At 36.2% G+C, this 53,452-nt stretch overlaps 5 protein-coding genes and 1 pseudogene across 8 annotated transcripts in view; 3 read left to right on the top strand and 3 right to left on the bottom strand.

Annotated features, from left to right (window-relative positions):
- Positions 1-145: 145 nt before the first annotated feature.
- LOC107491357 (TORTIFOLIA1-like protein 3) lies at positions 146-3,913 on the top strand. The gene is made up of 4 exons (XM_016112203.3): positions 146-1,142; positions 1,316-1,424; positions 1,653-2,230; positions 3,117-3,913. Exons 1-4 carry the CDS (start codon positions 345-347, stop codon positions 3,525-3,527), a joined length of 1,896 nt encoding a protein of 631 aa, XP_015967689.1. The 5' UTR covers positions 146-344; the 3' UTR covers positions 3,528-3,913.
- Positions 3,914-11,892: 7,979 nt separating this feature from the next.
- On the bottom strand, positions 11,893-22,219 carry LOC107490946 (uncharacterized; annotated as a pseudogene).
- Positions 22,220-22,883: 664 nt separating this feature from the next.
- Positions 22,884-30,150, top strand: LOC107491356 (polynucleotide 5'-hydroxyl-kinase NOL9). Of its 3 annotated transcripts, none has more exons than XM_016112200.3 (9): positions 22,884-23,366; positions 24,692-25,024; positions 25,363-25,396; positions 25,643-25,812; positions 25,926-26,109; positions 26,240-26,420; positions 26,716-26,815; positions 27,578-27,705; positions 29,768-30,150. In XM_016112200.3, the coding sequence occupies exons 2-9, from the start codon at positions 24,742-24,744 to the stop codon at positions 29,819-29,821; spliced, it is 1,134 nt and encodes a 377-aa protein (XP_015967686.1). In that variant the 5' UTR covers positions 22,884-23,366; positions 24,692-24,741; the 3' UTR covers positions 29,822-30,150. The 3 variants fall into 3 exon arrangements, with proteins under 3 accessions (XP_015967686.1, XP_015967688.1, XP_015967687.1); XM_016112202.3 differs by having other exon boundaries at positions 24,706-25,024; XM_016112201.3 differs by having other exon boundaries at positions 24,715-25,024.
- Positions 30,151-32,395: 2,245 nt separating this feature from the next.
- Positions 32,396-41,196, bottom strand: LOC107491355 (protein FLOWERING LOCUS D). 2 transcript variants are annotated; one of them, XR_001592626.3, is made up of 7 exons: positions 39,160-41,196; positions 37,822-38,583; positions 37,652-37,697; positions 37,446-37,570; positions 35,630-35,687; positions 33,087-33,225; positions 32,396-32,851 (listed from the first exon to the last, which is right to left on the bottom strand). XR_001592626.3 is itself a non-coding variant. In XM_016112199.3 (6 exons), exons 1-5 carry the CDS (start codon positions 40,943-40,945, stop codon positions 35,656-35,658), a joined length of 2,751 nt encoding a protein of 916 aa, XP_015967685.1. In that variant the 5' UTR covers positions 40,946-41,196; the 3' UTR covers positions 32,396-32,851; positions 35,630-35,655. The 2 variants fall into 2 exon arrangements, 1 of the variants encoding a protein (XP_015967685.1); XM_016112199.3 differs by lacking the exon at positions 33,087-33,225.
- A 6,641-nt stretch (positions 41,197-47,837) lies between these two features.
- Positions 47,838-49,602, top strand: LOC107491053 (uncharacterized). Its single transcript, XM_016111826.3, has 2 exons — positions 47,838-48,647; positions 49,402-49,602. Exons 1-2 carry the CDS (start codon positions 47,922-47,924, stop codon positions 49,555-49,557), a joined length of 882 nt encoding a protein of 293 aa, XP_015967312.1. The 5' UTR covers positions 47,838-47,921; the 3' UTR covers positions 49,558-49,602.
- Positions 49,603-52,693: 3,091 nt separating this feature from the next.
- Positions 52,694-53,452, bottom strand: part of LOC110281611 (serine/threonine-protein phosphatase 7 long form homolog) — a 1,676-nt gene continuing 917 nt past the window's right edge. The window contains exon 2 of the mRNA XM_021143996.2: positions 52,694-53,440. Coding sequence (XP_020999655.1) covers positions 52,694-53,440 — 747 coding nt within the window. The remainder of the gene's footprint in view (positions 53,441-53,452) is intronic.

Raw genomic sequence — 53,452 nt, forward strand, 5'->3', positions numbered from 1 at the left:
ATTTTAGTTGAATTTAATTTATGAAAAAATTTAAATGTATAATATTATTTTTTTTATGTACATTAATATTTAAAAAATAAAATAATTCTTAACGGTCAATATTGTGAATCAAAATCTCGCTTTGTTGTTACAAGAGTAAACGACATGTCCTTCTCTTTCCATGGCATTTCCCACCAATAACTTATAACCGCTACCTCATAATCATCATCATCAATCATCTCTCTCTGACCCTCCATCCAACAAGAAAAGAACCCAAACCACTCACCGGCAAGCAAATGTCGCCGGAAACCCCAACTACGCCGCCACAGCATCACTAAATCCCCACACCCGCACCACCAGACACAATGCACCGCTCTAAACCAACCTCCAACCCCAACACCACACTGAAGCACAGGGTGCTGACATGCCTCACCAAGCTCTCCGACCGCGACACCCACTCCCTTGCCGTTACCGAGCTCCACGCCATCGTCCGTACGCTCGACCAACGCACCCTCCCTCTCTTCCTCTCCTGCATTCTTCACACAACCGACCCCACCGACACCACTCCACTCCGCAAGCAGTGCCTCCGACTCCTCACCACTCTCTCCGAATCCCACGGAAACGCCCTCTCCCCTTACCTCCCCAAGATTTTAACCAACCTCGTCCGCCGTTTCCGCGACCCGGACTCCTCCGTCCGAACTGCCTGTACGGATTCCGTTAGGTCCCTCTCCGTCCACGTCAGATGCCAATCGTTTTCCGTTTTCTTGAGACCGTTGTCGGAGGCGCTCTTCACCGAGCAGGAGCCCAACGCGCAGGCAGCTGCAGCGGCGTGTTTGTCGTCGGCAGTCGAGGCTTCGCCTGATCCGGACTCTGCCAGGCTCGCGAAGCTACTTCCGAGGCTCCAGAAGCTTCTCAAGTTGGACGGGTTTAAGGCAAAGGCCGCGGTGCTACAGCTTATCCGGAGCATTGTCGGTGCCGGGGGCGCTTCCGGCGCGGTGAGTGGGTTGGTGCCTTGCTTGTTGGAGGCGATCGGCAGTACGAACTGGGCAGCCAGGAAAGCCGCGGCGGAGGTGCTGGAGAAGCTGGCGGTGGTGGAGAGGAACTCTCTGTCTGAGTTTAAGGCGGGGTGCTTGAAAGTCATTGAGAATCGCCGGTTCGACAAGGTATCTTGTGTTTTGAAATTTTCTTTTTGTTACATGACGGCAAAGCAGAAACCTCATGAATGGTACCCAAACTCTTCGCCGCTAGATTTGAATTCTTGTTTTAACTGTTATGTTTGTTGTGCATTTGCAAATCATTTTATTTTATTATTGTTATTATTATTTTGCATTCTTAGGTGAAGTTAGTTAGGGAAGCTATGAATCGGACAATAGAGGCGTGGAAACAGGTTCCTGATGTCTCGGATGAATTCTCTCCCCCTCCTCACTCGCAGTATTCTTCAAAAGGTATTAGTTGATTTTTTCTTTTTCTTTTTCTTTTTACGTTTAAATTGTCGTTGGTTTTTGCTTGATTGGTTCTGCTACCAGAATGAATCTGTGTTGGATCCTTTTTGCATGAATAGAAATTTATGCATTGCATTGGAATGTGAAGTTTGGGAAATGAAAGGTTGGAGGATACATTCAATTTTATGTTGCTTGAAGTTTCTTCTCATATTTATTTGGATTTGGTTTCAGAGAATGTGAGCAGTGAGTGTTATCCTCAGGTGTCTCAGAATTCGTGTAGTCCTGGTTCAGTGATGACTAGGTTCAGGAGGATATCAGCGTCTGTTAGTAGATCAACTCCTCCAGATCGATCTTCTGCTATAAATGCTAAGAAGACAAGCACTTTAAGTAGCACCAAAAGAATGAGTTCAAGTGTTTCGCGTAAACTGAACAATAAGAATTGGGACGTTCAAGTTGTTGTCTCAAGTGATCCCTTCAATTCCAGGGTTGATCAGGGTGATCTTCAGCAAAGGGATGAAGTTGTGTTGGAAAGAAGCAGAAAGGATGAAAAGGGTAGATTTTTTAAGTCAGAAATTAGACGGGGCCTGTTTGAGAACAATTCGGATGACAAGAAGATGCATAAATACAGTGGGTCTAAAGCTGGATCTCGTGTGGTTCCATTTTCTGAAGATAGTCAAGATTCTGAAACTGGTGGTAATGTGACTAAAGATCTCCATAAGAGTGACAAACAGAATGAGGATTTATCATTGATCCGTAGCCAGTTACTTCAAATTGAGAAGCAACAGTCAAGCTTACTTGATCTTCTTCAGGTTTATTCCCATTTCCCAATGCTTAGAAAGTCTCTCCGAATTCTTTTTTAACTGTTTTTGTTTGCTCAATTTATGGTTGTAAATTTCTGGGAGGGAAAATTGCTTATGTTGATCTACCGCTATTTTAAGTTAATGGAGAATAAAGTGAATGAGGATATTAAATTAAAATTTAAAAATGTAAATGAGCTGTGACTGATATACCTGTCTGCTCATAAATTGTAGCAAAGTTACTTAGATTTATGACTGAATCAAAATACCAGTATCTTACTGAGGTTTACATTGGTCTCTGCCAGAGTAAATTTCAGCAACTTCCTTAGATTTGTGTGCAAACCAAGATTGGGACAACATGCTGCGATCTATACTTGTTGTGATATGGGGAAAATTTAATTTTTGTGAAGCTTTTAAAATGTTGATAAGTTATTGCATTTATATATAGATAAATCAACGTAAAAGTGTTAATGTTGTAAGTACGAGGAGTATATGAAATTAGTCTCACATTAAAGAAAATAAGAAAGAATGAAGAGTTTATAAGATGATAGTCTCATTAATTTATTATTTTAAAGTTTTGAGTTAGATGTGATGTCTTTTCATATTATATTTTTGTTTCTCTCCGAAATCTCCCAAGTAGTTGAGAGCTCTCCACAGTAGCCTGTCAACAAGACCATTGCATAATTAGTTTTTTTTTTTCCATACAAGATTTTAGGCTTGAATCTTGTGTAATGGCTGACTCTACTGGAACCAAATTAACGAGAGTCTTGTGCACTACAGATATTGGTTATTTAGTGTAAAGAAAAATATTTCTTATGTGCATGCTGGATGTCTACTAAAGCACTAATCCCTTTTATTTAAGCACATATATGACGACATCTTGGGTATCATGATACAGAATTTCATTGGGAGATCCGAGAGTGGAATGCGTTCTCTGGAGACTCGTGTGCAAGGCCTTGAGTTTGCGTTGGATGAGATCTCTTATGATTTGGCCGTATCAAGTGGAAGAATGTCTAAACCTGGTGCTCCTAGGTATGCATGTTGCTTGCTACCAGGTTCTGAAATTTTAAGCGCTAAGTTCTGGAAGAGAACACACAGCCGGTATTCGTCCTCCCAGTTATCTAGATCTGACGGCACCCAATTGTTTGCCGCCGTCCCCCACCGAGATGACATGAATGCTGAAACTGAGTTGAGAAGCCATAGACTCAGGCTTCATAGCGATGGAGGAAGCTTCATAACCAATCCTCTAGCAGAGATTAATACTAATTCCAAGAAGATATCTGGTTTTGCAAGAGCAGAGCCAAATTAACAAAACAGGCTTACTGTCTACATATACGAGTCTATCAGAAATTCATAAGAAAAGTTGTTGCTTTATTTTATACAATGTTCAACATATTGGAGTGTTATATTTTCATTTTGCCATTAAGGGTCTTACTTAAAAATACTCTATATTATTTGGTCTTGTGCACTTGTCAGTTGTCACTCGAAGAAGCTGGCTATCACATTCTTCTTCATCACAGTGCAGAGCTTCATTTGTTGTGTTACGATATTTGTTGGACACTACGGTAGACTATGGATAGAAGTGAATTAAGCCTTAAATATTAAATATTACTACATTCAATTAGAGGGAGGGCGTTGTATATAAGAGTGACACTGGACTCTACATTGAATGATTTTAAGTACTACATTGTTTTCTTTTTTTTCTTTTTTCTTTTTTTTTGACATTATTTAAATACTATATTTTTAGTTTTTTACCAAGTTATGCTGTAGCCTATAAGTTTTCATCATTGTTTGGATTGCTTGATTTGCTTCTATTCTACTCCTTCTATCCTCTTTTCATGTCTTCCTTTTTCAAAAGCTGTATTTTTACTTTCAGCAAGAAAGCCTAAGGTTGAGGCTTTATATAAAAAAAAGTACGGTTATCAGGATTCCAGCTCAAACGTAATGATTAACTAAAATGTGAAAGGAAGTAACTTAGCATAATGTTCTAGTTTGGATGTTTTATTTTTTAATTTTTTTTTGTTTACATAATTAAAATTAAAAAAATATATATATAGCATTCTAATTGTCCTAAGCAAGACTTCCTTACACTTCTATCCTCTATTAAAATTTAAACTTCTGTAAATCATGTTAGGTTGGATTATATGTTTTGACTAAAATCTGGTAACTTAAAAAATTATAAACAAATAGAAATTTCTAAATTTGTGCATAATTGTGGCGCTATTAGATTTTATGATGTTGCCAGTAGGCTACAACAATTAATGAATAGATAGATAATTACATAATAATAAAATGAGGTAGTATCCATTTAGTTCATGACATTTCAAAATGATCAACTAAGTCCACTTTTAAAAATAGGACTTCCATTGTTCTTTGGGCAAATTTTCTTCTCACAATTATTATCGAAGTAACACTATGGTAAAGAAGAAAATTTTGGTGAAAAATAAAAATTATTTTTTGTTAAATAAAAAGTTTACAAAAAAAATTACCGTGTGCAATGTATATTCTCTTTTTAAATGTAACTAGCAGCTCAATAAACACTAGATACCGTTTTTGTTTAGCAACTTTTTTATTGTTTTTAAAAAATTAATTTTTACAATTTATTTTACTTATAAATTTAATGATATAATTTAAAAGATAAGAATAAAAAATGTTTAATAATAAATATAAAAATTTTATAAGTTTTTTAACTTTTAGAATGTATAAAATTTATAAATTTAAATTAAATAAGATATTAAAAAAATTTGTGTAACAAAATTAACGTAAATATTTACAAAGTTATAAATTAACTATTTATAAATATTATTAAATTTATTTATTTATTTATTTAATAACATTTAATTTGAAGTACAGATAAAAATTTATATTTAAAATACTTTTTATCTTTATGCATCATTTTAATAGATAAAAAATATCTAAGTCACAATTTAATAGAGTACTATAAGACAGAAGGCTGATATTACTTTTCACATTAGATTGTTACTATATAAGTTTAGGTTTGTTTTATTGTGCATATTAATTAAATTATACTTTACTATTTCATTTTGTATGTTTTGAAATTATAAGATTATACGGTAACGATGACATTAATTTTTATAATCTTCTTATTATTTTATTTGTCATTTGAATATTCTCTATAAAAAAATAATTATTTAAAGTGAAACATTAAAATTTATTATTCTGATTTATTTTTTAATCTTCACTTTATATGATTCAAATTTAATAGTTGATAATAATAATTCTTTGTGATTAATTTAAACCACTCTCTCTTTCTCTCTGATATTAAATAAACTTAATTTTATTATTAAATTAATTTTTAAATTTAAATATTTTAACTTTTTCATAATAATATTTTTTAACTATCTAATACATAAAAGATCATATCTTTTTATTTATCCTAAAAATTAAAGTTAAATAATATTATTTCTTCTATAATAAGTATTTTTAAATTAGCTAATATATAAAAGATCACATTTGTTTATTTATCCTAAAAGTTAAAAAATAAATTTAAATGATATTCTTTTAACAAAATTAAAATAAAACACAATAAACATAAGGTTTAATTACTCTGTTGGTCTCTATAGTTTCGCGAAATTTTCAATTAGATCCCTATACTTTTTTTCTTTTAATTGGGTCCCTGCATCTATTTTTTTTTCAATTAGGTCCCTACTGTGACCAAACAGTTAAATTTAACGGAATATTCTGTTCCTAATTTAAAGATCTGTAACTTTATGTGAAATCCCTAATTCTCTTTCACTCACATTTATCTGAAATACCATTTTACCCTCCCACACTTAGCAACTGTTCGTTCTCTCTCTTCTCCCAAACTTAGAGAAGAAACCCGTTCACATTCACTGCTTGCCAACTCGCTCTGCTGCCAAGTTCAACTCCACCGGAATATTGCTGGAGGGTTTCGTGTCTCCGGCAGTACTGTCGTCGTCGTAGGCGTTGCTTCTACCTCCAAGTAAGACAACGCTCAACCTTTGAGTCATTGAAGGGTTTTTTTTTTCTCCTGAAAAAATTTGTCATATTGTTTATAAGAGCTTCCTTTTTCTTTCTGAAACTGTTTAAAGAGGGATTTATGGCATTAATTTTTTTGGTATGCAGTTATGGGTGATTCGGATTTCAGTATCGAAATCCATCATGGTGGCAAATTTGTTGACAGTGGACAACGAGTAGAGTATTTAGGAGGAATGGTTGTGGAGGATTTACATTTTGAGGTTGATAAATGGTCATTGCAAGAGATTGTCAGTCAGCTAAAGCAACAAGGGTATAAGAGTTTCGCCAGGGTCTGGTACAAGAAACCTGGGATGGATTTGAAATCAGGTCTTAGAGAGATGGTCGGATGGGGATGCGATGAGAATGGCTAAGTCATTGGTGTCAAGTTCCTGCAAACATTGCGAGGTATATGTTGTCGATGGAGTCAGAGAAAGTAACGGGATTGAAATCTCTTCAACTGATGCTGATTATGTGCCAGAGGGAGGTGAAGACAGTGCTGATGATGATGGGTTGCTAGAGGTTGAAGTGGATGCTGAGTCAGAGCCTTCTACTGAAGAAGAGGTATTTGATGACAGTGCTAATGATGGTGACCATGAGGATCACTTTGGGTTTGAGGTGGAGGATAATGATCCACCATCAAATGCATTTGGGGGATTTACTGGCCCACTAAATAATGAGGAAATTGCAGCAGCAGCTGGAACAGCTGAAGGTGATGAAGGTTTAAGGGAGGGTGATGAGCAGGTTGGGGGCATATCTGATGGATATGAGACTGATGACATAGACAGTTATGAAGGGGACTCAGATGATATGATAAAAAAAAGAAGTTCTCTAAATACAATGAGGCAGAGATGAACAGAGAGTATGAATTTCAGGTGGAGCTGGAATTTAAATCACTTAGTCAATTCAAAGAGGCTGTTAAGGAGCATGCCCTATTGAATGGTAGGGACATTAGGTTTCGAAAAAATGATAAGGTGAGGTGTAGAGTTGTTTGCAAAGAAAGAAAGGGAAAGTGCAAGTGGGTTTGTTTTGAGAGTAAGGTCGGGGGTTCTGACTATTTCTGGATCAAGACTTTGAATGGAAAGCATACATGTGGAAGGATTTATAGTGGAAGACTTGCATCAAGTAGTTAGATCTCAAAGAAGATTGCAAACAACATCAGTATAGGGGAGAAGATGAAGCTTGCGACAGTTATTCAGACTATCCAAGACAAATACATGGCCAATATCAGTGTTGGTAAGGCTTACTGGGCAAGGAGGAAGGCAAGAGAAGAGGTACATGGGCGGGCAATCCAACAGTATGCTAAACTAAGGGATTACTGTACAGAGATACTTAGGGCAAATCCAGAATCTAGTCTTAGCATATTGGTTGATAGGCCTTCTATTAAGCACCAGCCTCGATTTATGAGAATGTACATGTGCCTTGATGCAGTCAAGAAAGGCTTCTTGGCGGGGTGTAGACCTATTATTGGCGTGGATGGATGTCACTTGAAGGGCGACCATGGACAGCAGCTGCTAGTTGCTGTTGGCAGAGATCCAAATGACAATTACTTTCCTATTGTCGTAGCTGTAGTAGAGGCGGAGACTAAGGACAGTTGGGGGTGGTTCTTGGAGCTGCTGTTAAATGATATTGGAGAATCAAGAAAGTAGATTTTTATGAGTGACTAACAAAAGGTATCACCTAATTTTTTTGCAACTTATTTGATTTGAATATAAATCTGCTATGTATATGATGTATATGATGATATATGAAACTGGAGACTTGTGAATATAAATCTGATTTGTAAATGTAAATCTGAAATGTATATGATCATATATGTAATGGCTAAGCTTGTGAACATAAATCTACTATGTTAGTGATGCTATGTTTAGATGCAATGGCTAAGCTTTTGAATATAAATCTAAAATGTATATGATCATATATGTAATGGCTAAGCTTGTGAACATAAATCTGCTATGTTAGTGATGCTATGTTTAGATGCAATGGCTAAGCTTTTGAACATTAATCTTCAAAATTTGATATGTTAGTGAACATTAATCTGATATGTTTAGATGCTATATTAATCTGTTACATGGGTATATTGTCTTCTGCACTGAAATAATAAATCAGGGGCTGATGCATATTTTTCAAGAGGCATTGTCAACACTGGAGCATAGACTTTGTTTGAGGCATTTAATGCCAACTGTAAAAAAGCATATGGGGGTGGTACTGTACTAAGAGACCTAATTCTATCTATTGCCAAAGCTACCTATGTGAAAGAGTGGGAAAAAAGGATGAATCAACTAAAGGAGATCAACAGAGACGGTTATAACAAGTTGTTTGCTTTGGATTCAAAATTATGGACAAAGAGTCACTTCACATTTCTGGCCAAGAGTGACATGCTGATTAATAACATCTTGAAAGAAGAATCCTAGAGGCAAGAGACAAGTCAATTATAACTATGTTTAAAAACTGTTCTTATGTATGAAAATATTACGATTTATTATATTGTATATTATCTTTGTACTACAGAATAAAAGGTATAATTTTATATCTTCTTTTTGTTTTTTATTTTTCTCTTTCAATAGTTATTCATTAATAAATATTAAATTAACGATTTTATTTACTATATTTCAATATAAAATATTTATCCTCAATAAGTTATTTAAATTCAAACATATTCTCTTAAACTACTTCTTAATCAGATGGTTGAAATCATTTAAACTCAAAAATTTTAAATCCTAAAGTTTGCATGGTAAAAAAATATAATAAAATAAAATAGTTTAAAAAATAGAAGATATATAAAAAAATACTATTATATGGCCCATGAAGCAGAAGAAGAAAGATAAAAAGGTAATCATTAAGGTTGAAACAATATTGGGTTATAGGTTATTTAAAAAATGTGAGTTCTATGGTGCCTTTTATTATGGTATCTAAATTACTTAATTTAATTTTAAAGGTAAAAAAAATATTTAAAACAAAAAGTAAAATATTTAAAATTTATTAAATATTATCTATTTACCTTTTTTAGTAAGTTAGGTATAATCTCAAAGGCATCATAACATTCACCTTTAAAAAATTAATCTAACAAATATTCTTATCTTGTCACATTTTTGCTGTTAGATGTCAATCTAATAATTAGTAAAAATTAATATTATTCAATATAAAAAAATTAAAAATAACAAAATAACAAAATATTTTTGATTCCTTTTCACTTTATCTTTAGTAAATGCAGACTTTCTTACATCTTTTATATATCATATATCAAACGAATAATATTAAATTAATTAATTTTTTTGTAGTATAATTTATTTATTTTAATTTAGTTATAAACAAATTTTCATGTATTTAAATATCAAGTTTAGCACTTTATATTTTTAACAGATTATTAGTAGGTGTAGATTTTCTTGCATCTTTCATCTGTCAATTAAATAATCGGTGCCATATACCAAATAAATGACATTAGAGAAGATAAAATAAATATTTTTTTTGTAATACAATTCATTTATTTTAGTTTGAGTTAAAAATAAAATTATTAATAGGTATAAATATATTTTAAAAAAATACAAAATATATAAAATAAGTTTTTTTTTTATAAATTAAATTGATGAGAGAAAAAGATAGAGTGCTACCTTTGTACATGAAAAGTTGAAGACAAATTAAAAAAAGTAAAAGAACGATGAAAATATGATTGTGTAAGTAAATTAAAGAGAAAAAATATTGGTAAAAATTATACGTAAATGTAGTAACTACAACAAAACTAATAAAATTTATAACCATGGAGGCGATGCAATCGAAAGTGTTGAAGGTAAAAAAAGAATGGTAGCAAAAGAAATATAGCAAGTGCATCGAACGGTTAAAAGAAAAGTAGCGAGAATGTATAAAATTATAAAAAAAATAAAATAAAAAGATATATTCTTTATGATTAAAAAAAAAACTCTAATTAGAATGAGACTAAACTGCTAGTCAAGCCATCAGAGTATAGATATACTCAGAACAACACGATATATGATGTAATTTTTTAGGGTAATGGATATGGAATAGTTAAATTGGAGTATTTCAATAAAGAGAAATAGAAAAAATTCAATTAATATATGCTAGATAGACATTATTGAATAGCACCCTTTGATGAGACTATGAACAAGAGGCTTCCAGAAAACTATTTTTTGAATTATATGAAGCCAGTAAACAAACGTCGAAGTCCTCCGGTAAAATAAGAACAACCCTGACAATCAAAGTCCTTTTTTTACCATTAGCAAGAATTTATTTGATTTGCATATCCCATAATCGAAATCATCCCTCATATAATTTTTTATTTAGAATCATCTTTAACGTTGCATTTTATTTTAAAATCGTCTTTTCTGATAAAATTTTTTATAAATGATAAAAATACACTTTTTTTTCTACCATTTCATTCTTCTTGTTCTTCTTCTTCTTCCAGGAGAACAAATTCTCTTGTTCTTCTTCTTTCAGAAAAACATTCTTCTTCCAGTAATAAAACTCAAAATTTCAAAATTTAAAATACAATTAACAAAATCCAATTACAAGAGTTAAAAATACTCAAATTCATCTTCAATTATAAAAATAAAAAATCTATAAATTTAATTACAGAAGGAAGAAGGTAACCTCATCCCCATCTCCGATGACAAGTACGCTCATGAATTGTAGTTACAAGAGGCTATCATGTCCTCCTTCATCGCTTCTCAAAGCACCATCGAAGACTCATTATCATCAAAAACCATTCTTTACCTTCCATCTTCATCAACACCTTTGTCATCATGACCAGTCTTTGTTGTCCCCAAAATCGAGTACATAGAACTTCTGTATGACGACAAAATGCTCATCGTATGTGAGATTTGTGCAGAAACCAAATATAAGAACAAGACCAAAAATTTAATTACCAAAAAATCAAATACAATAACAACACCAAAAATTAGGAAGAAACAATAAATCCAAAAACAAAAAAAAAGCAACAGCAATCCAGAAATTAGAATAAGAACAAAACCAACAATAAAAATTAGGGAACTAAGGATTATGATGAACAAATCCATTATTTAAATCCAAATTCAACAAATCAACACATAACAACGATAAAATCAGAAAATAACAAATAAAAATCAGATTAGAAGTAGAAGCCGAAGCATACCCAGAAGATACAAAAGTATAAGCACTCAAGCAGAAGCAGAAAGCAAAAGACGAAGCAGAAGATGCAGAAGCAGAAGCACTCAAGAAGACCCAGAAGAAGCAGAAGACGAAGCAGAAAATGAAGCAGAAATAGAGGCCAAAGTAAGAAGTAGAAATGGCGAGGTGGTGAGGAGTAGTGGTGCAGAAGCAGAAGCTCTCTCCCTGGCTCGCGACGGCAACGGCAGCTCCATGCTTCGCTGGCGCCGTCCTCTCACCCCCCTTCCCCTTTCCCCTCTCCCTTTTCCCTTTTCCTTCCCTCCCCTCGTGTCTTTTCTTTTTTTATTTTTATATTTTTTATTTAAAATAACGATTTATAAAAAAGGGTATTTTCATCATTTATAAAAAATTTATTAGAAATGATGATTTTAAAATGAAATGTAACATTAAGGACAATTCTAAATAAAAAATTACATTAAGGACTGTTTCAATTCTAACTCTCAACGTTAGGGACCAAAACAATACTTATCCCTAAAGATTAACATAAAATTAAACAAAACATAATTTAAATGAATATTTCAAAACATAATTTTCATCGTCTCCTCAGTAGCCACAATCGCACCCTTTGCATCAGCAAGTAACTCCGTCTTCTCCTTCTTTAAGGCAGCAACCTCGGCCCTCAGAATCTCCGATTCACCGAGAAGCACGGCCGGTTGGGAACTCGCATCAGAAGCCTGCTGACGCTCCTCTGCCAATTGGGAAAGAAGTGAAGTCTCAACCTCGGAAAGTCGGAGAATTTCCGCCCCGGCTTCCTCAGAGGACTTCACTGCCTTCTCCTTCGCAGCCTCGGTGGCCTCAAGCTTCTCCTTCAGCTTAGCCACCTCAGCCTAGGAATGGCGAAGTTTCTTATCCAACAAACCGACCTGAGCCATCACGGGCTCAGCCTTTCGAACAACAACAGCGGAACGAAGGAGGGCACGATACACAGGCCTGGAATGAAACATCGCAGCCATCAAAAAACGGCTCTGTGCCAGGCATCAGGTGTTGATCAATGAAACCCGAAGCATCGAAACGTCGGTCCATCACACTAGGCACGACACCCTCCTCCTCAAAAGTCTCGCTGCTCGGTTCCTCGGGCCTCTTCCTCTTCCGGGAAGCCTCAGCAGCCGTGACCACAACGACCTCAGGCGAGTTCGCAGGACCCGGCGAAACCTGGGCATCGGCCTGCACACCCGAAGAAACTACCTCCTGAGAAACAGCCTGAGAATCCACAGCAGGATTAGAGACAGGAGTAGCCGGAGACGACGACCCCTCCTCCCGGCCCATCGCCGCCTTCAGCCTTGCCAACGAAGTCAAACCACCAGCCATCTCAACTGAAAAAAGAAGAAAAAATCCCAAGTTACAAAAACGGGAAAACAAATTTAAAAAGCCAAGAAAGGGACAGACACACACCAATGTACGTCCGACAAGCCTCAGGGTCCCCCATAACGTCCCGAGGATTTAACGGACGCTCACCAAACAAATGCCACAGGACACTAGCAATATCCTTATCCACGGCAGATAAACCATCATAAGTAACCTTGGTCAAGACCGACAGCCCGGCGCCGAAATTCCAATAGGTCAGAAACCGGCGCTCACCCTCCGGCGTCAGCCAAAACGGGTGATGCCCTTGAGCAGGACGCACCTTAAAATACTCCCTCCTAAAACCATGAAAACCGGCACCGAAGTTCCAGTATGTCGGGAACCGGCGCTCGCCCTCCAACGTCAACCAAAATGGACGATGCCTCTGGACAGGGCGCACTTTAAAATACTCCCTCTTGAAACCGTGAAAGGAATCCTCAAACAACCCAAAAATACGGCGATGAGGCTGAGCACGGAATGACATATACCCCTTCTTATGCTTCCCTTCCTTAGTCGGAAGAGTGCATAAGAAAAGGAAGAGAAATACAGGAACAGACGTCGGAAGATCGAGATACTGGCAAACCAATTCAAAAGACTGCACGGCAGCCCAACTATTCGGGTGAAGTTGAGACGGTGCCACGGAACACCGACTCAACAACTCTTGCACAAACGGCAAAAAAGGAAGCCGCACGCCGAGCCGGGTAAACATTGATTCGTAAACCCACATCCAATCCGGAATGGTGGGCGAATCAAGGTTCAAATAGCAAACGCGCTCATCGGCATCCGGAAGGGCAAGCTCATACTGCCGCTCCATATCACCGCCACCACAAATCGCCCCCTGGTCACGGAGGCGTTGAAGATCGGCTTCCGTCATCCGTGATGGAACGCCCCACACGTCACTAGTCACCCAAGTGTAGCGAGCGGGGACGCCCCTGGAGGGAGCTATGGGAGCACCAACACCCTCATTTCTCCGCCGATGCATACCTAAAACAGGGAGGAGCACCACCGTCAGCCCACTAACCCTATGTAGAAGTGAGAACAGAAACCTACCACTACTACCAAGTCTAACACGGTGGTGCACCGCCACTACTAACCAAACACAACGATACTCAGCCCCCTCAAAACTCAAATACCACCGCCCAAAACACAATGCAGCAAGGAAATGACAAAGCAATACACAGCAAATGCAAGAATGACAGGAATACCACAAAACAAAAAAGATAAGAAAAGCAACGTGTGCCAACCTGATAATGAAGAAGATGACCCCGGAAAAGCTTGAGAAGCAGGAGCAGCAAGCAAACACCAAGAGAACAATATCACAGAAAGGAGAGGAGATTTTTTTTCAGAAACGGAAAAAGAAAAATAAGCGAGGGAACTCAAGTAAAGGCCAAAACGGTTACAAAAGAAGAGGGCGAAAAGACACAATTGGGCCCAAGCAAGGTTAGGCTAATAGGGGCAAAAGAGAAAAACGTCTCCTCACATTAAATGCTCCCTCGAAAAAAGAAGCTAATAAATGCACGCCTCAAAGAACGCAACGGACGGAGTAGACTCGGAAAAGACGCGCCAGACCAAAATGGTCAGACGAGCCCTCGAGCAAAGCCGAGGCCGAGACACCGATCTCACTCCAAATAACCAAACGAACGCTCGAGAAAACTAAAGACCTGGCCCACGGTCAACGCCACACCTCCCAGCGAAAGACCGACCTCGCTCGCTCTCCCGCTGCGGGGGCAACTGTTACAGATCCGTCCCACGGATCCCGGATCCAAGGTTAGGCTCAAACCCGGTACCACGGTCTAACCCGTTTCTCTCCTAGAAGGCCCAAAAACCGGCCTTCTAGAACTCCTAACCGACTTTCGAATTCAAACATCTCCCTTATCTTAGCCAAATAAAGATAAGATAAGATAAGATACTCACGAACGCCTATAAATTGAGGACCCCAGTCCCTTCAGGTATTCATTCATTCCTCACACCTTATACCTCTCAGATCCATTCTGACTTGAGCGTTGAAGTGTCTTTGTAGGTACCTCCCCCCATTACTCCAATCAAGCGATCCGGCATCCGCCTCAACCCGCAAATCCCCAATCCATCTCTCAACCTGTACCAGAGACATCTTGTACATTTATCAAAGAAATTCTCTTATTATCATAGTATTGATGTAAGTAATAAATAACATCAATACTGGATAATTGACCTGAACACTTTAATTTTAATTGTATTCATATGATATATGAGATTTGGTTAGATGACTTAATTGGTGTCTATTAATTTTGATTATCTCTTAAAAAAATATGACGTGACAATTAAATTGGTCCATCAATTTTTAAACTGGTGAAGTTAGTTAAAATGGCTCAACTTTTAATACGTTATAATCATACTAAAAGTAAAGCATATTAATTTAATTTTTTTATTATCTATTTAATATTGAACATTTACGTATTAATTTGTTAATAACTTTTTAAAAAAGTTAAAATTTTTCTATCAAGAACAAATAATACATATTCACGTACTTAATATTAATAATACATTATAATTATAATATTATATATAAATCCAGTTACAAAACCTATCTTTTTAAATAAAACTTCAACTAACAAGGAGAAAGAAAAATAAATTATAACAACTCAACTTGCAAACAAATTCTTTTATTCTTCTGCAGCTTTACAATAAGCCTTTGTACCTGTAGTTGAAAAGAATGGAAAGAAGAGCTAAAAATTGGACAAATCAAAATATGTCATTCGATATTTTTTTATTACAATTAAAATAAATTTTTTCTTCTAAAATTAACAAATTCTCACTCTTATTCTTCATCTTTATCTTTCTCTCCATTTTCTCTCATTCTCGATTTGTTTTACTTTTCCGTTCTACAGAAAATAAAATTAACAAAATAATATAATTCAAACAAAAAATATTATTATTATATACATATTTTTTTTAGATTTTTATTTTGTTTTAAATTTTTATCGTTTATTTTTTTAATTTATATTTTTATTTCTCTTATTTTAAATATTTATTATATATGATTTAGAGAGAATACTAATGTAATAATTAAAAGTTAGAACAAAAATTTAATTGTTAAAAAATTAATTTTAAATTAATTTTATAACTATCAATATAATAAGTATAAAAATTAATTATTTTTATTTGTGCAAAAAATTTAATACTTAATTAAATATAAAAGTATATACGTTAAATTATTTCAAATTTTAGATAATAAATATTAAAATTAATTATTAATAAGAAATTAAATTTTTTTATATAAGAAAATGGATATCACTTGCCACCCATTTTAGACTTTTTTTTTTTTGGACCAACAAAAGTAGGAGTTTAGGCTAACACATTTTGAATTCTATAAAATTAACACATTTACCCAGTTCAATTAACCATTTACTTACAGTTTAATAGGGTCATAAGTACGGTCAATAAAACAACACTTCTCCAAATGTCAAATTCTCATAAAAATCACGCATTAGGCATCATAGCCACCACATTGAACTGGCCACAGCAGACAGCACCTTCATGTAAAGCCTTACAATAATTAGAAGTATCTAAATCTGAACCATCTATTATCAAGACTAACCACATCATATCAAGAGTAGTAATGTCTCACAATCAAAATGGATAGGTTGAAACTTGAGAAAACAAACTTAACCTGATATAAACCAAATTGAAGCTAGTTTTTATAAATATCCTTATCATGTTACTTTACAACACCAAATTAATAATTAATAGCTCACAACTAAAAACACTTACCAGTCCAATGTCTAATAAATTTTAAATTACATCAAAACCTAAATAAAGAACCCTCTTAGAGAGGAAATGAAGTTTCTGAAAAAAAATATCACTATTAAAATTTCAGTATGCTCAAAGAATGAAGAACAATTAAAATTTAGAAGGTAACATCAAATTATGGCATATGAAACAGATTTTAATTAAACAAAATATACAACAACAAAGCCTTGTCCTACTAGGTGGGGTCGGCTACATGAATCAAACAATGCCATTGTGCTCTATCATGTATCATGTCTACAGAGACACCATTTACATGTAGATCTCGTTTGACCACTTTATGGATGGTCTTCTTAGGTTTTCCTCTGCCTTTCGCCATTTGTCCATCTTCCATCTCATCCACCCTCCTTATTGGGTGTTCTATCGGTCTTCTTCTCACATGTCCAAACCACCTAAGACGCGATTCAACCATCTTTTTCATAATGGGTACTACTCTAATTCTCTCCCTTATATCTTCGTTCCTTATTTTATCCAATCGCGTATGACCACTCATCCATCTCAACATATTCATCTCTGCCACACTCAGCTTATGTTCGTGCTCCCTTTTGGCTGCCTAACACTCCGTACCATAAAGCATAGCCGGTCTTATAGCGGTGCAATAGAATTTACCTTTAAATTTTAAAGGCACTTTTTTGTCGCATATAAAATCAGATGCACTCTGCCATTTTGACCAACCTGCTTGGATTCTATGATTTACATCCTGTTCAATCTCTCCATTATCCTGTATGATGCACCCAAAATACTTAAAATTTTTAACTTTTTGTAGGATGTTTTCTCCAATTTTCACCTCTATATTAGGGTGTTCCCTTCTCAGACTGAACTTATATTCCATATATTCTGTCTTGCTACGGCTTATGCACAAACCATACACTTCTAGAGCTTCTCTCCATAAGTCAAACTTCTTATTTAGATCTTCCTTTAACTCTCCTATAAGGACGAGATCATTGGCAAAAAGCATGCACCATGGCACAGGCTCTTGGATGTGCTCTGTGAGTACTTCCAAGACTAATGTGAAAAGATATGGACTTAAGGATGATCCCTGATGTAATCCTATACCAATAGAAAATTTCTTTGTCACACCACCTTGAGTCTTCACACTAGTTGTGGCCCATCATACATGTCTTTGATTGCACGAATATATGCGATCCCTACTCTCCTCTTTTCTAAAACCTTCCATAAGACCCCCTTGGCACCCTATCATACGCTTTTTGCAAATCAATAAACACCATATGTAGATCCCTTTTATTACTACGATACCTCTCCATCATCATTCTTAATGAAAATGGAAATGGAAAAGACTCATACAAAACTTATACAACAAAAATAGCAGGAGAAATAAAAAATGCAGGGTCCTTTGTCTGCTTAGTTAGTCAAACATGGACTTGGCGCGCTCTACCACTGAGCTAATAGCCCGTCGTGTGGGCCTCCCGCTGAGGCCCGATGCCAAAAGCGAGAAAAACCCCATCCCTCTCTTTCTTTCTTTTTTTTCGCCTTAGGTATATCGCTTCAGTAATAGATCTGCCTGACATAAATTCAAATTAGTTCTTTGTTACTTGTGTCTCTTTTCTCAACCTCCGTTCTATCACATTTTCCCATAACTTCATGGTATGACTCATGAGCTTGATCCCTCTATAGTTTTTCGCAATTTTGTATATCCCCTTATTCTTATAAATAGGTACTAAGGTGCTCTTTCTCCACTCATCAGGCATCTTCTTTGACCTTAAAATCTCATTAAAAAGCTTGGTTAACTAGTTGATGCCTTTTTCTCTAAGGCCCTTCCAAACTTCAATTGGGATATTATCAGGTCCTACTGCCCTGCTATTTTTCATTTGCTTTAGAGCCTCTTTTACCTCGAAGTCTCAAAACCTTCGATAGTTGTCAAAGTTTTGATCTTCTTCCTTATGCAAAATCGACCAAGGCTCGAAAAAGTCTTATGTCCCTCATTAAATAACTCGTAGAAGTAGCTCTTCCACCTTTCATTAATCTTCTCCTCTTGAGCCAACACTTCTCCATCCTTATCCTTTATGCTCTTAACCTGATCCAAATCTCTCGTTCTTCTTTCACGGCTCTTTGTGATTCTATATATACCTTTTTCTCCATCTTTCGTGCCCAAAGACTGGTATAGACCCTCATATGCTCTTGTTCTTGCTTCACTTACAGCCATTTTTGTCTCTTTCTTGGCCGCCTTAAATTTTTCCCAATTATCTACGTTGCGGCATAAAGACTACTATTTAAAGCACTCCCTTTTTATCTTTATATTTTCTTGTATACTAGCATTCTACCACCAGGACTCCTTGTCTCTTGGTCCTATTCCTTTAGATTCACCAAAGCTTTCTTTTGCTGTTATTCTAATAACTTCTGCCATCTCCCTCCACATCTCTTCCGCGCTTCCATTCTCATCCCACTTTGCCTCTTCTCATATCCGTCTTAGGAAGCTTCTTTATTCCTCACCTTTCATTCGCCACCACCTCGTCCTTGGGTTCTTCGTATGATATCTTTTCCTCAACTTTTGCTCAACGCAAAAATCCATGACGAGCACCCTATGTTGTGTTGTCAAACTCTCTCCCGAGATAATTTTATAATTAATGCAAAATTTCCAGTTGACTCTCCTCAACAAGAAGAAGTTGATTTGAGAGCTTGTCATGCCACTTTTATAGGTTATAAGATGTTCGTCTCTCTTTTTAAAACATGTATTTGCGATGAGAAGATCAAAGGTTGAGGAAAAGTCCAAAATAGTTTTACCCTTGGCATTAATCACCTCGAAACCATGGCCTCCATGAATACTCCCATACGTAATCACTTCTCTCTCAACATGGTCATTTAAATCTCCTCCTAAGAAAATCTTATCTCCCGAATGTATGTCTTGAACCAAACTCTTTAGATCCTCTCAAAACCTTATTTTGTGTTGTTCGTCCGAACCCACTTGCGGTACATAGGCGCTAATCACATGAAAAATACCTCCCTCCACCACAAGTTTGATAGAGATGATCCGATCTCCTACCATCTTGACATCTATTACGTCCTTCTTCCACTGCTTATCCACAATAATTCCAACCCCGTTCCTATTCTTCACCTTTCTTGTATACCAAAGTTTGAAACCAGAAGTATCCAACTCCTTAGCCTTCGCACCAACCCATTTTGTTTCTTGTAGGCACATAATGTTAATCTTCCTTCTAGTCATGGTGTCCACCACCTCCATGGACTTTTCTGTTAGAGTGCCTATGTTCCATGTCCCAAATCTCAACCTTCTGTTGTTCCGATCTTTACCTTTTACTTTATGAACTAGCTTATTTACCCTCATCCGTTCACGAAAATGTGAGAACCCTTGCTCATTTAACACTACATTTGAGCACTGATACAGCGGCTCTTGCTCATTTGACACTATACTCGAGCCATACTGCGCGTTACTTTCGGGCAACGACCTAGCTTTAGCGTAATAATGTCTTTGATTCGTGTTATGGGGATTCGACTATATTTTTATGTTGGTTGTCGAAGACCTAACACAACCCTCCTCCTTTATCCGGGTTTGAGACCGGTTATGTATCGCAAGTGTAATATGCTTAATGAAAATTGGAAAATCAAGTCTAACATAAAAATAAATAGAGAATTAGAGATATACAGGATCTAAGGTGATGAATTGAACATCAAGGGAGCTATCATAGAGAATTTTAAAATTCATCTAAAAAGATTGTGGATTGGTTGTACACTTGTACGTGATATCTACTTAGCTAAACTATGATACTTTAAGCTGTGGAGTGAAAGATTGATAATGAATCTTTGATAGAAATAGAATATAACATGCTCATCTATAAAATTTATTTTCAGTGAAGTTTTTCTTCTTGATAAATTCATTTACAACTGGCTGAGACTATATAACTGAATTTTGTAGTGTATAAAAACTTTCATGCACATCACCCTCCCTTAGTTAACTTTTTTTTTTTATTGAATAAAATGAAAATGAAGGTTGGGGAAGCAATAAAACAGTACAAATGAAAATTTTTAATTATATATATCTATAGAGAGAGAGAGTTTCAAGGTTTAAGAATTTAATCATTAATACATGGTTATATTCCTTTTGACTTGTAATGATCAACAGTAGTAGAACGTGGTGATCACTATGAAGCTAAAATTATATTGTGCTTTAGTCATTGATTAATTATTTCTAAAACTATGAATGCTAAATTGTGTACAGTTGAAGTTAATGGTGCAAGGACCTCTAGAAGGACATAGAGCAAATGCTGAGACCCAGGAAACTTTCTATGTTGAAACCACTAATAACGTTTAAGATCTATCCTTATATGAAAGTCATGCAACAAACACTATAAAGAAATTCAACAACAATACAACAAATAGAACATTACCTAACGATGTCAAATTACAAAGTAAAAAGGTAGAGCGGGTGGTGCAGGATGAACCAGGCGTATAGTTACTATTTGTTGTCGGTAGGTAAACTTAACTCCTTTCAATTTATTCTGATCAAATTCACCTTGAACGAAAACAACAATAGATATAGTTTAGTTTCTATCATGTCAAACACTGCTAGTTGATTAAATCATAATGTATTTACGCTAAATTCTTCTCGATCCAATTTTAATAAAGTTTTTTTCCACAGTAAAAGATTGTTTATGTAGGGAGAAGAAGGATATAATATATTAGCTACAATGCAATATTAATTCAAACCAAGATAAAATGCATGCAATATTAAGCATAGAAAGAAGAATAGAATTATGTAGCGGAGTTAACATAAACATGGAAGTTACAAAGTTTCATTTGAAAGCAACAAAGCGAAAATGGGTAGTGAAAAAGATTTTGACCTAATTTTACAAGACAAAAGACCCAAATATCGAAAATTGAAACTCACTACCTCGAAGAGTGATGAATATAGTAGATATAGTTTAAGGAATTGAACAAAAAAATTAACAGAAACATAATAGAGTGGATACAAACCTACACAGTAGCTGCAGAAAGATCTTCTTTTACCTTAGTTGCTAAATTATTTTAAAATTACAGAAGCCAGGACATCAAAAACCAAAGAAAAAACGAACAATTCATGCTGCATCACTTAGAAATATCACTTGCTCTTATTGAATGCAAAATTAAAGATAAGAAGAAATCAGGTTAAGACCTTTTGGGGAAAGGCAATTAGAATCCTGGCAACAATATTACGGTTTTGGATTTTTTGCATCAATGGTGAATTTTCTGCATCAACGGAAAAAGACGCCTCGCAACAACAATAACAACTTTTACATGAGATCAAATAGTAAAGGACACACACAACTCATCATCGCAAATAATTACAAATCTTTCATTGGAAAAAGAAAAAAGAAATACCCTTAAGTGGGAGCGCGTTTCTTGAGAGTGATTTAGTGCTGCTGCCTGCTATGAAGACACTGTTTAAATAAACAAAAATACTATTAAAAAAATAAAAAGAAGTATGAGTAGGAGTATTAAAATCTTATACTTTTATTTTCTCATAGAATTTGTTGGACAGTCCGTTGTAAAATACCTATAAATGCTTATAGTTGTAGCAACTTCTGCTGGCACAAACGCCGTCGATCCTGTCTCTGCATCCGTCTCTTTCCTGGTTGCAATTCTTGACCCATTCTACTATGGCTGTAGCATGTACGATAGTGGACCCATGTTGCCTTAGACTCCTCCACCATCATAACTGCCGTCGCCACCGCATCTATCTTCGTAATCTCTAATTTCTACCACCATTGCTGTTGTCTTTTTTACCTAGACGACTTTTTTAAAGGTTGAAGCTATTAGATACAGTGACATCAATTATCTTGAAACTCTATAATCTCTATTTTTAAATTGGATTAAGAAAAAAAAAACTGAAGAAAAAAGAGATAGAAAAATAGTACGAGAGAATAGAGAAATAAACTGAAGAGAAGGAAGAGGAACTAAAAATGATGAAGAAAAAAGAAAAATAAAAATTGAGAATAGAGAGAAAACGTAAATGATTATAATAAATCTCTTTTTTAATTTTAATTTTGAATTCAAAATTTTAAATTTAAAATTTCATGCTCAATTGTTGTATTTGTGACAAGTAACAACAATGACACGATATGAGAGAGATGAACTCGATGTAAGAAGAAGAAATTGTTGATAATGAATCTAGAGCATGCCATGTTAGATTTCTACTGGGAATAAATCTTCTTTTAAAGGATAGTTATAGGATAATGGATATAGGATTAGGACCGGACTTGCATCAAAATCGGTGAGAATCGATTTGACGCGCGTGTATATTACTAGATTTCCTGGAAACTGGGGAACTGGTCAGTTTTTGAAATTCGGACCGGTCTATTTTTAAGAAGAAAAAAAACCTTCCAATACTACGTCGTTTTAGTTTAAAAAAAAAAACAAAACCCTAATTTCCCAACGGCAACCCAAGGCCCCAACCATCCCCAACCTAAAGTCCTAAAGTCTCAGCTCACTCTCTCATCACAGATTCACTCACTCTCACCTCTCTACCTCACTCACCGCAGTTCCGAACGTTCACCGCCGAACACAACGGCAGCCAACGGAGGACGTCACTCGTCACTCCCCTCGCTTGCTCCTCTGCGTCGTCTCGGCGCCGCCGGTGTCTGCTCGCCTCTGCCTTCTTCGTCTTTGTTGTCCTGGCCGCCTTGGCTCCGCCATTCCTCGCCTGCCTCCGCCTCGTGCCTCTTCTGCCTCTGCTTCCTCCGTCGTCATCGTGTTGGCTCCTCTGCTGGCTCTGCTCTGCTCTGCTCCTCTTCGAAGCTCTGCTCTCTCTCTCGCCGGTGGCCTGCTCTGCAACTGGGCAACACTGCAGCGGCCTCAAGTTGGAAAACCGTCCCTGATTCTGTTTCTGACTTTCTGCTTCTGCACTGTAGTGTAGGTGAGTCTGGTTTTTAGTTATTCTTATTAATTTTTTTATACTGGATTTTTGCTATTTTAATGTATTGATGGTAATTGTATTAGTATGTAAAACTGATTGATATAATTTGTAATAGGTTTAGATGAATTGTATTTGTATGTAAAACTAATTGATTTAGTTTGTTGTTCTCTTTGTTCTTTTTCCTTTCTTGAGGCTTGTATACTAAAGTTGGAGAAACAGATAATAGAGCAAAAGACATTTTCATTAACACTACAAAATTTGTTTCCTAGCTTGATAATCAAATGGTGAAGATTCAATAAAAAGGTCTTCTTCTGGTGTTGTGTAGCACTGTTTAATTTCCTCGGTGGATTAATCACTTTGCAATGGTTTGATTTGGAGCTCAGTGGTAATAAATAAGAGATTGTTTTTAAAAGAGAGAAAATGGGAAGGTTCTAGCAGTTTTAAGTTTCAACATGGAATTTTCATTTGAGTTGAAGTTTTTCTTGTTATATTTGTCTTGGTTTTCATTCAGGAAGGGTCTTCCATGTTCTGTTCTTTGGCCCTTTTGTTTTCCTTTGCATCTTTAAAACAAAGATGCTAAAAAGTGCAAAACAAGAGAGTGACTGTATGGAAAACTAGAAACAAGAAAATATTCAACAATGAATCTGTGAATGTACAGGCGATGAAAAGGTTGATTTCATTTTATAAGGAGTCATGGAAACGAGGCACGATAGACAGGATAATTGATCATTGAAGCTGTTTTGTTTCGTGCCAGTAGCTAGTGGATTTTTTTGTGTTAGGAGTGATTACTAGTTACTTTGTTTTGTGTTGATTGATCTGCGTTTTGTATTCTTGCTTTGGTTGTATCTTTTCGTCCTGTTGCTGCTGGTTGTTGTAGTTGTTTTGCTCCTCACCACCCTCTTTGGATTTATGGATGTGACTTGGGCTTTTCTAGGGGAATGTTCATCTCCACAAAAAAATATTGGAATGCTGCTATATTAGTTTATTTTCTAATGGAATATTTCCTGTAAAACAAAAAAGTCATAATTTCAGCCTTCATATTAATATATTATAACTTTAATATTCAAGATTTCTCTTTTTCTTGATTAATCTCTGGACATTTGATTATTTAAGTGACACCGGGTTAATTGGTTCAACCAATGACCTAGTAGTCTGACTGGTTCGGTTATGATAACTATGGTAGTTTGTCCTTTTAATCTTTCAGTGATATTTTTGTTGGTGCCTAAATCTTGAGGGAATTTTTGGTGGTTTACTGGTTTACCCAATTTTCTCAAACATTATTTTTCCAAGATTGATATTTTTAGTACCTTATCCAATGGACATAGTCTAAACTTGGCAGTGTGAACAGTTTCATCCACACTCCAGAAACTTGAAGATGAGATCGAATGAGAGCCCTTTGACGGAGATATACATACCAGGAGAATGGTCGGATGCGGTGGAGTTTATCGTGTCAAAGTGGAGCCCTCCTCCTATTGTTTTGATTTGCGGTGCCAAGAATTGTGGGAAGACAACATTTTCCCGCCATCTCATGAATGTGATGTTGCAGAATGGCATGTGTTCCTACGCCAAGGTTGCTTACCTTGACACCGATGTCGGCCAGCCTGAGTTCACTCCTCCTGGTTTTCTCTCTCTCACCATTGTTGACAAAGTCACTTCAGGTATGATCAAAGATATTTCCTCATCCGTCCTTCCATTTTTATTATTATTATTAATATTATTGAGTTACTGAGGTTACACAAAGTAACATTTGGCTGAAAGTTATCTATGGAAGAATAAAAAACCAAAAGTACATGAAGGATCATGTTTTTGCTAATAAAAATACCTATATTTTGAATACATTGTCAAATGAATCAAGCGTATAGTGGCAAATTTCTCTCTTTTTCATGGATAGTTTTGTCAGCCACAATCTTTGATTGTTCCTGCGTAATTTAATTGTTATTAGTATTGATTCATAATAGCTTATGTCTTGCTCTTCTTTTCCTACCTGTTATTTTAGATTTGACAACTCCATGCCTGAAAACACCGGAGAGGTACGAAGTGTTTTATTTTCTTTATCTTAATATTTTGGGAACTTAATATCTCTTTTTTGTTTTGTAGTTTTGTTTTATTTATTTGTTTGTTTTGCATGTTGTAATGTTTCTTTGGATTTGAAAAATTCAAATATTTGACCAAGATGCTCCTTGTCATACATGTTCTTCATGTATTAGTTATTCTTGCCTTTTGTTGATATGAAGCAATTAATTGGACTTCTTGACTACCTGCCATTTATTTTGTAGGTGCCTTTATTTTGGTGATGTGTCTTCTAAAAGAGATCCATCAACATACTTAAATTATGTATTTTCCATATTTGATTACTACCGGAGGGAGTATTACATGTTTGATGAAGAAGACAATTCTCCTGGGACTCTGGTGCCTCTTATCGTGAACACTCCTGGCTGGGTGAAAGGTAAACCCGTTTAATTTTCAGTTATTAATCTGACTTTTTCTTAGGGCTGCATACCTGTTAGAATAATATTTTTGTGACACTTAGTTGGGTTTTGCATTTATCTTGAATTCCAGGCATTGGTTATGACATATTGGTGGATATGCTGAAACATATTTGCCCCACACAAGTTGTTAAGATAGGCATATCCTCCACAAATAAGAATTTGCCTGCTGGAGAATTCTGGTTAGATAGGGAACATGATGGAACAATTGACTTAATCGAGATAAAGTCAGCTCGGCAAGACTCATTCAATAGATCGTAAGTCTCAGTCTGATTAGAAATTTATTGATTGTTTTCGATGCTGATGCTGCTAGTTTGGCCTTTTATTTTGATCTCTTAGTCTCTTATGCATCAAGTTTGATAGTATATCCTGTGTTTGTTTCCACAGGGTGCTTGTTCAAAAGGATGCACATCTCTTGCGTGATTTACGAATAATGGCTTATTTTAGACAGTGCTTCCCTGGTGATTCAGATATTTCTACTATCAAAGAACTTGCAAATTCCTTGGCCTCTCACTGCCCTTATGAAGTTCCCATTGCAAGCATAAAGATTCGACATCTTCATTGTGAGGTTGGATCCAGTTTGATTCCTTGTATGTTCTAATTCTAATTTAGGTTCATGGTTTCTTGCAATAGGAATGTTGCTGCCTTTTGACTTGAATGTTCATGGGTTGTAGTTTCACTAACAACCTCTTTGCTCTCAAGATAAGGCTGTTTTCATCCAACATTTCCTAAACCTGACAATGGCAGGGTCTCATTACTAGCCAGCCACCATTCTTGTGTTCTGAACTTTCTTCTGTGTATTTGATTCATTTCATTTCCAGACCCAAAGGCTGTTTTCTTATTGTTTTACTATTTTTTTGCAGGTCCGAAGCTCTGAAATATTCTACAGTTTGAATGCTAGTATTGTTGGCTTAGCAGTTGATTCTGAAGAACCTGAAGGTTTACCTTGGTGTCTTGGTCTTGGTAGGTTATTTTAGACTTGTCTCCAAATTCCAAAATGTTCCTCATTATGGAGGGTCATTTACTGAAAAACTACTAACATGAAATTTATGATTTAGATGTTGGTAGTAGGAAACAAGTGGAAAGCCCCTGATTCTGCATGTTTACTATCTATACAACTGGAAAACTTCTGATGCCTTGTAAATGAAAAGAAAAACTCGGATACATGAATCTTGATTAAAAGATGAAATGGATTATTGAACTCGATATCAGTTTCAAACTTTTGGTGGGTCTGTGGCACACAAAAATATCGTGATAGGAGTTCTGGGGTATTTCCATTATATCTCATATTCTGTTGTTTCATTTTTAAGATCATGTGTTAACGAATCTCTCACATGTGACTATCATACTAAAACAAATGCATAAGATAAGAGAATAACAAGTGATATTCCTCTCAAAGTGTTTCTTTCAACCAGTGCTATTTATTACACACTATTATAGACCATTAGTGGTTATGCATTGGGTAAATAAGTATTTTTCCTAGTTAATATAATTTGAGATAATATTAAAGGCTTGTTTTTTTTTTTTTTTTCAATGTTTTTATTTTGAATATTTTGCAAATAAAAATGTGAAAATAGAAAATAGATTTTATTGTATTCATTCTTTTTTTTCCTCTGCTAAATCTTGAAAACAAAAGAACATTAAAAATAAAAAACAGAACAAAATTCCAGACCAAACAGACCCTAAATTTCTTCACTATTAAACACCTGCTTGATTTCCATCCAGGGATTGTGAGGGGAATTGACACAGTCAGAGGTGTGCTCTATGTGATTACACCTGTGCCGCATAGTTCTCTAGAAAGGGTCAACCTCCTCCTACAGGGTTATATACAAATTCCTACCTGTTTATTGCAAGTAAGACACTCTTTTATATCCTTTTGTTTTCTTAACATTAAATAATATTCATGTGGCGACATTTGGCTCGGATAGCCAACTTTGCTTAGAATAAGTAAGGCTTGATTGTTATCATATTCTTTCTTAACTTATAGAAATGTAAGGCACATTCTCAAACGTGTAATCAAACTCGCGTTCTTTCCTTTTGTTCTCTTATAGGAAAAAGAAGTAATTAGTTGTTAAAATGTGATGTGCTAAATATTAGAAAAGGAAGCTACGCTAGAATGGTTTCCTATTTCTTGTCATGAGGTTGTGGGTGGGACTGGAAATGATGGGTGATGTCCATCTCTTAATGATTATAGAGTATTTTTAATACCACATTATTTTTCAGGTGTTAAAAGGGATTTGAATACTTTCATGTTCAAAATGAATATGACAACCTTGTTTACTCCCTCTAGTCCCAAATTGTCCATTTATAAAGTTTGATTTTGGTACCAAATAACTGTCCATTTAGAAAAACTAGACAGCAATAGTTCATTTTTCTAAATGAAAGCAAGAGAATTAAGTAGCAAAAGAGAGCAAGTATAAGAAAAACAAAATTAAGAAGGATAATTTTGTCACAATTAGTTTACTTTATCTAAAATCAAGATTTTTTTCATTTCTTTAATTCACATGCGTAATTATAACTTTGACAATTCTTTGGGACCAAAAGAGTATCATTTTAACACTTTCTTCTAAATAACAAAAATTAGTGGACATGTGAATATTATTAACAGGTGATATTCATTTTGAACATGATAAAATCCAAATTCCAAAACTTACATGTTATTTCTGACCATTGTTTTCTATTCATTCAGACACAACTAGGATACAGTCATCACTTATCACTAATCACCTATGGTTCTTTGTGATTAGAAGCACGGGTTTTGCTTAAGATAGTGCTCTTATTTTGGGTTTCGCTTAGCGTTACCACGTGTAGAAATTTTAATAAAAAAGGGCAAAGTTTACTTTTTTTTTCTCTAATGTTTTCGAAAAGTTTCGAAAATATTCTTAACGTCTAATTTGTTTCAATTTTGTTCCTAACATTGTTTTCTATTCATTCAGACACAACTAGGATACAGTCATCACTTATCACTAATCACCTATGGTTCTTTGTGATTAGAAGCACGGGTTTTGCTTAAGATAGTGCTCTTATTTTGGGTTTCGCTTAGCGTTACCACGTGTAGAAATTTTAATAAAAAAGGGCAAAGTTTACTTTTTTTTTCTCTAATGTTTTCGAAAAGTTTCGAAGATATTCTTAACGTCTAATTTGTTTCAATTTTGTTTCTAACATTTTCGATAAGTGTCAATTCTATCCTAAAATTAGGCAACTCTTTTCCAATTTTACCCATAAAATCCTTTCATCATCCTCCCTCTATTAACCCTTGCCTCCTCTCTTCCACACCATCCTCTTTCCAAACCCCACACCCACACACACCACCATCATCTCCCCTGCCCCTTTCATCCACCATGCACTGCCATTGCATCTGCCTCCTCCACCATTGTCCATTGCGGCAACCATCTCGGCCGCTTCCACCACTTGCCACAACCATTATCTTCTCTTTCACCATGTGCCACCGTCGCATCTGCCTCCTCCCCCATTTGTTGCTGCCGCAACCATCTCTGCCTCCTCCATCACGTGTTGGTGGGGGGTGGTGATGATGATAGAGAGAAAAGTAATGATGATGATGATGGTGATAAGGAATTGATTATGAGAATTAGAGTTAGAATTGGAAAAAAAAGTTGAATAACTGTTAACCGTCAAAAAATTAACGGTAGAGGTAGACTTGAAATTCGTTGAAAATGTTAGGGACAAAATTAAAACAAATTACACGTTAAGGTTATTTTGAAAAATTTTTCAAAATGTTTGGAGCAAAGAATTTATTTTATTATTTTTAGAGTTTTTCATGCATTGAGTATATCAAAATATTTTTATTTTTATTTTTTCCTATTATTTTTTCCTATTATTTTTTCTGTTTCACTTTTACGGTTTTACCACTCTTAACCGAGTTGCATCGTCTGAACAATTATGGTTCCTTTTCAGGTTTATGGATGCATATCACCTTACATGACAGCGAATGCTTTGACCACAAGCTAGTTAATAGTTATCGTCTTGAGTTGGTAAAGACGACCATTGCAGTAACATAGCAGTACTAGGCTTCTTGGTTACTGTAGATGCTTCCTTTTCCATGGAGCAATCTCCCAGGATAATAATTATGTGTTCGATTGAGAGTTTGTTTCCTAGGTGGAAAAATATAACAACTTTGGGAATTGGGATGCTAATTCGTTTCTGTGAAATATAGTAATAGAAAATTGGATTGGCTTACTAGTGTTCTGAATTCCGTGTAGCAATAATTGTCTTGCATAAAGCTTGCAAGCTATCATTTACTTTACCAATGATAAGAACCGGAAACTTTAGTAGCTAAATTGATGAGTTGAATTAGAGATGAATATGTTTGGGGAACTATGACGTTGATAACGATTCATATTTGTAAGTTTTGTGGAGTTAGGTAACTAAGATTTTTCTTTTCCTAGGGTTTTAAAGCCAAGGAGTTGTGTTATTCATGGTTGAAGATTGAGAGTGGAGTTGCGTAACCTAAACACCGAATCTCATTATATTGATCATGTGTAAACTTCAATTGCAAATTAGGGCCAACACAACATCTTGCATATATATTGCTGAGTAGTTCCCATAACACCCCTCACATTTGATTTATATAATTATAAAGATAATTTGTTTTATAAATGTCTACATCAAAATTACTCCTAGACTTGGTTGGTTTTCATTGGTATTTTATATTTATAGCCAAACGGGATATCCAGTCAGGTTTGCATTTTATTAACTGTATACATATGTTTGTCATCGGTTACAAACATCATAGTTGGTAGTTACAAGTTCTGCAACCTGTTATAGGATTTTGACTTTTTGAGGCTTGATGATGCTGATTTTGTTTTCCTTAGTTTATCAACCATTAGAATTATGAAATCAACATCAAGTAAACCAACAACACTCTTCCAAACTAGTTTAATTATATTTGGATTTCCTTAACTGCATATAAGCATTTTCCGCTAGTTTTGTTTTTGGTATTAGTATTTTCCACTAGTTATAAATACAATAAATGGTCGTTACAAGTTATGCAAATAGGTTACAAACTACGAGGCTTGTTGATGTTTCAAAATCCTAAATGGCATGGCCCATGCAAGGTGCCATGGGGAGAGTGCTTTTTGAGGGTAGTGCTTTCAACCTTGTATAATGCATGGACATCAAATGTCCATGGGAGGCCGTGGCCAGTGGCCACTCTAGGAAGAAGCTAAACAAATCCAAAATAAAATCAAATTCTTGTTTGCCACAAAATAACTCCTACAAAAATATCCAACACCAGCAACCAAAATTCTCAGAATAAATATCCAACTTTTATACGCACAATGAAATTCTAAACTCCTACAAATTTACAACAAAAATCATGCCCGCATTTAACTTATTTATTACCTCTTTGTGTGCTAGAAAACTATCAATATATATTTTTTCACAAATTTAGTTATACAAGAAATTAAACTAGTTACAAACCTCAATAATGTTTTCCAGATTAATCATACCCGCGGGCAATGGGATTCGCCATCAGAGCCGACCTTTCAATTCTTCGGACGCCACATGAACCATGTACCCTCTAACAGTAGCAACTAAAATTCCCAGAATCAATATCCAACTCTTTTTTTTTTTTTGTACAATGAAATTCTAAATTCCAACAAATTCACAACACAAATGTCAACAACCTTATAATTTTTTGGTTAGAACATAGGCCGTGTACTAAACCATAGGAGTCATGTACCCAACATATCAATGAAAATTTCCAGAGTCAATACTATTTGCACAATGAAATAGTAAAGGGTAAAAAGAGGTTACTTTATGGGTGTGCAAGAGTGAGAGGATACAGTGGGCACCAAAGGAATTATAGGTTATGGATGCGTAAGAAAATAAAAGGGGGTCATTGTCTTATTGATTGTCAACTTTTGGGTGTAGAATTTCAATAAAATAGTCAAACGTTTCTAAATTATTGGTTCTCAACTTCATTCTCCCTTGTTGAATTAGCAAAACTCTTTTAAATTCAAGTGTTTTAAACTTTTGAGGTGTAGAATTTCAGACGCATATGCCAGAGCGCATCTTATCGGGTAAGTTTACGAGTTGAAGATAACCAAACTCGAACCGCTGACATTCGTCACAGGTTAAGCTACAGCCTCAGTCCCCAAGTGTCTACCATGAAGGCCAACCATAGACAATAACTTTCCCTCGAATACAGCTAACAACTTTCATCATATTATGCTCTCTTAGGTTGTCCTATAGTTTTGGTTCTATGTTGCTGAACGTGATGGCAATATAGTTTTATTAAAGAAAAAAAAGACACTCTAATATTGAGGATGCAATGTGTTTTAGCGACGATGTAGAAGCAAAATTAGGTTGAACAGATTGATGCAGGTCCAGATTGATCCATTAATATGCCCTTTTCTTTGACAAGTTGATCAAGCTCATCCATGCCTAGTTTTACTTTCCAATTGTTTGTTAAGGAGACGCCATGATTTTATTGTATTAGCAAGGCTGCAAAAAGTTCAGGCAACAAAAGTAGAAGAGATTGTGAAAAGTATGATAGTGAAAAAGTAACTATTACTCCGGCCAAAGAAAAATATTATACAGAATTAATCATAATTTAATTGCAATCAAGTTTTTATCGGTTAAAAATTAATCAAATCCTTACATACAGGAAAAAAAATGATTGAATCCCTACTATGGAAATGGAGCACACACTACTTTAATCCTAACATTTTCTATGGAATAAATACCAATGACTAAATTATCATTGAACTTGACTTAAACGGTGAGTGATGTATTCTAGAAGAACCACTATTCCCACCTTCATTTGTCCAAGTATCTCATACACATCTCCGAAACACCCCAGCACCAGTTGCACACTTAAAAAAGAAAAACAAACTGGCTTCATCGCCCACCTGCCTTTACTTCCTCCGTTTTATTTGTTGACGCCCACTATGATGTAAGCTTGTGGTTCTCATCAAGGGCGACTCCTTTTGTTTTGTTTTGGTATTTTTTCCACCCTCAAAGTAGGATGCTAGTTAGCTGCATATATTTTGTGGGATGCGAGTTAGCAGCATTAAAACACCAAAGGTATTATTAGCAAGAGGCCATCTTCAATTTTATCAATTAGATTACACAAAATCAGATAAAAAAAATATTATGCGCACATAAAAAATCAGCCACCGTATATTTGTATATATGTGTGTTCGAACAGGAATTAGTTAAATGGTGACTTAATTTTGGTATACGCATAGCATAGTTGGATCTAGAAAGCTACCTCAAGGTTGATGAATGAAATTTGACATACTACTGGTGCCTGTCTTGGCAAAACAATGTCCCGTAGAAAGATACCCTTTTTTCATTTGAAAGCCAGCACGCTCTGACATTGTCATCAAGATCTCTAATGAAATTGCACCCTGAAGATTTAAACAAACACTTACTATATAATTGATTATGTGAAAATCAATTTACGTATTAATGTTTTAACTTAAGGGATTTCGAGATAATTTGTTTTGTTTGGATTGTACGGAAAAAAACACTTTTCGTGTGATAAAAAAAAGTTTTGGTGAATATAGAGGAATAGGACCTAGAGACAAGAAGTCATGGTGGTAGAATGCGAGTGTACAAAAAAAGATAAAGACAAAAAGAAAGTGCTTTAAAGAGTGGTGTTTGTGCCGCAATGCAAATAACAGAAAAAAATATAAGGCAGCTAAGAAAGACAAAAATAATTGTAAGTGAAGTAAGAACAAGAGCATATGAGAGTCTCTACCAGCCTTTAGGCACGAAGGAAAGATAAGAAAGCATATATAGAATAGCAAAGAGCCGTGAAAGAAGAACAAGAAACTTAGATCAGGTTAATGCATAAAGGATAAAGATAGAGAGGTTTTGGCTCAAGATGAGAAGATCAATGAAAAGTGGAAGAGCTACTTCCACGAGTTATTTAATGAAGGACAGAAGACTCTTCTAAGCCTTGGTCGGTTATGCATGAGGGAAGAAAATCAAAACTTCGACTACTATTGACTATCGAAGGATTCGAGACTTCGAGGTAAAAGAGACTCTAAAGCGGATGAAAAATGGCAAGGCAGTAGAACCCAATAACATTCTGATTGAAGTTTGCAAAGGCCTTGGAGAGAAAGACATCAGTTGGTTAATCAAGCTTTTACATGAGATTTTAATGTCAAAGATGTTGTCAAATGAATGGAGAAATAATACCTTGGTAATCTACAAGAATAAGGAAGATATACAAAATTGCAAAAATTATAAAAGGACCAAACTCATGAGTCATACCATGAAGTTATGAAAAAAAGTGATAGAACGAAGGCTGATACAACAGACACAAGTAACAGAAAATCAATTTAGGTTTATACCAGGCAGATCCACCACCGAACCTACATACTTGTTAAGAAAGATGATGGAGAAGTATCGTAATAATAAAAAAGATCTACATATAATATTTATTGATATGGAAAACGCGTACGATAGGGTGCCAAAGGAAGGTCTTATAAAAAGTTTTGGAAATGAAGAGAGTAAGGATCGCATATATTCGAGCAATTAAAGACATGTACGATAGAGCTACAACTAGCGTGAAAACTCAATGTGGTATGACAGAGGAATTTCTTATTGGTATTGAGTTACACCTATGCCGATGATATTGTCCTTATGAGAAAGCCAATAGAAGACCTAAATAAAAAAGTGAATTTATGGAGAGAAACTCTAGAAGTGTATGGTCTGCGCATAAGCCATAGCAAGATAGAATATAAGAAATGTAAGTTCGACAGCCGAAGGTAAAACCCTAATACAGAGATGAAGCTTGGAGAACACATCCTACGAAAAGTTAAGTTTTAAGTATCTTGGATACACCATACAGGATAATAGAAAGATTGAACATGATGTAAATTATAGAATCCAAACAGGTTGATCAAAATGGCGAAGTGCGTCTAATTTTATATGTGACAAAAAAGTGTCTTTAAAACTTAAAAGACAAATTCTATTACACTGCTATCAGACTGGCTATACTTTATGGTACAAAATGTTGGGCGGCTAAAGGGGAGCACGAACATAAGTTAAGTGTAACAGAGATAAAGATGTTGAGATTGATGAGTATTCATACGCGTTTGGATAGAATACGAAACGAAGATATAAAAGAGAGAGTTAGAATAGCATCTATTATGAAAAAGATAGTAGAATCGAGTCTCAAGTAGTTTGGACATGTGAGAAGAAGACCAACAAAACACCCAGTCAGGATGGTGAATGAAATGGAAGATGAATAAGGAGTGAAAGGCAGAAAAAGATCTAAAAAGACTATCTATAAAATGGTCAAACGATATCTACATGTAAACGATCTCTTCGTAGACATAATTCATGATAAAACTCAATTACATCATATGATCCATGTAGCCGACCACATCTAATAGGACAAGACTTTGTTTTTGTTGTTATGTGATAAAACTACTAAAAAAAGACAGTTATTATTTATATTATTGACTTATCAAGCAAAAACACAATAATGTGTGCATCGAACAAAAAACCTTTTCAAAAAAAATAAAAATAAAAAGGAGAGGAAAAGAAACTTAAAATTTGGACAGCACATAATCACTTACATAAAAATTACCCAAACATGATAAAAAATTTCAAAACGATGAAAAAGAAGTCTTCTTTTGGAGTTCAACAAACATACTCTCTATTCTCTATGGTCTTTTTCATTATAGTTTAAAATGAAATTCATTGAACTCCTCCCCCTTAACGTGACAAGTTAATCCTTTAAATATGGAAATCATATACAAGAAAAACTATAAGAATTGGTGATGTTTGGTGTCTTACCTCCTGGATGAATATAGGTGCTCGCTTCACGGATTTGACAAGCCACTTTGGGAGTTACCTAGAAATACCTTTTAGTTAGTTTTGTAATTCATACTGACAAAAACCATAGCTACAAAAGACATACATAAATATAATGCATGTACACTTGACAGTTTTAGTTATACAATAAGAAAAAGGCTTTAATTACTCTGTAGGTCTTTATAGTTTATCAAATTTTAATTAAGTCCTTATAGTTTAAAAGTATGTACTTAAGTCCTCATATTAGATAAAAAATTCCAATTAGGCCTTTTCTAACTATTTTCTTTTGTTAAAAATACAACTATTTTTTGGAATATTCATTTTTGTGTTTGATGTAGGATGAATTATGGAATATTCTAAAAGAAAATATTCTAGGAATATTGCATCTTTTTCTGAAAAATAATTAGTAAGAATCTAATTACAAATTTTTATCTAGTACAGGAATCTAATTACAAACTTTTAAACTGTAAGTCCTAATTAAAAATTTGGTAAAACTATAAAAACTAACAGAACAATTAAACCTAAAGAAATTTGCTAGAGATAATTATTTAAAGTGAGGTGCAACAAGGGGAGGATACCATATAATCCAAAGCATCAAGCAACAAAAACAAGGAAACTACTAGAACAACAAAGCTTTGCCCCACCATTAGGTGGGATCAACTACATGAATTAACAAAACTCTACTGTCTTATCATATACCATGTCTAAATTACCCCATTTATGCTTAAAAGTTGGGGGCACCCTAAAAGACCAATAAAAGGAAATAATTACATTATTTGTTTGAAAAAAGTGATTAGTAAGAAAAAGAAGCTGGCTGGGTTTTACATGAGCTTTAACAGCAACACACGTGCGGCTTCATCCATATGTTTGCCCCTACCAACTAGATATTTCTAGAAATTACCAATATGTTCTCGCATTTTTTTCCAAATCTCAGAAGGATGGGGTGGAAGGAATATGGTACCCTGACCATTTAAATTTGAACCTGATCAGTTTAGCCTTATGACCCCTTATCTTTCCATGGTATAGCAAAATGGTAGAGTAAAAAGGAAGGGCAACAAATATCAAGTTTGATTTCAAAGCCTAAGCATACATACAGGATTACAGGCCTTAACTCTAGCAAACAGAATGAGTCTCATATCTCATGAGAACATACGCAAAGATTGTACAGCAGTCTATTTATTCTTGTAACTTCACCTCCCCCTCCTTTTAAAATCAAAAGAATATGGAGCTCAGAAAATTAGTTATTCTTTTGGGTGCTTTTAATTCAAATCCATTGTTTTTACCCAAATAATAGGTTTTGATCTTTAGATCAATCTGAAATGTTTTCTTGCAGATCACACCTTCAGTTCCTAAATCATTCCTTGAACAGAACCTCATTCAGTGCTTCCACCTTAATAGACCTATTTGGAAGCCCAAAGCTCCCCTTGAGGTTCAGTTCAATCCTTTTTATGGATCCGTTTGTAAAACAGTGCTTAATAGAATTACTACAATAATTATGTTGCATGTCTCAATGTAACATAGGGCTAACTATCTTTAAATGTGTGTCATTTGTTGACTGTTTTGCTGATCTCTGAATCTGTTCCATATCTATTTTTGCATTGTTCTGATGATGCTGATGAATGTCAGGTTTGTCAGGTTTGCCATAGAACTTTGATCCAGTTGGTTCACTAGTTTTGATGGCTTTAGGGAATGAGAAAGACGCCAAATCATTTTGACAATGCACATTCTATGTGCCAGCACTTAACGTAATGCAATGTAATTATCATAATTTAATCAAGAATTTTGGACAAACAATTACCTAAAACAGGCACACCAGGAAGTGCTTGATCTGTCCTATTCTCTTCCGTTACTTTAGTGGTATTCACCACATTTGTGCTAGTGTGCAGTAAGGATCCATGGGTTTTCTTCACCACTTTCGCCTTCCTGTGAGAATCAACTAGAGTTATCATCATGTCCAACAGAACATGAATAATATAAATAAACATCAACAATTTAGGCACAAACCTGATTAGCTTTCGCTTAATAATGCCGGCTTTTAGTTTCGATACCCCTTTATAGACAACGAGAAGTATTATTTACGTTGAAGAAGAATCGACACATAAACAGAAATGGAAACAAAAAGAAAAGGAAAATAAGCAAAGAATCTTGGACAACTAATGTGTACTATCACCCACCTGGTTTAATAATCGCAGATGTTGAAAGAGGTTTCCGATTGCCCCTTTCAGCTTTAATGGAAGCAATGACAGAATCACCACTAGGCCCCAAGCCTTTTCTTCCCACCAACTTCACTCCTATCTTTTCACAAAGGTAATTCAATCTCATTTCATCACCTCCTCTTACTTCTCTTAGGTCAAGAATCTGTTGCCTTGATAGTAGAGTGTAAACATGAAGCTGCTGCTGCTGATTAAAATGTGACTGAAGCTGCTGAAAAAGCAATTTGTTTGAGTGCTGTTGTTGGTCTTGTTTTGCAACTTCATGACTCTTCTTTCTATGCTCACTAAATGTTACCCGCAAGATTGCTGGTGACTTGGAGTCTGCATTCTTCCGAGCAAAAATGGCAGAAAAGCTTCCAAATTCTATATCAGGTTCTCTAAATAAGTCGGCAAGAAGGGAAGCACAAGAATAAGCATTTGAAGGAGCCCTGTCAACCTTCAATCTTCGGGATCGAATATCAGCATAGTGAGCCATATTTGCTGCTTCTCTAAGACCACTAAGAAAAGCCCCATGCATGGTAGCAGGATAGCGCCTAGTGGTTGCCTCCCCAGCAAAGAAAAGTCTACCATCCCCAACAGTTTCTGCTAAAATATCATAATCATCCCCGGAAGCTCCAACTGCAACATTAGAATAAGAACCAAAGCAGAAAGGATCGTTTCCCCATCTAGTACAGACAGTTTGGATGGGTTCAGGAACACTAATTCCTTTTGGTTCATAGATACCTGCACACAGACAAAGCATGTGTCATAAATTTATCCTAAACAGAACAGTAATGAAAATTGAGTAACGTTTGACTCATTTTCATAAAATACTTGATTAGGAATAGTTTTAAGCCAAACTTCACAACGGTTACTGTGGAAAACATTCAAAAAGGTCTGATATACTAACTGATATTGATACAAGAATTGGATGTTATATATAGCCTACACAAATACGACAATCTCTTTTTCCCCCCTAAAAAAAAGGATATGTGGGTTCGTCAATATATACTAAAGAAAATGTTATAATTACATAAATAGCAAATAAACTTTAACAATATAATTAGTGGTGGAGTTTCCATGCTATAACAATGATCCAGTTTAGGTTTTATACATTTTGCATAAAATAAATAGACCAAGCAAAGCACACAGGGAACTCAGGAAATCATGCCAGCTGCTTGAAATATTTCGAAGACAGACTTGCAACTTCTTATCTTGTGGTTCATTTTCCCCTTTTTTTAGGTACCATTGGTATCCAGAAAATCTACTATCTAATTATGAGGGGAATGGAAATCTAGGTTACAGTTTTCATGGAGTTACCCTTGAGAATTTGAAGAACACGTGTGACTGCATCTGTTGGGGGCATGCTCTCGAACTTATGTGCAGCTTCCCCTGCCACTAAAGCAATCAACAGTGGACCACCAGCAACTGGGGCATAACTGTAGAACAGAAAAAACTCCCCACGGCGACTTGGATCATCAGTAAGGTGTCCAAAAGTGTCAAGATCCGTCTCCCAGAATACATGAGGAAAAAGCATAGCAACCTTATTCAGTAGACCAAAACCCAATCTTTTTATTCCATCAAGTTTTCTTTGAGGCAACTCAGGTATAAATTTGATGGAGCCCTTCTTTAACACTCCTAGTGGAACAGTGCACAATGCCATATCACCCTCAAAGACCTGATTTCCTGCAATAACCTGCACTCCATCACCACTGTATCTAACAGTATGTACAGTTTTCTCATATAGAATAGACACGTTCTCGGCCAAAGCTTGAACTAACTTCCCATTTCCTCCAGGCAAAAAGCAATGATCCCCTCCCATATCATATGGATCATCTTGATCCCAAAACGCTAGCGAAAGATGGGACAACAAACCGGCATTCGCATACTCCAAATTGGCTAGATGCCAATTAAACAAGTTCATCTCCTCATCATTCACCGCATCCTTGTACACTTGCCTAAACGTTTCCAATGCCGCACCAAGGGACACATCCATAGATACCTCCCCCATCAACTGTCTAAGCCTGCTTGCCTTGTCAAGCAAACGGTTAAACGCATTTTCCACCTTTACGTCCATATCAGGGTCAACTGGCTTTCCATCGAGACTATAAAGTGGACACTTATCCCTTACCTTATGAAGCACATCACCTAACTGCCTTGCTACAATGCCAAGAGGATTCCCTAAGGTACCAGTTAAAACACTCCCGCCCAAATCCGCAGCTGCACACACCCTATTCCCTCCCTCCATCTTCTTCGTATAAACTCGTCCGCCGGCGCGCTTCCTCCCTTCCAAGACCGTTACTTTAAAGCCAAACCGCATCAGCTGCCTAGCAGCCGCCAATCCGGCCAGGCCAGCGCCGATGATGATCACGCCCGGTTTACTCATTTCCAATGGAATTTTTTCCTTAATCAAGGGTGCAACTCCAAAATTGATGTATCCATGCGAGACGAGGTAGTTATAAGCGGAGTCAAGAAGAGCGTGGTAATGCTGAGGTATGTAGTCAACAAACATCTCCTTCGAGACCCACTGGGACACATTCTCGCGCCATTTGGCAATTATATGGTTCCTAATGAGAGTGTAGTTCACCTGCTCTATCCCTCCGATGACCGGGAGAACCCCCGCTTCGATCTCCTCCTCGGTTAGCGAATCGGCTGGAAACCCGGCGCTGAGGGCAATCAAGGCTTCAGTCTTCGGCTCCTTGTTGATCACAATAATCTCATCGGAATTGTCAGGCACCGAGTACTGCATCGACATCGACAGCGGCGGCGGCGGGTTTCCGATGACGACTTTCGACAAAGGAGCCGAAACGGGGACTGCCGCAGCGGAAGACGAAAAACCGTTGTTGTTGTTGTTGTTAGAATTGGAAGCGTCATTGGGGTCGAGAGGGATGCGAAACGACGCCGGGTTGCGTTGGGACCTGCCGCGCCTCCTCTTCTTGGGGACGGTGAAGGAAAGATAGTTCTGCAAGTTAGGGTTAGGGTTTTCAGCCCAGTTTGGGAAGGAATCGGAGTTGGGATCCAAGAAAACGATAGGGTTAGGGTTTTGTTGAGGAGGCAACTGGGTCTGGGATGGAGGGAAGGAAGAAAATTCGGATGGGGAATCCATCTCGCAGTGCTATAATTTTAATTTAACGTTTTTATTTTTTTTATTTTTTTTCTTCCTCTTACAAAGATGGACGAATTTCACAGATGATGGAAATAAAAGTGGTGTTTCATATTTGTGACCGAAATTCCAGTATGCACATGGCTCAATAGCTCATCCGTATGCCGTCACCATTGTTCAATGTCTGACGGACCAACGGCGGCTCACACACTGGAAACGCCACTGGGCACGGAGATGGATTTTTAACGAGTAAATAATCACTGGAACCGAAAGACTAGCAGAAAACTTTTAATAATATAAAATTAAATTGAATTCCATTCAAAATTGAGTAAATAATTAAAAGAGTTATATTTTTTAATTAAATTTTTTTCAATTAAAAAATATTTTTTTGGAATAATAAAAAAATTCTTTTATATTCTTATAAAGTGAAAAACCGAAACCAAAGTCTACAATTAATACATCATGGACACAAAAATAAAATAAAATAATGAACCGTGTAATTTTTTCAAGTCTTAGAAAAAATTAACCTTACACATATATAAATAAAAACTAAAAAGCATAATCTTAGACTAAATACACAGTCACTAGGAAAAAAAAACACAAAACTAATAAAATATCCTCTTTTTCTCTTTCTTAGCTAATACTAGTATTAGAGATCTCTATTTATATTTTTTATTTTATATTTATTTTTTTAATTTATTTATTTTACAACGCGTTATTAGTACGAAACTCTGATAAAAATTTAGGAAGATTCAAGTAATAAATTTTCATTATGTCAAAACTCTCTTATTTTGAATTCAATACTCTTAATATATCTAGAAACAACTACTTACTATGGATATCAAATGTCAAAATTTATCTTGATTCAACTACTTATATTTAAGAATTTCAAATTGTGCATGTATTTTTACTCATTTTATTATTATTATTATTATTATTATTATTATTATTATTGAAGAAAATAGCAACATATAATGAAGATATTTGTCTTATGCATAGTGCAAATTTGCATACCATTCTTAAAAGTAATATATTTTACCCGTCATCTACTAAAAGAATAATATGTTAATACCATTATTGGCTCAAGCAATGTGATAGAAAGCTCTAGAAGAGCTATAATTTTGTTTTCAAGAGGAACAAAATTCATAATAAATAATGCACTATTGTCTACTAAGTCTTTAAAAAACTTGTTGAGTTTTAAAAACATTCGTCGAAATGAATATCATATTGAAATAATGAATGAGAAAAATTATGAGTACTTATATATCACAACTTATGATTTAAATAAAAAGATTATATTAAAAAGTTACTCTCACTATCATCTGTGTTATATTATACTAAAATTAGTGCAATTGAATCGCATGCCATTGTAAACTAGAAGTATATTAGCCCAAATAAATTTTTAATTTGACATGATCGATTGAATCATCCTGGAACAACCATGATATGGAGAATTATTAAAAATTTCCATGAACATTCACTAAAGAACCAAGAGATTTTTAAATATGGTAAATCTTGTTGTGCTGCATGTTCTCAGGAAAAGCTAATTTTAATGCCATCACCAGTAAAAATTGGATTTGAGTCTCCTAAATTCCTAGAAAGGATTCAAGAATATATATATATATATATATATATATACCCACCATGTGAATCTTTTAGATATTTTATGGTCATATTAGACACATTTTCGAGATGGTCACATGTGTGCTTATTGTCTTCTCGCAACCTAGCGTTTGCGAGATTACTTACTCAAATTATTCGATTAAAAGCGTAGTTCTTGAAAATTCAATTAAAACAATTCGTTTTGATAATGCTAATGAATTCACCTCTCAAGCTTTCGATGCTTATTGTATGGCCAATAGTATAAGTGTTGAACATCCAGTAGCTCATATTCATACACAAAATAGACTAGCAGAGTCACTTATTAAACGGCTCCAATTGATTGCTATACTCTTATTTTTTAGAACAATTCTCCCAACCTCTGTTTGGGGCATGCCATTTTATATGCTACAGCGCTTATTTGCCTAAAGCCAACAAGTTACCACAAATTCTCTCATCTACAATTAGCTTTTGGCCAGCAGCCAAATATTTCTCATTTGAGAATATTTGAGTGTGCGATATATATTCCAATTGTCCCACCTTCTCACACCAAATTGGGATCCCAAAGAAAATTGAGAGTTTTATGTAGGATATGATTTTTCCTCTATAGTGATGTATCTTGAGATACAAATAGGAGATGTGTTTAAACCTCGATTTGCAGATTATCATTTCATGAATCAATATTTTCAACATTAGAGGGAAAGAATAAACCACATAAGAAAGAACTTAATTGGAGTGAATCATCGTTAATGCGTCTTGAGAATAACCCATGTAATATTTTGCAGTTTGTCTGGCGGCCATACCTCGACATCATCATCCAGCTGAACTACATCATCACTTTGATGGGTGTGACACGGTAAGGCTGTTGCTTTCATTCGAGTTTGTCGAATGGCATCCTGCAGATCGAGTGGTTTGCCAGTACGGGTATGCACAGTCCCTCCTCTAGCATCATAGGCCATCCCTCTTTACCAGCATTGTTACACTTTTCGGAGAGTACGGTGCCATGATTGGATCACCAAACTCGACATATGGATTCAGCAATGGGGTAACCACCACAACAGTCGGTTGCAAGATAGGAATCTGCAACTAATCGCCGACTTTATCTTGTCTACTGATTACCGTAGTTGGTACCTTAGATTATTCTGAATGTACCTGAAGTTGTCAGAGTTCATTTCATAATAACCACCCCAGCGGCCAGCACAACCTTATGTAGTGTTTTAGCCATTTTCTTATCATCGCTCGCAACTACCTCAACCATCACAGACAACGCCACAGCTTGCATCATGGCTAATCAAGCTATCACAGCTTATATCATAGCCAGCAATTGCATCACACCATGATGGCTAATCGTCGCATCACAGCTTGCATCACAGCCAACACCACAGCGAGCACCACAACTTGCTTCACAACGAGCATAGCCATCTAGGATTCGAGTTTGTAGACTTCCCCCCAATGTAACCATAGGCAGATACGTTTGCGAATGATGCGTTAATCCATCGTTTTCTTGCTAGTGGTGATCCTCTTGAGGAGGATATCATTCCAGCAATGCCATCATAACAGTCATTGCAGTCACACCGGGTATCGATGGACGGTTTGGCTCGTCGAAGCCATCGTACCCCCACACTCAATAGTCAAGCGAGTGGTTGCATCGATCCACATCTTGAAATTGATCGAGGTCATCTGAATGTGCCAACAGAGGCTCCGAGCGGTCTTGACTTGAATTCGCCGACACAGGAGGTTGTTGAAGAGTATATCCTTGGTCATTCTGCTTCGACAGAAGCAGGTGGGTTAGGTCCAATAGAGGGACAGGCAGTTGGTCATCAGTACAACCTACGGACAGATATCCGTCTACCGAACAGGTTCACTCTGTCGAGTGTGAACAAGATAGCGAACAAGGGGATGTGACTTTTTAAGAAGAAGCCATGAGTTGATTAGTTGAACTTAGTCTATTTACTCTTTGTATTAGTATCACTCATTTTCAGTTTAGTCGAACTTACGTTATTTAATCTTTGTATTAGTTGTATGCGTCTTTAGCTGAGTCAAACTCAATATTATTTAATCTTTGTATTATTTGCACTCATCTTCAGTTTAGTCAAACTTACTTTATTTAATCTTTGTATTAGTTGTATGTGTCTTCAGTTGAGTTGAACTCATTATTATTTTAATCTTTGTATTAGTTGTAATTAATCTTCAGTCGAGTCGAATTTAGTTTATTTAATCTATAAAATCATGAGCTTCAAAATCGAGAATCAAATCCATCAACTTAAAAATACATAAAATTAAAAATTCTGAATCCAACTACAACGAACAATGAACCTCTACAACTGAAAATAACCATATGAACCGTCATTGCCATCAATCCCACTCGGTTCAACACATTGCGAACATCTACTACGACTATGACCTTGTCTCCTGCAAAGACGGCATACTCGGGGACCACGCATTTCCCATGAATCCATTTCATTCAGAAAGCGAGTCGATTTGGGACGACCTTTTGACGTTCGTCTCAAGGCAGGATTCGTGACCATCATCGATCACAAGTAATCAGACTATATCTATGTGTAGCCCAACAGGACGAATTCAATTCTGTAGACCTTGTGAATCTTCGACATCTTGTATATATCACCGACATACATCTGCCAATCAAGGCACTAGTTAGCACAACACGCAATAACATGGCGATATGGAAGTCGCTCCACCTAAAAATTCCCATAGTCGCTTCTCCGTCACACAAGATCAACTACTAACACTCTTCTGTTTGGCATTTTGCGCACCTTAAACACCTCATTTCTTCTATCAAATCGGTGCACGACTATGTTCCTTGCACGCTGCATATTTGTTTCTATTTGCTGAGTAGCAAACTCAGAGTAAGTAAATCTAGCACGTTTGCGCTGGTGAGCCTCAGTATTCTTCCACGTAAATAGATCGTACAATCGTTAATATGTTACTCAGATGAGCGCCAAGACAGACAGATTTCGGGCAACCTTCAACACTGAATTAATGCACAGGGTTTGTCATCATGTGACCCCATGATGTCCCTCCTCAAATGCTAATACCCACTGAGGTAGTTCGATGTTGTCGTACCAACGGGCATATGCCTCTCCTCATTCTTGCAACCTTTTGTAGTTGACGTTGTATTCATCCACCGTCTTTGAATACTTAATATTAACCACAAGCTTTTACAAATACGGGACCTTGAATTCCTTTAAGAAGTTGCTACTAATGTGCCGAATATAAAACATCCACCATGCTCTCAAAGGTTTTCAATAACCTCTGCTACTATTTACTGCTGTCTGGATTGACTCATGATGATCAGAGATTGTACTGACGACGTCTGTTCTTACAACATGCCTTCGTAAATTACTAAGAAAAAAGTGCCACGCATCAGCGATTTTATCCTCTATGATGGCAAAAGTAATCGGCACAATGTTTTGATTCCCATCTTGTGCAACTACAACAAAAGGCAACCTTTATATTTTTTGTATAGGTGGGTGCCGTCAACTTGAACCAGTGACTTGCATTATTTAAAGGCTCTTATACATGGATTGAAACTCAAGAATACCCGATGAAATATCCTAACACTGTCACATCTTCACTCTCATTATACATGGGTCATGTTTCTATTTAGACTTATGAGCCAAGCATCTTCTGAACTATTGCAGAGAACCACAAAGGCAAAACTTGGTAAGATTTTTTCCATCTACCGAAAAACTTTGGCTATTGACTTTTGCTTTGCCAACCAAGCATTTTGGTAACTAATAATGTAGTTGAATATTGCCTAAAATTTCGCAATTATAGATTTCACCTTTATGGATGGATTGGATTCAACCAATGGCTTCATAGCCTCAGCAATTGTGTTCGAGTCCAACTTGAAGTGATCCTGTAAGATCGTTCCTATGGAACACGTGTGCCTCCCATTGTATCCCTAAATCTTCCAACAAACTTTCTTCTATATCAAGCTAGCTCGGATAAGCCAATCGCATACATTCCCATCATTCTTGCATTTTGCATAGAACGTCTGTGACTCGAATTCATAAACAATGTAATCGACTCCTCTAAAGATAGTGTAACTCCGAATTGCCGCAATGACTGATTTTCTAGAACCGTATTTCATTTCGATTATGAACTCTCCATCCTCAAGATCAGCAACACCTATAAAAAGAATAAATTGTCGCTCATCGATCCGTTAAAACAAAATTAAGGAAACATACTACCCATTGCTCACGTACCTATGTTCGCATATTCAGGAAATTTCGGTGCATGCATCGTGTAAAGATCCAAGCTACACATAGAAGATGGAATGTCCATCGGTTGACTAATTGCGGGTGAAACCACTAAAGTTTTCGCAACTGCCTCACCTCCCCATCGCCGTCCTTGTCCTCGTCACCGGCTTCGTACGTAGCTTCGAACTCCTCGTCGCTATCATTGTTCATTCCTTCGTACACTTCAGTTCTATCATCTTGCACATCTGGGTCATGTTGAACCTCATCCGCAGTTATATGTTCAAACTCAACATACAACTCAATCCTTGGATGTTGCACCTGAGTTTGTTGGTGAATATGGAACATCCGTTGAATACTAGTTTCGTCAACGATTGGCATAACCTTAAACTGTATCAAGCCGCCAAATATGACAATAGGACTCTGATAGAAAATGTTGCTCACCCTCTTTAAAATATCATTTTCTATGCTCTGACAAAACCCATACTGTAGTTCCACAAATGTTATAGTGCACAGAACCACAAACGAGAATGTACTCACAAGCAAAGCTCACGCCCTCATATGTATTTCGTATAACTTCACTATTGTGGTAAATCACTATATTTGCAATGCCCTGCATGACACCAACAGTAAAAGAAAATACCTCTCTCATAATACAGGAAAATAGTAACGAGTTTCGGTTTTATAGGCAGAAGACTCACCTCGCAGGCTCTATGTTGCAAATCTATCCAACCAGCGTTTACCACTTGTCCAACACGCAGAATACGTATTTGCTTGCATGTTTGACACGTGCTCAGCACGTATAAGAATTTGAGGTAACAATTTTTTTAAAATTTGAAGTGAAGTTCGTTCAGGGTTAGGCAGCTCTATAAAAATTATAGAGTTCGTCGAGTTGCGACAAATTTGCTTTAAATAAAAAAATCATATTTAAAAAAACTAAAGTTGAAAAAATATAATTTTGAAAAAAAAATTAATTTTTTAATTTTATTTTAGAAAAAATCGGAGGTAATTATTCTTAAAAAAAATTGAAAATATAGTAGTTTACGTCATTCAAAACTTATTGTTTCCCTTTTCAATGGCAACAGACAGAAACAAAAGTTACACAACCCACCCCTCTCTTCTCCCATTCCCAAATAGACACACACTCCCACTCTTTCACCATGCCGCACCGCTCCACTTCCCAACAACAACAACTCAACTTGCTTGCACCACCACTATCACTACCACTACCACCGCCACCACCGCAACCCCATCCCACTTCTCACCACCCAACGCCGAACCCAGATCTCACTCTTCCTTATTATAAGCCTTCTTTCATTCTCAAGCACTTGTCGAACATAGCCATAGCCCACAAACCACCTTCCCCTCACAAGCACTCTCTTCCACCGACACCGCCACCGCCACCGCCACCATCGCCACCTCGCTTGAAGTCCAAGGCCTTGCCATCCTCTTCCATATGTGATTTCTCCAAGGACAGCATTGCTGTCATGAGGCCACCAAGGAATGAGAAAGAGAGGAACATGCCTTCAAAGAGAGCACCCTCCAAAGAGAAGCTCAAGAAAAGCCAGGGAGAACAGGAAAGGAGGAAGCTTGATGACAGTAATGGGGGGGTTCAGTTTGAGGATGTTAAGGTAGTTGAGAGGCACTCTGTTTCACTGGCTCCTCCTCCTCCTTCTAACAATGGTTGTGGTGGTGGGAGGAGGAGATCCTTCTGTGGTGGATCATCGAAGGTGGATTTGGGTGATGTGTTTGCAGTGAATGGGGTAAAAGTTGTTTCAGCGGATATGCCGCCTTTTATGCAGATCCATGCTGTGGATTCTGCCAGAAAAGCTTTTGATAGCATGGAAAAGTTCACATCTAAGACCCTTGCCTGCACCCTCAAGAAGGTTAGATTACACTACCACTTCTCCTTGCATTATTATTATTATGGTACTTTAAACTTCTTGGATTTTCATTTTTTTTATTATTACTATTATTATTTTGGGTTGAGTCTATCTGTTCGTATTTTTAGCATGAAAAAATACTTTATTGATTGAAAGAATATTTTTTCTTTACTATAATTATGCTTAACAAATATCTCAAGAAGTTTTTTTCTTAAAAAAAATAAATATAACAAAATTTTAAATTTTGAGCAATAATATTGGATCAGCACAGTTTTTTTTTTTCTGGTCTGCAATTAGCGAGTAATATTTAAAAATATTAGCTAAAAATGTAATGCTGAAACGCAGAGACAAAAGTGTTTGATTATTAACTAAAATGCTTAGTAATATAAATTAAAATGATTATCCTTTGATTTTTTTTAAATTTTTTATTATTCAATTAAAAATTAAGATTAAATAATATTTAATTAATGTCTTTATAATATTATTATTTAGTAAATTTCAAAAAAGAAGTCAAGAGAAATAACTCAAAAAAGGTGTAAAGCTCACTTGCTTGTCCCTCTTACTACGAATTGAAAAACTGAGTTATGGCACCTGTTCTTGCGGTTAAGTTCAAGACTTGGGACTTCGCCTTTCAATTTCCATCCCCTCCCCTGTGTGTGCAACTATGCAAGTTTAAACGTTAAGTGTCTGTTTCTTGTGATTGATTGGTAGATGGATTTGTTTGGTGGTTTTATTTTCGTCTTTTTTCCTTTTCCAGGAATTTGATGGGGTTTATGGACCGGCATGGCACTGCATTGTGGGGACTAATTTTGGGTCTTTTGTGACGCATTCAGTTGGAGGATTTCTTTATTTCTCTATGGATCAGAAGTTTTACATCCTCTTGTTTAAGACTACTGTACAAAAAACTGGTTGAAGGCAGTGAGTGTGACTTTTGTAACAATAACAACAAATTTTATAGGATGTTTGAGAAAAAAAAAAAAAAAGACCAAAACAACTTAAATTTATCTTATTTAATTATAATTAATAAATATTAAATAAAGTAAGTTTGAGTTATTTTTTTTCTCTATCATTACTACTAAACATTGGATCATCAACAATCATATATTTCCTTACTAATTAAGTAGTAATTATTATCTCCCAGGACTTCTATAAAGTGGACCTCAAGGCATTAAGGCATTGTGAACAATGGAGTCAATAAAAGAAGGGTTTTAGCTAATAGATATTATGTTTACTAAAATTATATTATAAGATTATTATTAATAAAAAATTGTAAATATTTTTTTAATAAATTCAAAATAAAGTTATTAAAATTTAAATGTTTTGTATTTTTAATAAAAAAATTTCAATGTGTACTTTTAACTTATGTTCTTAAGATAAATTAGTTAAATTCATAAAAAAAAACAATGTTTGGTCTACATCCCCCAATTATTGTGGTATATTTGACCTATTTGTTTTATTGGACTTATGGTTCTCACTTCTAAGTAATTTTCTTTTTATTTTAACTTAATTTTTGTAGGTATCACGTCATTTTATTTTTGTTCATTGTCAGAGAATCTCGAGTACTCGTCGAGTCGGGTGATGATGAAAAGGTGAATGGGTGAGACTCTGAATTAACGTGGAGTGAAGACCAAGGTGTGAGCTGGAGACGCCGAAGGTGGTGTGACGAGGGGGTGGCCATCTGCAAGGACACTCCGACGATTAAGTCAGTGTTCGTACGAGTTGACAGCCAAATTAGGTAAGAGGATGTGTACTTTGGGAGGAGTGCTGACCTCTCCTCTTATATACTATGCTGGGCGGGTCCAAAGATGACCTAGCCCACTAGCCAGAGTGCTTGTGAGCTGCCCCCGTCCACGTGGGAGGATCAGGTCGTCTCGGACATCGAATCGGAGTTTCGGGCATTGTCCCAAGGAGGTCGACCCGACCGGTTTGCTAGTCATGGTGCGTTGGGTTGTGTAGGTGGCAGAAGTCTGACGTCGATCGAGTCGGGTGCTAGGAACCGACCCGTTGGATTTTCCTTGTGAGGGATAATTTGGGGCCTGGGTCAGGAGTGGTGTCCCGACCCGTCGACTAGATAGGCTAGACTTGTGATGCTCCGTAACAATTTTCTTTCAACGCGATTTGACATATTTGAAACGTCTTGATAAGAATAGCAAAAATTTACCTTATTAACTTGATTTTAACATTGGTAAAAAAATTTGCTAAACAACTAGTCAACTAGCAACATTAGGTGCTGGTACAGGATAATGTAGCAATAATAAAGATATATAAGATAGTAATGGTTAGAGTTCTAATTTCTAAATACAATTCATAGATTTAAAGATGGTTAGGCAACTTCAAAATGAGTACATATTTTTCAGAGACTATTATAAGGTCGTTTGACTATCAAAAGTTGAATTTGTCTATTAAGCAAAATGTCGAATGTGAGTTTATCAAGGAGCTTCCTTTATTCCCAACTCCCAAGCAATACGGGTGAAATCGTTCAGCAATGTGCCCCACTCTTATGAAAGCTAAAGTCACATAGATTATTTTAGCTAAGGTTAAGAAGTTTTGTCTGCGGTGATGATATAAAATCATAAAAACCTTTTTCCCTTGAGTTGATAGTTGGTAATAAGATTACTGACAGATGAATTGGTGTTTCGTTCGTAGACAGGAAAGGTCATAGCCAGAAGAGAAAGCGTGCTTGTTTTGCTTAGTTAATATTTTCACGTCTCTCTCATATGTCCATCACAGCATCACTATTTTAGTCTATTTACTTTCAAAAATTAAAAAATTGTTATAAATATATTTATTACGAATGTTTTAGACTCTAGATTGTTTTTTTTTTATATGAAAATTATTGTTATATTATAAAAAAGTTCAGAAATTTTTTTGGGCAGAGTAAATCGCATGTTGCGTTTTATTTGGTCCAAAAATTTTTTTGAAGTCCGTAAAACGCAGGTTGCGTTTTATATGTAATATAATATTATAATGAAGAACTTTGCCTATAAATTGCTAACTCAGCTATCTCAAACTCGTACCTCACTCCTAAATTTCTCACTTGTGCCCCCTTTCACCTTTCATTCGTTCATGCATCTCTTAATTGTGAGATTTTTTGGGTATTAGAAGGGTTAAAAAAGTGAGATTATGGAAGGTATTGCAAATATACGAGTGTATTATAACGGTGAGGTTATATCGAACACACACGAAGGAGTGACTTTTGTTTGTGAATGTCCGTTTTCATTTGCTATTCCATATACCACGAGTTTTGTGGAGTTGCAAAATGGTATTTGTGTCAACATACCAAGTCACATTTCGAAAAAGGTGAGTTATATTTTGTACAGGAGTCCTGTACAAGTATTTGGTGGGCTTATACAGTTTCAAATAATGGCCATCACTGACGATGCAAGCATGCAGCAGATGTTCTGTATTTATCAACAAACCCGATTTCAGGTGCCGCTAATAGAGCTGTACGTTGAGTTTGAACAGCATACGGGGGTGGACGAGTTTGACGAGGAGGTCAACATTAACGAGTTTGGGGATATAGGCTGGGAGGAAGATAACGACGACAGTGAAGAGGAGTTCGAAGCCAACTATGAAGTCGATGACGAAAACGATGACGGAGATCTGGCAGGCAATCCGGCGGTGCCAAATGAAGCGCATGCTGTTATAAGCCAGCAGCCATTTGGTGTTCCGTCTTTTATGCGGACTCTTGATCTCGAAGCCATGCATGCCCCAGAATTTCCTGAGTATGCAAATATGGGTATGTTATATTATGGTTATTAATTCACGTTACCACAAGGTGTCCATTTTATTTGCCTTGTTTGACTGATGGTGGTGCGCTTAACGTAGGTGAAGGCAACACTGCGGCCGAAGATGGCGAATTCAGTGTCGGAATGGAATTTGGCTCTAGAGAGTCGGTGATATCTGCCAATGACTCCACCTACGCACAAGTAGGATGACCTCAACAACAACAACAACAACAACAACAACAACAACAACAACAACAACAACAACAACAACAACAACAACAACAACAATAATAATAATAATAATAATAATAATAATAATAATTACAACAGTAAAGTACAATACCGTCGCGCAAGTGGAACACCAATATTGAGAAGCTGATTGCGCGGTATAGGGGCCATGAACGGCATACGCTCCCACGCCCAAACAAAAAGTAAAATCAGTGGCCCATCCATCTCTTTACAGTTGTACCGCGATGCACGACACAACGATCTGTATAGATGTGCCAGACTAGCTGCCCCCCAACTGTATTGTGAGATCTGATGAAAATTCCGAAGTAGAGGCAAAAACTTCGAGTTCAAAGACGTGGTGGACTTATCTGGAAACACCACTGTACCAAGCACGCAGAAAATGTGAGCCCTGACATACCGCTCAATAGACTCCTGCGTGTCACACGGTTCACTGTCTCGACACCGCCGGACCCAATGGAGATTTACCTTGCCCAACACGTGATCGTCCGGACCCGGTTGCCTACCAAAACAAGCGAGGCAGTTATCCACCAAAAACTGGTAACTGCTATCCGATCTACCCGTGACGGGTTCTCCGTTAACCTGGAGGCCAAGTATATGTATCACGTCTTCCAGCGTCACCGTCACTTCACCCACTGGAAGGTGGAACGTGTGGGTTTTTGGCCTCCATCGTTCCACCAAGGCACTTAAGAGTGCAGAATGACCTCTCATTTCACCAATTCGCGAAACGTGTTGAAACCCAGTTAATGCTAGTGCCTCTGCAGCTCTCTCATTAAAAGTATCCGGCGGATCAAGTTTTCTAGGCAACAAATTTCTGATCGCCTACAAAAAAAA

Source organism: Arachis duranensis, chromosome 5 (assembly GCF_000817695.3).
Source record: "Arachis duranensis cultivar V14167 chromosome 5, aradu.V14167.gnm2.J7QH, whole genome shotgun sequence".
NCBI classification, from domain to species: Eukaryota; Viridiplantae; Streptophyta; class Magnoliopsida; order Fabales; family Fabaceae; genus Arachis; species Arachis duranensis.

Coding starts and splice junctions, on each gene's coding strand:
- LOC107491357 (XM_016112203.3), top strand. CDS start 345: ATGCACCGCTCTAAACCAACCTCCAACCCCAACACCACACTGAAGCAC. Junction 1,143..1,315: donor AGAATCGCCGGTTCGACAAG/GTATCTTGTGTT, acceptor TTGCATTCTTAG/GTGAAGTTAGTTAGGGAAGC. Junction 2,231..3,116: donor GCTTACTTGATCTTCTTCAG/GTTTATTCCCAT, acceptor ATCATGATACAG/AATTTCATTGGGAGATCCGA.
- LOC107491356 (XM_016112200.3), top strand. CDS start 24,742: ATGAGATCGAATGAGAGCCCTTTGACGGAGATATACATACCAGGAGAA. Junction 26,816..27,577: donor ACCTTGGTGTCTTGGTCTTG/GTAGGTTATTTT, acceptor ATTTCCATCCAG/GGATTGTGAGGGGAATTGAC. Junction 27,706..29,767: donor TTCCTACCTGTTTATTGCAA/GTAAGACACTCT, acceptor GTTCCTTTTCAG/GTTTATGGATGCATATCACC.
- LOC107491355 (XM_016112199.3), bottom strand. CDS start 40,945: ATGGATTCCCCATCCGAATTTTCTTCCTTCCCTCCATCCCAGACCCAG. Junction 37,698..37,821: donor ATCTGCGATTATTAAACCAG/GTGGGTGATAGT, acceptor TTGTCTATAAAG/GGGTATCGAAACTAAAAGCC. Junction 37,571..37,651: donor ATTAAGCGAAAGCTAATCAG/GTTTGTGCCTAA, acceptor TGATTCTCACAG/GAAGGCGAAAGTGGTGAAGA.
- LOC107491053 (XM_016111826.3), top strand. CDS start 47,922: ATGCCGCACCGCTCCACTTCCCAACAACAACAACTCAACTTGCTTGCA. Junction 48,648..49,401: donor TTGCCTGCACCCTCAAGAAG/GTTAGATTACAC, acceptor TTCCTTTTCCAG/GAATTTGATGGGGTTTATGG.